This window comes from Trichoplusia ni, chromosome 8, assembly GCF_003590095.1.
Source record: "Trichoplusia ni isolate ovarian cell line Hi5 chromosome 8, tn1, whole genome shotgun sequence".
In the NCBI taxonomy this organism is placed as follows: domain Eukaryota; kingdom Metazoa; phylum Arthropoda; class Insecta; order Lepidoptera; family Noctuidae; genus Trichoplusia; species Trichoplusia ni.
In genome coordinates this window covers 7,400,539-7,472,627 of record NC_039485.1, presented here as the reverse complement: position 1 = coordinate 7,472,627, position 72,089 = coordinate 7,400,539, and the positions used below count along the sequence as shown (strand labels likewise).

The 72,089-nt window shown below is 33.8% G+C and overlaps 4 protein-coding genes across 6 annotated transcripts; all 4 read left to right on the top strand.

Moving 5' to 3' along the window:
- Positions 1-36,081: 36,081 nt before the first annotated feature.
- On the top strand, positions 36,082-38,818 carry LOC113496476. Its single transcript, XM_026875716.1, has 4 exons — positions 36,082-36,226; positions 36,648-36,767; positions 37,179-37,406; positions 38,120-38,818. Exons 1-4 carry the CDS (start codon positions 36,134-36,136, stop codon positions 38,294-38,296), a joined length of 618 nt encoding a protein of 205 aa, XP_026731517.1. The 5' UTR covers positions 36,082-36,133; the 3' UTR covers positions 38,297-38,818.
- A 1,004-nt stretch (positions 38,819-39,822) lies between these two features.
- Positions 39,823-41,722, top strand: LOC113496479. Its single transcript, XM_026875719.1, has 4 exons — positions 39,823-39,951; positions 40,243-40,413; positions 40,771-40,951; positions 41,203-41,722. The coding sequence occupies exons 1-4, from the start codon at positions 39,856-39,858 to the stop codon at positions 41,250-41,252; spliced, it is 498 nt and encodes a 165-aa protein (XP_026731520.1). The 5' UTR covers positions 39,823-39,855; the 3' UTR covers positions 41,253-41,722.
- Positions 41,723-46,956: 5,234 nt separating this feature from the next.
- LOC113496480 lies at positions 46,957-50,023 on the top strand. 2 transcript variants are annotated; one of them, XR_003400820.1, is made up of 4 exons: positions 46,957-47,283; positions 47,362-48,698; positions 48,970-49,144; positions 49,843-50,023. XR_003400820.1 is itself a non-coding variant. In XM_026875720.1 (4 exons), exons 1-4 carry the CDS (start codon positions 47,182-47,184, stop codon positions 49,026-49,028), a joined length of 459 nt encoding a protein of 152 aa, XP_026731521.1. In that variant the 5' UTR covers positions 46,957-47,181; the 3' UTR covers positions 49,029-49,548. The 2 variants fall into 2 exon arrangements, 1 of the variants encoding a protein (XP_026731521.1); XM_026875720.1 differs by lacking the exon at positions 49,843-50,023 and having other exon boundaries at positions 47,362-47,505; positions 48,545-48,698; positions 48,970-49,548.
- A 1,004-nt stretch (positions 50,024-51,027) lies between these two features.
- LOC113496477 lies at positions 51,028-53,214 on the top strand. 2 transcript variants are annotated; one of them, XR_003400819.1, is made up of 4 exons: positions 51,028-51,773; positions 51,891-52,044; positions 52,539-52,646; positions 53,002-53,214. XR_003400819.1 is itself a non-coding variant. In XM_026875717.1 (4 exons), the coding sequence occupies exons 1-4, from the start codon at positions 51,081-51,083 to the stop codon at positions 52,595-52,597; spliced, it is 546 nt and encodes a 181-aa protein (XP_026731518.1). In that variant the 5' UTR covers positions 51,028-51,080; the 3' UTR covers positions 52,598-52,977. The 2 variants fall into 2 exon arrangements, 1 of the variants encoding a protein (XP_026731518.1); XM_026875717.1 differs by lacking the exon at positions 53,002-53,214 and having other exon boundaries at positions 51,028-51,263; positions 51,624-51,773; positions 52,539-52,977.
- Positions 53,215-72,089: the final 18,875 nt, after the last annotated feature.

Below are 72,089 nucleotides of genomic sequence, written 5' to 3'. Positions count from 1 at the left end.
TCACCCAAAACAAAGAGTTGTAAATTGAATGCGGGAGTCAAGTAGCAAAAGATATTACAGAACACGAGACAAAAGCAATGCTGCCTCAGTAAACCTCTCTCAGACGAGTTAACTAGTTACCGCAGAGCTAAAACTATTCAAATAACTTCTAGGTTGGATACCAGCCATAGGTACCTACTGTATATTTGAGTATATATACATGTGTAGTACGTACTCATACATATTTTTGGACCATAATTAGGTTTATTCAACAGGTCTTCCAATTTTTATTTTATACATCCAAATAAAACTTTTGGGCTTTCATATACTCGTGACAAACCTCGGATTAAGATGATCGTTCCTTTCAACAATCCATTTTGGAGCATAAGATTAAAAAAAGAACATGTTTTATGAAGCCCAATTTCGCTTACAATTTAAAACTGAAAAAATCTTCTTAATTTATTAAAATTACGAGACAGAAGATTGTCAGTTATAGTCGCTGAGACCGAATGTGCTGAATCGACGAGCGTCGAAGTCGGTCGTAAATCTCTTGAATTCTCTTTGGATGAAAATAAGCGGCAGAGTCGCGCCACAGACCAACTGCGTCGAAAACAGAACGTTAGGTACAGTTTCAAAATCTATTTCTTTAATACCAAAGATATTGCTGTTCTTCGACGGCTAATGTTTGGTACTTAATTTATTTTCTGCTAAGTTTGCCAAAGGACACAATAATAAATACTTCGTTTCAACTGCCAACATATTTTTAGATAGAATTCTTGTATAATGCGTCGAAAATCTTAAATAATTTAAAAGATTATACGTTTTTTGCCAACACAGTAAAGAATTGTTTTAATTTTAGATAAGTTTTATTTTAACATTTCAAAATAAATATCTATGAATCAAATGAGAATAACTAAACACGAATAAAACAATAAAGAAAATATAAAAGTGGAAAAACAGAACAAGTTTATACAAAGTTCCATAAGTAAATCATGTGAAACAAGTCGGCCATCTTGCCTTGCCGACCAATGACAGAGCGTTCTATGTTTGAATCCAAGATGGCGGACAGGTACCTGCCTATCGCGTATCGCCATTCTTTATTGTGGAACTACATTCAATAGTTGATAAATTGACCATCACCAGACTCTTTCTGAAAGGTTTTGTTCATTTAATATTGTGTTATGATTTAAAATTGTAATTTGTCGTAACAAAAAATATATTGCTATTGATGTGAATTTTTATAATATCTCGCGTTTGTCTTAAATCACTCTTCATGATTTATTATTTAAAGCCACGCGATTAGATAATAAATTACTAGCTAAAATTGTATACTAGTATTAGCGTGTTTTACGACTTTGCTGTGATAGCCTTTGAAACTGACCTAGGTACAGGCGTACAATAAAACTTTATAGATATTTGAATAAATATATCTACTATAGCCACAGTAATTTACTATCAAAATATTACACAATTTGAAGATAACGACCTCAGGAAATATTTACGGTCAAGTACGTGTGTTGATAAAGTCTGTCTGAAATATGAGAACAGATGTTTGGGGTGAATGAACGTGGAACGATGCGCTCGCGCCTCGCGACCCGCTTTGACGATTTATTTATTAAATATGTGTCCACATTAACCTGACGATTTATATAGGCTTAATTACTTTATCACTATTTGACAATGTATTAATGATCGTACTATTTTTGTACGTCATCATCATTGAATTTCATATCAAAGTTAGAAGATAATAACAATCTTTATTGTCACTAAGTTTAGAGTTATATTATTATTTATTGAGTAATTTTTTATCTTTTTAAATAAGTACAGTCGAACTTGTTACAAGCAGATGCATGTCATAGGCTCTACAAAAATAATTTCTGTAGCGCATCTGCGCGAATATTTTGCAGCTGTAAGCGACTGACACCTAAAACAAAAACTGTAAATATTCTATTTAAGTAGGTAACTAAGTGTTGTATTTAATATCTGTTGTCTACCTACTCCTCTTAATTAATTTATAAAAAGGTCTCATATATTTACCTACTTTTAAAAAGTTATCTCAGCTTCCTAATAAAAAAATAGGCAGGGTCATATCTATATTTGTTTCAAAACAAATATAAAGTATAGATTATGAACCTATACATACTCCATCAACTCTACTTTTATTTAAAATTGTTTTCTTTTATTATCCACAGATTTATTTAAATTTTTAGGTAGCTATAATAATAGCAAAGTATAAACTTCTTTTATTTGAATATAATTTTGCAAGAACAGATACGTATAGCAGATAAAGGGAGGGCAGAAGAGATGATTTAAGAAAATTACATTATAAAAGAGAAAAACGGAGGGGCCGCACGGAGCGGCGTTCCGAAGACATTATTATATAAATGTTCCAATTTAAATTCGAATAGAAAGGCCGACCGCCGGTGCTACTTTTAGAGTCAATTTACTAACTGAATGGTATAAAATAGTTCTATAATAAAATATAAAATAAATAAATAATACGATGTATTAAATAGACCGTATTGTAACGCAGAAATGAGACGAAAGAATTATTACAAACATTCAATCGACAGAATACAATCACAACTATTGTATTCATGGAGTACCTAATTTTTACTGTAAAATGATTGCGAATATCAAGTATGGCTGAACTAAGGCAAGTAATTGGAATAAATGTGTTGCTTTTAATTTTTACTGCGATTGTGCAATTATTAATAATTTATTTTTTATGCAATTCAGAAATATTTTATTCTTACATTTTATTAGATATTTACACAAATTTAAATCAGGTTGGTTCAAATTGCTACTCATTCTAAACATAGTAAAAAATCACACACATAATCAGTATTTGAAACAAAATCTAATGTTCTATTTGAACAAAACTAATTTATCTAAATACCTTCGTGCTAGCTTTTACTGCTACTTTTCTTAAATTGGAAAAGCTGAGACGGATCAAATCCTGTCGAAACGGCAACTTTGCCAATAAAAACTTTCTTTGTTACCGAGATAGTATCGACTAAACTCTTTCATTCGTTCTAACACTCTTCTATTTCAAGGGGTAAGGCTGCATAGCACATAGGTAGGTACTGTTTGAATTACTTTTAGCCGGGTAACGTTGTGTCTTGAAGGGCCGGTGGGATTGTTCGCAGGAGTTATTAAAACTTTTCAAATCTTCCAGATAAGAGTTTAAAGCTTTTATGTTTTAAAAATGAAGAGCTATTAAACAGATAAGAAAGTAAACTGTACCCGAATGCAGTTTAAAATGTTATAGCAGAATATTTTTTTGTTAAACGAAGGCAATTTCTTAAATGGTAATTGTATTCAAGTTATAAATACCTGCAAACACAAGTCTCTACATAAAAACAACTCAATCTATTTTGCCGGAATAAGTATAACATTAAATTACATTCTTAACATAAACCTCACTTTCAAACATAATTTATTCTAATAACAAAACAAAGATAAACAAAGACGTGTGATCTAAATTTCAAATTCAAACTGGAATATCAAACGAATTCCTCAGCTCTTAGCTGGCTGCAATTACAAAATATTCTCGAGAGATTCCAATTAAAACGTTTCATCCGCAAAATTCCTCAGGGTCGGAAACTTCCAAGACCTCCCCCCTTCCCTCCCACTTTCGGCGGGTAATTGCTTCTCACATTCTCCGGATATCTAAGGCGAGTTCTTGTTCCTACTTCGGACGGAATGTGACTGCCTTACCGACGCTCAACGAACAATTATTACTTAACGCTATTGTCCACTGATGTGTAACGTGTGAAGTGACATTTATGTAAATAAATGATCGTCCAAATCTGTAATTATTGTTGAATTCCATTTTATGTTTGAACACTATTCGCCTAAATGAATACGTTATGAGCATTGTTCATACTATGGCTCAGTAATTCGTAGGCCTAAAGCGATAAGAAAATGTAATTTTCTCTTAATAACTATAAAACCTTTATCCGTTCATTAATTGTATAAATATATGACCGCTATTAAGTAACTGATAATTTTTATTTCTTTAACACTGATAAAATTTAATTTAATTTAATGCTAATTTTGTATTTTACACATTGTTGTAATCTGACTGTAGTCGGCAACACTAACTTTTATGTTACCTCATCCAAAAGTTAGGAAATTAACATTAATTATTACTAAAAATTCTCCGTAAGTAAATTACCAGATTATGGACAATTTAGATAAGTAGAGGTCCATTAGTGTGAGAGGGAGTTGGCTTTTTGGAAGATTCCCACTGAGTTCGTTGGCACACGCACCGCCAATATTTATAAATAATAACATAAAACAATATAGCGGTAGCTCTTAAGAGTTCGCTACATAAAGCTCGCCCCGAGAATAAATGGATTACTTGTGTCCGTGGGCCGCCATCTAGCGGGGGGCGCGCGAAACTGTATGAGTTATTGTTATTGCGTGGATATCTCCGCTTCCGAACATGTTTTCACTTACACCCCTCTTGTAGGAGCTATAAAAATCTGCCCGAAATATTTTATTAAATTGATTGTGTTTTCAAAACATGTCGCCGCAAAATATTCTTGGACGTAATGGAATTTATTCAGACTGCTTCGTAGAACGCGTCGAGACTTTTAAATTGCTACTTAGGGTCTTTAAAAGTTTTGTATTCACAACCGAGTATACCTAAAAATCTCTACAGTAAATACTGTAATATAATTTAAAAAATCCAGTGCTATACTTAAAATCACACTGTATTTCTAACTGATGGCACTTTATCACATAGTAATAAAATTTATTTCCAAAGTCAAAACTCAACTCAACAAATTTTGAACAAAATGTTCACCGCGAATCGGTTTATTATGATATAAGGTTCAGTACATACGAGTAAAGTTGGAGTAGTGAACGATAGCCGAGACTTATTAGCTGTAACGAGGCAATAAAGACGGCGTTCGTTAGCTCGCGGACAAACGGACACATAACTTACCAACCGTAGTGGAACACCCGCGTTGTGAACTACCGTACAAAACTTATTCTTTTTAAATTGCCGACCGACACTCAAAAACAAAAGTTTACATTTTATTTTGTCGCTTCATATTTAAGGCCAATAATAATTTCCCAAAAAGCTTATTATTTCCTCTGTTTGAGAACTAATTTGTTGATTGAGAATACATGCTCCATCATTTTAATACATCATGTAACATGTATCTGTTTTATCACTTAAGCACACCGATGCCCCTCGGTAGTCTGTCACAACTGCGCAAGACAAGAGCATAGCAACAAAAGTGTAGCAGAAAACATCAAATAAAATAAGTTTCAGATTACAGTTAATATAAAAAGGTATGGACCTATTTCTATGCTTATTTGGACACAATAGAAAATACTGATGCCATGCCAACGACAGCGCTGATGTGTAAAGATATAATATCAATTCTATTATCAGAAAATAATGAAGATAACGATCCAAGATTGAAGTCAAAATAGCCTTATCGTTATTGGTGGAATAAAGGGCTTGCCGCTCTTTCGTCAGGGAGGTTGATAAATTAGGGTTGGCCAAGGGCAAAATGGGGTAGGAGACTTTAATTTGGCTAAAATCGGGCCTAGTTAGTCTTATCTTTAGATAAGTAAATCTAACTCGACGGTGGATCTTTCATGATTGTTTAGCTAACAAACAATGCACCAAACCATAATTGTTTAACCTGTCATGGATGAGAAAAAAATAACTGAACAATACAATAGACCCCAATTATAGGTATTATTAAAGTGTGGTACCATGTACTCAGCTCATTTCACCTTTTTTTGTTTTTAGCTACAGCAAAAATTAATTAATAGTACTACGCTGTAGATAGGGTATCTTAAAAAAACTGCAAAGGCGAATTCGCATGCATTCATTTCAGATAATTAACCGCAGTAAATTAAGTTGCAACCTAAGATCATTAAACTGTTGACTGGGCGGTTCTTTTGAGACAAAATATAAAATGAAGAGACCACACACCACGAGGAATTCAAAATCGGTATCTTGGATTAAAAATTCATTCGTTATACCTACGTACCTGCTTATACAAGTTATCATGTACCTATATACATAGAAACTAGAAAATGTCCTAAAGATTATTTTTGGGAATCTGAAAAGTAGGTTACAAATCAGCTTTTTTTGATCAAACAAATTTATTGATTCAAAGGAACTAATTTAGATAATTTAATATTTTCTTTTTCAATTTCCGTCACGTCTAATCTAAACCAAAGGAATTTTTAATTAGTTACAAGAATTCTTAACGATTAACGTACCTAGAGACGGTCTTCGTCGCCTTCTGTTTTTGACGCCTGTGATACGTTTGGCGTAGAGCCAAATACCGCGCATTCGTTTACACCCTGTGTTTACATCAAGATTATTTTTCAGAACTATCACAAAACAGAACTCCTTCATTTTCGTACACAGAACACTACTTTAACGTATAAAATCTAAAAGCATACTGACTGCTATTACTCAGCTTTCTCTTTGCTAGCAAAAAAAAACTAATTTGAATTTTTATTTAAAATTGGGTCACCATGCCTTTCTAGGAAGCGTTTGCGCAACACACCATTGTTTCATCTGTCTAAATGTTCAAACATAAACTTTTTTTCCGAATATTAATTAGATCCTCACAGAGAAATGTGAACCTTTGTACTTTCTACTCATATTGTTCAGATGGAAACGACTAAATTATGCTAATGTACGCATACAAATATGACATTGTTGAAATCGTTAGGCACTATACTGCTTCAAGGGTTATATTACCGTATATAGCTAATAATTTAGGCGCACAAAATTATGTTTCTTAATATTCGGTCGCTAAATAATACTTACTTACAAGCTGCCTTGAATTAAATTAAGTAAACCTGTCTATACGTCAATTAGGACCTACTTTGCTAAAGACAAACTCAGCAAAATTTATTTTATTTATGTAATAACTTTAGATCTAACCATAAGCTTAAGTTAATTCACTTGAATTGGTAGAGTTTTTTAACATATTTCAGTACTAGTGCCGCTTAAAATAACGCCATCTGTCCAAAAAGTGTGGAACTTTTAGAAGCTTTAAGCTACTGCGCTCGAAAGATTCACGACTCTACGAAAAAGTTAAAACTCGTGGATTTCACAGTTAACAATTTTAATTATTATTTATAATTTGATTCGATAACTAAAATTCACGAATATTGAGATACGGGGATACCTTAGTAGTGTTAATTTATTTTTTCTTTAATAACTAAAACTGAACCAAAACTACCTTAAAATACCGACTATTTTTTTCCATCCTTACTGATCCACTAGACAATGTTTTTTTATTCAATATATTTGTCTGAAAATCAAATTAAAGCTATGCTACACTTTATCCTTAATTTTTAGTAAAATGTAGAGCTCCCACCAGTAAAATCGTCTCACAAGACAGTAGGTACGAGAACTATTAGAACTTTTCATCGGGTACATTTTTTTACCTCCTATACTAGTAATAATATCAATCCTACATATAAAAATGTTATTTACACTAGTAATAAGCATGTTACCACAAAATCATTCATTAAAAAGACATAGAGCTCAGATGCTCTACATTTCTTAGTAGTTTGCCATCTCTTAAGAAAAGCGCCATCTCTACGAACTTTATTGAACTAACATCCAACATGAGAGATCGTAAACATTTTGTGAATTCCTCAATTGAAATTATTTGTATAACAAATTGAGTTTAATATTTTTATATGGTTTTTATTTTTGTTTTTTATTCTTTTAAAATGGTTTAATTAGTTTAAAAACATGTAACAGATACTATTCTTGGCACTTATCTCTTTAAGAACTAATATTACTTAGCTAAGGATTTACATTTTTTTTGTCTTGTTGAAGAAAAATCAGAAAAGCTTATTCTTGATAAATTTAAAACATAAATTAAAAAAAAATCATATCTTTCATTTTAATTTAAAAACCTTTATGCATAATTACATAAAAATTAATATATCAGAAAAAAAATGGTGTTAAAAAAGGTTTAAGACACCTGATTGCTGGTCCTGGCCCTCCCAAACAGCAATACGATCAAAACTCACACACTAACATTCTTTGTGTGTGTGCTTAAGAATTTCAACTGCAGGGCCATTGCCATGCCGTGCTATCGACGCCATTTTACTTTGTTTGTTGTCTCTCTTCCTCACACAAGATACGACTATAGAGTAATGAAAAAAAAACTACTCGTGCCATCTCTTTCGCACATCGTCGGGAGCGCTGGGTGATCGCAGCGTGAGTTCTCTCGATTTGAGAAGGGGAATGAAAAATTAAAAAGAAAGAAGTATGGCGATACCGTTCGATGCGTGATAGGACGGTCTGTGCCCGGGCGGACATATTTGAGATACCTACTGCGATGATGGCGGATACAAAAAATGCGGCCCAATATAAAACATACGATAACATCGTTCTTTATCTAAAAATCGTTTCTGATACAGAAGCGTTTTGATATAAGAATATTTAAAAATGTTTTACGTTTTATTTCTTTATTATTTTAATTCATGCTGCAAATGCCTAGCTTTAGTTTGTAAAACTCTATAATAATATTTGAAACGTATATTCGAAGCCAAAAGTGCGCTTCGTAAATCGAGGCGTCGAATTATTACATTAAAATACGGATTTAAAGGAGCTTACCTTTTAGGCAACGTCTTGCAGATATTACAATTTGTTTTTTCAGGCTTCACACCATTGTGGAGAGATCTGTAAATAATAAAAAAAGCCATGTTACTTTTTTTTAATACGCAATCATCGCATTTTCTAATGCGTAGTAATGTAGAGTTAGATAAATAGAGCGTTTTATATGAAACTTTTTTCTATTTCTTAATCGGTATATCTAAATTCCAATACTTACATTAACAAATACAATTAAATCCTAACTTTTACTAAATAGTCATAATATATCTAAATAATTTATGTTCTTAATTATCACTAATTTACTCAAACGTCGTAAACAGTGGCAAGAAACGGAAAACGCCTAAGTTGCACGGCAGTTGCTTACTTAAATCGGTATACAAGAACCAGTCATAAATTAACTCAGTACGTACGTATAGTGCAGTAACATCGATTATTTACAGCCACATACCTCTGAGATAATCTTTACTAAGTGCACGTTTTACTGGCCAGCCCGAAGCGGTTCGCCACTTCACTTTATGGTAAGTTAAGCAAATATTAATGGCGGTGAATTTATGACACTCTAAACTAAAGGTGTTGTGATCTCGCTGCCACTTTTGCCGGCGAGTGTACTTTGTTTGGCGTCTAAACATAGCGCGTGTTCCTGTGGCCTTTGTTTATGATTAAATTAAAATAGATGCAGTGGTATATTACGAACTTAATGTACATTTATTAATAAAAGAGACTGGTCGGAAATAATATTGTAAGAGAAAAGTTCTGAATTATGTATTTTTCATAGGCGTATGTATGTCCACTTTTCTAGTTTTCATTCATATAAATACTTGTTCACGACCTAGTAAGTTTAATGATCTACAAAGATACCTTTTTAGCATAGTGATTTGCAGAAAAAGTTGCCAGTTACAAGTGAAAATTATTACCCCAATAAAAAGAAATATTTACTACGGACGGCTGCAAAAGCCAGTGGAAGCAAAACTCAGTAGAGTCGCGTCCACCGCGACGACTATCGCGTGATTGATACGCAATAAAGTGAATTTATTACGAGACCGCTATAAACGCACGCCCGAATGGCTAATCATCTATTAATCGCAATTTAACGCATCAACACTGTCAAATAATACTTGAAAGAACAAGCGATAAAAGTTTATTGCACACTCGTGACGAAACGTTGTGCGCTATATTCTGCCGCGCGTCGCTCGACGGCCGTGCGCCACTAGCGACGAATAGGCGCCGCCTTAATTTGCTCCAATCGCGGCCGTGTAAGGCGACACTATAAAAAATGCATAAAACCACACGGAAGGACTCACAATGCTCCATAACCTACCGCAAAAGTTTGACATTACTACAACGCGATTGTTTCTTTGTTTATCGTATAAAATTTATAGGTGCCGCTTACCGTTTACGAGAGCACGGCTATGGCCGTTGAACTTTGAATCGCTTGATTACGGTTTTTTAATGGTTGAGTGCGAATATTCGTTAATATTTCATTGTTGGCTGACGCATTGTATTCGAGAGCCTCGAGCGTGCCTGCCTGCCTAATGTAATCTACACCCGCTCGCGGCCCTTCGACCTCCGTAGCACGGACCTGTTTCAACGAAGCCAGTACCCACGTTGGCTTCGCTTGAAAATGCATGAGAAATTCTTTCACTAATGTAGGTACTATAAAGTGAGTACAGGTTTCATTAGGATTCATTTCAAACCTTTATTTTTAATGTTCAAATGAGACGTTTATGCTGCGTAAGAAAAATCTTAAGCATAATGTCGATTTTCTTACGTGACCGAATTTATTTTCCTATAGCCGCTTACAGTCATAAAACTAATGGCTGGAATAACGCACCGGCGTACGTTTATTCTGCAAGTCAGCACATGGTCTAAGAGATATTTAGTACTATACGTTGTTTGATTTATTTATCTTCAGAAGAGAAATTTTCCGCATTTTCCAGCTGATTGCAGGTTGTATACCTTATGGCTATTAATCAACATTTTCATTTTGCTTTGGGTTGTTCAAGGTAGGGTCAAACTACAGTTTAATTCATGCCGCTATCTAAGCTGTAAACACTATCAAATTAACCTTTCCTAGGTAAATGACAAGCCTTTTAAAACACGGAAACGTAAGTTCACGAAGAATCTTTTTGAAAATCGCGATGACAAAAACTGAACAAAAGCGCGCAAGATTTTTTTACTAAATAGTGTCTTAGTACTAGTGACTAATACCTCCTTAACATGCATGTGGCAATAAGAAAAACCCTTTTTTTAATTCGCCTAAACATATTGGCAGTCATATACGTCTCCATACTAAAATAATGCGACCAATATCAACTGAGATAATTAGATATGCGAGTGTAAGTGCAAGTTATTTATTGTAATTGAAGAAATGAAATTGAAATTCACTCCAAGTAAACGCGTTATATTAAGGTGAGGTGAACCTTTAGTTCTTAAGTCAACATATATTATAACCATTGGCATGTTAGGTCCTATAAAATGGCAATTCTGTTACCTAACTCACCTTTTGCATTAAAACTACAACTTGGCTTGTTAGTCATCAATTTCTCTGGTTCTTACAGTGTTTAGAAATTTACAGCAATTGAAAACAAGACTGCTAAGTAATAAAACTCTTTTAATGATAGTTTAGTTACAGCAGTGCAGTTTTATTGAGTATAAAAATTTTGTCTGTGATTTCAAATCAATTTTGCTTGAAAGAATGTGGGGAAACCAGTCAAGTACCTGTTTATCCCGAGTTTTGATTGTAAATCAGCAAGGAATCTGACAAAAGGTATTCAGATCCTATAGGCGATGTATTTTCTCCCAGCTATAAATACTCACAACTGCGTATATTACGGCTATTAGATACGTAATACTGTTCCATTCAAAGGCGCGAGGCGAACGTATCGCGATCGCCCAAACACCGGTTGTTTAGTGATGTTGTAAATCAAATCATCAATTATCGACAAGCGTTTACACTCGTGACGCCGCCGTGTAAACAATCTGGACATTAAAACAGCTGCTACCTACGTTTTACGACTATTCAATTTGGGGGAAAATCGATTTTATTCGCTTGCTTTTCAATCGATTCATGGGTAAAGTCGCTCGGAGATTACGGCGTTAGTGTTTGGATTCCGATTTTTTTTACCCCAGCGAGGAAGTGGTTGGCGGATACTGTTGAACGCGGAAGAGATGCATGCGCGCGGTAAACAACGCCGTTGTAAACCGACGTTTATTTACATAAGCGTAAACTATACGTCAATCTCAAGACGTAATTAGAGTGAAACTGGAAGGGTTGTAGCACAATTAAAAAATACGATGCTGATATTCGATCACTTACCCCGTTCACACCAAACAATAAACAGTAATTCTGATCGCTATCTAAACCTAATGTTTCACAATCAACAGAGACAGTTTGAATTACACTTTTCACTTATCAAACTATATTTAAATTGGAGCACCAGTTATAAAATCACTCTTAATTCCGAGTGCATCCATCGGAGTCATCCAAACGACTGACAGTATGTACGTTAACAATTGTATCACATATTTATGTGACTAACAAAACACTAACAAATTGATATGTTTATCTACAAAGGACTATAAATTCATTGAGGCCGGCCCACCCTTTAGTGAGGGGACCCACCCTTAATGTTTAAAAAAATTGCAAAATATTACATAAATAATAAAAAGACGGGCGTTCCCCCTTGATGTCACCGCTATCTCTGAGATAGATATAATTTTGGCTAACTCGTAGTTCCGGGGAAATGGTCCGTGATGCGTTCGCCTTTTGAGATTTAAATTTGTTTCATACATTATTCATCCCACATAAACTAAACATCCCGCATTATATTATGCGGTAGGTACTATAAAATATCGCTTATACTTGATACAGTTGACATCATAAACGTATAGTTGTTATATTGGATGTTTAGCCAACTTTAAACTTTAGGTGAAAGATATAGTATGAAGTTTGGATTGATTTTGTTTTTGGCTTTAGGCAATGACATCTGCAACTTACTTTTCAAAAGGATGAAAGCATAATGTGCGTTCATCCTTTTGAAAATCCTTTTCATTCATCCTTTAGTATATAAAGTAACGATATATTTAAATATTCACGAATTTTCCTACTTAGTTTGTATGAACGAACGTACATCGAAACATACTTCTTTTTCATGTAATCCGTTCGTATAATATTTTCCCTCCGTGATTACAGTAATAACCCGCACTGTGCCACAACGCCACCCTTTCCCATACAATTTTGACTTAACCCTAAAATGGACGCTGCCGCCATTAAAAAATCAAACTGTGACGGAGCTATAGGGGTGTTCTATGTTTTAATTTAGTTTTATATTTGATGGGAAAGTTGAAATAATCCCTACGTGGGTATATAATAATTTTACAGTTAATTGGTCACTTGAGGGTTGTGTACGACATTGATGTGAAGCTTATATAGGTTCAATCACAATTCGTAATCATAATAAATAATTTATCTTAATCATATATCTTGGTGGTAGAGCTCTTAAACTATTTCATATTTTTTTTCTGAGGCATGTTTGGATATCAAATTAAAAGATAAACTCAAAATTTGTGTATAAAACGAAAATATTTTTGAACTTAGGTTTCAGATGTTTAATTCACAGAAATACGGCAAAAAAGCTTCAGGCTGACTTTTTCAGAATCTTTTCCACATGTTTCAGCAAATGAGTTTAATACAATTCAAAATTCAAGTAGTGCATATAGGTTTTGTTTTGTGAGTAGATTAGAGATACCGAACTAGCCGTGGGCAAGAAACAAGAGAGGGTACGGATATAACATCGACTCTATATTTAAATCTGGTTTTTGTTTCCCCAGTCCGGGCGGGGCTGGAGGCACTAATTCGGTTCGTTTACGAGCTCCGCCAGATCAACCGCTCCAGATGCCGGCTCCCACGCCGCTACATGTCCCTTTGCACGACCGTGGGCGATTAGGTGCGACGAACTACAGAGAGGCGGACAAACTATAGAGGCAAGCTTGAAACTAACTAGTAACGCTCAATAATAGGAAACAAAAGTGCATTTATGAAAACATGCATATTTATATAAAATAAAAATCGATGAAAAAGCTAGTATACCTAATCAAAAGTTTCCTGTGATATTAATTGACGTTTAGAAAACGATTAAACCAATCTATTTTGTTGCGTCTTTTCAAAATGGATGCAGAACTGGAACCAGCTTTACAGGTTTTTTTTATTAAATTGGAGCACCTATTTCAGCAAAAAATATTGGAATCAAATATGAATCCTATTATTTTATTGTTACTATGCATCGTTGCCTGAGTCATACAAAAGGTCCGTGCCCTTATCAAGTCCTCCCACCTCACGATGTTTGGAACATTATGGAGGCGAACAATTTATCGATATTATACTGCCCACTATCCAAATGTTTGGGAACATTCTGATTGGGTTTCAAAACACGTCCTGCCCACCTTGAACGCTTAAGTGGTTTAATATGTAAGCAGATACATATAATAAATGTTCAAAGGGGTTTTGTTGATGGTGAGACGTGGTAGTTAGATAAGATTTTAAAATATTTTCATTGTTTGAGAAAGGAATTAAAGAGGAGCTACTTCCATTTTTTGGGGACTCATTATTTTACATTAACTCTTTTGAATGTAAAGGGGAATAAAAAATAATTTTCACTATTTTACTCTTAGTAGGTAAATTAAGAGATTGTAATTATAATCGTATGCTTTATGCTAATAAATTTTAAAATAAAATAGATCAAAGTCCAAAAAAGAAGTGAAACAAACTATAAGATCTAGGAAACAGACAAAAATACCATCCATCATAAGCATAACACAGCAATAATAACACAGATTATTAGATTTCACTGCCGCTGCAATCGTAACCATTTGCAGTGAAAGCCAATGAAATTTTAACGTTGAATTAAATAACGTTGTTAAGCGAGCACGCGTCAAGCAAATCATAATGCATACTACCTATACGTTATAAATCTCAACTTTTTATGTACCATTAAAGCGTTTTATTAGTTATTAACACGTGTTAAACGGTTAAAAGACTAAAACATTTGTAGAAAAGTCCGGTCATTAACATATGTATGATATACTTGTAAGATGCCTACCGTTGCTTCTTGCCCACTAATTATGATTGGTGTATGACGGAACAGTAAAAATAATCTCCAGCAATAAATACTGGACTTAAAATGTGTTAGACGCTCGTTCTGTCATCTGAAACTAAACTTATTGTAGAGAGGTGCAATAAAATGGAATATGAAATGTAATTTTGGTTTCGAAATGACATTTGTGGCCTCTTTTTAGATATGACGTTTTTATTAACTTGTTCTGATATTTAAAACAAAAATCTTATTTACATTTTTAATACGGAGAGCACATAAAAATCTTCAGACGACGCAACTGTAAAAACGTACGCGTATCTTATTTGCAGCTATAATGCAAAACGATTGTTAAAGAACAAAAGGCGTTAATCAAATCCCATTGTAATGTATGATGTAAAAAACTACTAACTAAAAATTTACAAGCGTTACTTAACACGATAATATCAAATTAACATTAATAACCGGCGTAAATCAATTATTCGTCTCAAACAGTCATCGACTTTTAAATCGTAATAAAATGTACAAACGGCAGTCAATTTATTTATTGCCTTAAAGTTGTAAAACGATATTACACGCCATAATGACGTGTGTTATTGGCATTTATTTCAACCATTTTACCATCAATGACCACTTATTCAAAGTTTATGTTTATTGTTTAATTAAAAACAAATTAGTTACACATAAACAAACGTTGAAAATACAAGTACTTAGTCTAGCTTTAGTTCACAGTAAACGAGCTCTATCGCTGGAATGTCTGAGGTTAATCTTACAGGACTGAACGTTCTCACGACAGAACGGCACGTTAACGCATAACAGTGCCTTTATCACCGTATATACTGGCCGTCACATAAACGAGCCAAGTTCCCAAGGACTCGCATCCGACATAAGGCAACATTGTTGTCCTGCACATATACTGGACCTTATAAATTTGCGCCTGATTTATTTATTACTCGCACAAAATGTCAACAATGAAACGTTAAAAGTGAAACTAAAAAGTATTGTGCAAGAAGGGTGTCCAAGCATTGTGCTCGCACCCTGTTATGCAAATCAGTACGCTGAAACCGAAAGTGTAACTATAGTCTAACAAAGGGCAGGGACTTGCGTAACCTTTACATAAATTATCGATACGCATTAGGCAAATTACTTGCGCCTTTATTTGAAGTCTTGAAAAACCAGACAAAACGACCCCGAAATCAACAAAAACGTTCGAATTATCGTTTCTTTTATCTTTCGTCCAATTCGTTAAACACCATAGGGTGAAATTTGCATAATGTTGGAATAACTCTTTCTGGAGAAATATTTTGGCTTTTGTGGTTATTTTTACTTTCGTTTTGGGCCTTAAACTGATTTAATTTGGAATAGTTAGAGTTTGGCATTCCAGCGAAACAGTGCCGTGCGTGATTTCAATAATTTAGATAGTGGTTTACTGGTACTGCGTGGTTATAGCGAGCGTGAAAAGGTTTCATAAAGAGCGATCGTGTCGTACATATTTCGATAAGTCCGTTACCGGTGGTTGTGATTTATATTCAGGTGTGTTCGTGTTACCGGATAGTTAAGTTTTTACTGTCACGATAGAGGGCCCTCTGAGTGAACTCGACGATTTGTTTATCGACATCGGCAAGGCGACGACAGCCGGCGTCGCGGTATCAGACATGTATGTACCTCCGATCTCTTTATGTGTAAGTGTTAAGTTTAGAGCCCCATTTATAGCTTTTTGGTTGTGTAAAGCCAGTGCAGGTATCGAAGTGGGTTGTGTTTAGAAACTCGTAAGCGACTGTCCGTGAGAAAATATCGTATTTATTTTTATTGGGCGAGTAAGTGAGGGAAAGTTGTGTTAACGATATAAAATATCTATCGGTTGAGGAAAATGTATTTGTTGTTGTATAAAATACAGTCATTGCTTAAGGAAGACGTAAATGGCATTTTCGTTTCGCAAAATACTTTTAGTCTTCATGGTACAAAAAAGGAAATGTTTATGCTTGTAATAGAAGGAAACGTAGTAACTGGCACTATTCATTTATAATTATTTTTAATGAATGGAGTACCTACCTACATACACAGTTCTATGGTTTCCAAAAAATGTTTAGTCCCTAGCATTTTTACAGGCCGATAATAATAAAAGCTGTAACACATAGTGCCAGCCTTGACCAGAGCATTTTAATGGCTTTAATGAGGTGGGAACAAAACAACATCAAACATGAGTTAATTTAGGGAACTACATCAACACTCATATACCTACATACGTTAGTTATGTACTGAACATGTACCTTAATTCCAGCTTTAGTTGCTGAGGTACTATTTACACAATTTTATATAAAACAAAAAATAAATCGTAACCAATTTAATTTACCCAATTCTTCGATATTTCATTTGCGAAGTATTAGTGAAACGTTCTAATAAATATACTAAGAATTCATTTATAACTAAGCAAATCATTTTTACCACATTTTTTACAATTTCATGCCTTCACAACATTCTCAACTCTCTCATACCTAGAATTGTCGCTACGCAACCACAACGCGAGCAACTCAATCTAAAATGGCGTCAAAAACCGCACGGAGTCATTCATCAGGGGAATTGTCATAAAATAGAATTACTGGATGGATCGCAGGCTTGGCCACGATGACTATGAATCACCATAAATCAATCCCTCAGTGGCCCGCACCAACTAATTGTACTAGATCTTATAATAAATCAAACATTTCGGGCACAATTTTTTATAGGTTGGTTAGACGGCTACTCAGTTTTGGATGTCGTAAACCACGGCTGAAACTTTCTGATGGATTAACGACGCGGTTCTTAAAGGATTTTTTCGTACTGTAATGTGATAGCTGCCTATTTTTGTGAACTGTTAATAATAAATTTTGACCTCGGAGGTTTTGAAATGCGGTAGAAGATCAAGTATCTTCCACAGAGGTATTTAAAATAGGTTGTCTTCACGTTCAAAGACAATATCTGTTCTTATTTTTCATAAAAGATTCCCAGATCCATTAATTTAAAAAGTTTTCGAAAGTGTTACACTTATAATTTGACTACAAATGCTAGTCTTTTACTCTCACAATTGTCCAAACATGCAAATTTCTCTGCTGAGTTCAAAATATTCCTACCACGGCTCTTTTCATTCGAAAAACAACTCGCATAAATGTATTGAACAAAACACGTTATAAACGCAAAAACAATACATGTTCAGCTGAACCTCCCAACAAAAGCTTGATAAACCAAAAGATTTTAATTTAACGCTTGATTACATTTCATTACGGGACACATTGTGTTATAACACGTAGGTACGCGTTCGCTATCAATCCAATTTCGTTGTTTAATTACTGTAACCATACTACTAAACAAACACTTGTACAAGTGGGGTTAGGGATGTACTTACGTGAGTGGTTATTTCACACCTACAAACTCATCGTGGAGTTAATCCAACGTAATTGACTCTCGCTGAGAAAGCAATAAATGGTTATTGACTGTGCCAATAAAGTCTCACAATTAATACCTCGACGGGCACTCGTATAAATCTCTAAGTATAGTAAAGACCTACCTTTGCTGTAGTGTAATAGACACCGTTTCCGACAGAACCGAGTTTCGTAAAACAGCGTCTGTACCTCTTTTGGAGGTATCGATTACGTGCCTAATAGTTTTATAACGGTAATATCGAGTTTATGACTGTCATTAGAACTTTGATAGTATCAGTGGTTACTTCAAAATAAGCACTTATTACAACACCGATGTTTTTTCTTGAGTGATTTCTTATCCAACGCTTGACTTACACACTATGTTAATTTTACGTGTTCCAATCACTGTTTCCAGTTCAATGTCAACGAGTTAACCACTTCATTACAAAATAGAGGTTTGTAATCAGTCAGAGTACATTTAATCGAATGTTTCGGATATAATTTTAATTCTATCTGTGGAGGCCTACAGAGGTTTAGCTACATGTAACGGAATTTGAGTGGTAAAGGTTTCATGAGAAATAGTTTGAATACTTTTAACAGTTTTAGTTGTTTTAAGAATTATTGTATTCGGCTTTCCCAAGTCCAAGCACCAAGAATGTTAACAAATATGTACCTAAACACATCAATATTCTGTTAGTTTCGATGTAAAGTTAGGTTTTGAGTATTAGAGATATATTTCGTCAGGTGTTTCTGTCAAGTAAGGTTGAAAAAAAACCGTATAGAATAAACTTAATTCCAAGTACGATTTCTGTAGCTACGCAAGTATATTTCACCTTGCGGTCTAAAAGATTCAAAGACATAATTCAGGGGTGGCCATTATCTCTCCAAGTTACGGATACGGGCGCACTGAACGACAACGCTCTTAGACCGTAAATAAGTCTGGCGTTTTGAGAACCTCGCCTAGCATTTTACGTGCATTGGCAAATACTTACGTACAATGCGACAATAAACCTTATGGAATCCCAAATGCGCTAAATAAAGGTCGCTGGCGATACTAAATTACACTTTATTGCTCGCTCGAAACGGTCCAATTTTGTGTGTCAGCTTTCAATACGGGCTTGCAACGCTACGCCAGCAATGGCGACTCACGATTCGAAAACAGATTTATGATCGGCACGATAACGGGCTTGCGATAAAAATTTTACCATACCAAGGAGCACGTAGGTTCCACCGCACTCACGACGAATTTAGACCGATGTTAAAAGCACGTAGGATGTTCGAACGTAGGGTGAAGTCATTCCTACCTTTGTATTGCAATTTCTTGGCAAAAGGAAAATTGGTTACAAACGATTTATTTCCTTAATTTAATGAAGATGTGATTGAAAACGAAAATAGTATGACAAGGTAAAAAAAATCTGAGGCAGTAGGTGCATGGGTTACTAAATAATATGACATTCAATGATTTTGCAAATACTGACATTGAACGGATACATGCCACCTCGCTACTCAAACGTGCAACACGACACTATTCCTCACGAGTTTAAGTCGTGGAAAATTAAACATTAAGTTTTCTGTTCCTGATAGCAATGATCACGAAGCAAGTATTTTTTTTTTTCTTACAGATAGAATTAACTTAAAAGAACCAAGAAGTTTTAACACAAGTCCACGATAACCAACTAAAACAAAATTCAAGAGAGTTCGAATTTTCTTTGCTCGCTAAGTGCCTCAACATTTCAGTGCCCGTTTTCCACAGATAGTTCGAACAAAATCGATACTCTTTTGTTATTCAAAATTGCATACACCCACATAAGAGGTAAACGAAAACTAGGAAGACGGTCTCAAGATCGACTTACCCGACAAGAAACTATAAATACCCTTTGAGATGAAAGCCCGCCGCTTCGCATGAGGCTTGCGCGGGCGCGGATAAAGCAATGTTGTGTTCAGCTTAGTCACGACGCGAAGTGGCATACTTAAGTACGATATATGCTAAGTAGATGCCTATATCCTGCACATACCTATGCACCCATATTAAAGTCGATATGTTTATAGTTAAGATTGTCTATCATTTCAAGTGAAAAAAATGGTTCTATTTTCACAAAAATCTCATAGTTATTTCAGTATATGAATTTTATCTAGTTCTGATTTTGTTACTTTCATTTTAATCTTATGTACAAAAAGATTATGTATCAATCAATATTAGACTGGAATACTGGAAAATAGATATTAAACTGCTGTAATGAAGTAAACTATTCTGACTGCAGCGACGTGAGGTAATGATAAACAGTTGGATAATGGAGTCAACCTACTGGCTGTATTTCAATTCCAAACTTGTTAAAAAATATATTTTAATGGCAAATTATTATCGAACAAAAACGTATATTTCACATACCTAGCAAATCTTCTATCAGTTACAAAATGAAATTACAAAAAGGTTTTAGCTTTTCTGAACAAAACTTCAAGTAAAAGAGACGTCGGCCTATAATAAGCCAGTCCACTGGGAATCGTAAAAGGCGACCACTATATTATGGCGAGAAAATGGACTGCAGTATTACTTGCCCGTACTATATTGTCTGGAAGAAAATAGGATATGGGTTTGGTTGATATTTTTGCAGATGTATAAACGCATGCAAGAATATTGTTGAATGCACCGAGTAAATACCAGGAGATTTGTCTATCAGAAAAATAAAAAGAAGAAACGAAAAATTTACATATTATTTCTCCCCTTTTTTGCCGATTACATGGTAATCTTGAGAAAATATAATCTTAGTTTGATCTTACAAACTTAATAACAACAAAACAAAAAAAATAGGTATAGTCATGTAACCAGATTAGTGTCCATCTGATTTGCATATTTTAATATTTTAAATTTCGATTTGTAAGCTTAAGTGGGGAAATATGTAAATATTTTAATGTTATCTGTCTAAAGATATTGCATAATTATTTAAATTTTCTTCTTCTTGGTTTCAAATATGTAGGTACCTACTTATTTTTTTTATTCAGATATTCGTCAGTAAATAATATATTATAGACAAAAATTGACAGAATCCTTGAGTAAAATAATAAATCTATGAGTGTAAATAAATTATAATGTTCAATGTTAGTGAATATCTTACATTAAAAACTTCAGAGTGAAAAGACTCCTGCGCACTTATAAAAAGTGTAACATCATAATCATAAAAATTACTCACTAGCAATCCATAAATCTCCTAATTCTTCTGGCACATAATGACTCTGAGTCATAACTGTGTAATGAAGTTATAAACATGCAACTATACTCATGTAGCACTCTGTGAAAATCAATGTCCGAGCAAAACGAGCGATAAGAGGCAGACGGCGCACTATACCAAACAACGATGATTTCCCATGGAAAATGGCTTGTTCGCTTATCGATATATCGTAACACCGTATTCGAAATTTATAAATTAAACTTTTTAGAACGAGTCAGCCGCCATCTTGGTCCGGCGTGCGTAAACGCCTGCGCGCCGCGACCACCGCGAAATTACAGCCGGCGCGCGCTCCACCGCTCGCGCGTTTAAAAATAAAATAAAGTTAAAACAACGTCATTTTGTGCACGTGTGTGTGAGAGGGCCGGTATTTATTTATAGGCTAGTAGCTATGTAAATAACGAACGAGTCCGGTCCAGTATTTCTTGTGGTTTGCAAAACGTCTTAATTCGATCGTGGTAGTAGTATTCCGGCAACCTACTTTGTGCCAGGACCCGATGACGTGACTACTTTATTATTCGAACAATTTACATGTATTGTGTAGACTGTGGACTCAGGCAAATGGGCAAGGCGAATGAGTCGGTAACCTTCACTAATATTCCTACGAGTTGTCAGCAAGGGTTATTGGGTATTTGACATACCTAACTTCGGTAGATAAAAAATAAACAGAAAAGACTTTTAACAGTGAAGAACGATATTCGACCTCAAAACTTATAATCTCGAAAATTCCAGTCACTTAGTTCTTAGTTATCTAATAGCTTTTAAGAACTACGTCTATTACCTACACTATGTTTTACAGCTGACACAACAACGGCAAACCAACAATGGACTTTGTTCTCTTTCTACATATTTGTTGAGTTGACTTCTTTTTACGAAAAGATTTACAACATTTATAATGTGACATACATACGTTTATGTTTAATTTCATTTGAAAAAAACTATAAGAGACAAACCGCGATTGCTAAATAGAGCAAAAATTATGAACAACATTTCCACAAAATATGTTTCGTGCAGAAATGTGCCACTATTTTTTAAGGACAAAGTCAAAATTCCTCAGTTAAATATTTCCACGTACTTCACTACCAAAGTGTAGAAATTATTTTATCTTGACGCCAAACCCACATAGTTCACAGACACATAATTATACAATTAACACATATTAAAACAAGTGATATCTAAATGTGAATTGCGTGAATATTTTAGTGAATTCAGAACTGGGTAGATTAATGTGTTTTTTTAATGATGATAAAATATTCAGCGTTATTTTATTACAGAGTAGGTAACACCAAACTAAATATTATACTAATAGCTTAGTACCTAGCTAGCTTTTAGGCCGTCTTTCTAATCAAGAAGTACTGCAGATAGAATCTTTAAAGATAAATTTGAGTTAACTGTGCCTACCAAGTAAGAGGTCTCTACTATCTTGATTAAGATTTCAGCTTAAATATACAACTGTCATATTGTATAATATTTAAAAATAATACATACTACATGGTTGGCCGTTTCATTATTTAAATATTTTCAAACTTAATATTCTTTTAATTATTTCTATTTTTCCTAGAGGTTGCTTTATGAAAACAAGACTCATAGTTTTACACTATTATCATGTTTTACGTAAAACCTGTTATTTTAATTATTCGTTAATGACTTAATCGTCTCTGTCCTCATTAGTTTTATGAGTGTTTTAAAAAGGTATTCTAGCTAATTAATACTTTTAAAAGGAATTAAAAAATAAAGCACCAAAATTATTCTGGTATGTCATATACGCGAATGCATCTTGTTTAAATTAGTATCTATAAAATTATATTTAAATACGAACACATAATAATTTACATTAGCGAGAGAAAAATTGTGTATTTTAATATAGGATTTTCAACAAACGCTCGGATGCCGTTTAATTACAAATACACGGCATCTATTCACTTTCATTATGCTATAACTTTGATATTATAGCTTTTATAAATGTGCTAGCTTATTATAAATTTTTATAAAGGTTAGGTCAGACTTGCGGCGCGGCGCTTGGATTAAGCAGAGCGAGATATTGCAAGGCGATATTTCAGAGCAGCGCGGGCGGCCGGTCAATGAACCCGACGCCCCACGCCATTGCTCAACCAGGGCTGCCAGATGCATTACTATTCTTTAGTGAGACTTATATTTTATTACTATAATATAAGTTAAAAGAAACTAGGAAAACAAAAGAAAAACTGAAGTTACGTCGGAAGAAAATCTTGTCGTAAAATACTGTGCATCGCAATCACTGAGATATTTTTTGTCCAGTTACGAACGCGTACTTATATTTCCTGTTATATTTGGGATAATTGTTATAAATAATAATTAAAAATTAAAAACACAAGTACATAGTAATGGACCTATCTAAACCAAATTAAACTGCTACGATTTTCGTAGCAAATTCGTAGACCCGTCGATCAACAATTAAACCTTCAAATGAATACTAAAATATTTCAAATCGAATTGAAATGCAAATTTATTTATAATCGTTATGTTTAAAAACTATATCAACATGTACTGACGCCCCTACAGAGCTCCTTCGCGTCCGCTTTTTAATTTTACTTTGCAGCTGACACACGCCTGTATAAACACGCCTTTAAACATACAGGCATGTTCACGGACACCTTTAAAATAACGTTTTAAATATGTTAGTGTGAGCTACACTAATTGATGGGAATAATAAAGACAGTTGTAGAACAACCTCACCTCTGTATTAAATAAAATAAATAAATATTGAGATGATATTGGAACTTCTTATAAAAATTATTAAAAACGTACTTGAGAAATGTGTCATTATGAATGTCTTTTATGCTTTTGTTTACAAAACAATAGAATATTTATTTTAATAATTGTTGGACTTGAGATCTAATACTTATTTACTCGTTAAACTGGAAGATGTAATGGATATTGCTAATTGATTTATTCATTGACTGAATTTACCTGATATTAAATTATGGACTTAAAGTATTATTGTCATCAGAGTGTTTTATCAAGCAGACATATAGATTATATCTTCATATACCTGTATACCTAATCCTTAAGAACATGGTAACAAAAATAGTCCCAAACAAAATGACTCCTCTCAAAAATGCAACAATAAAAATAATGCAAATCCTGATTGTTATCTACACTCGTAAAATTTCTATTAAATAATTAAAGGAATACTCAGAAATGTCTACAAAAATCAAACATCTCAATATAGCAGGTAAAAACTCAACTGATTAATTGCCACCGTTTTTCCTGAATCTGAGAAAATAATTACCTACCAAACTATTCACTCTGCACCTTGGTATTTTTAGGACAAGATATTTATCTTGTATCGGGGATCAAAATATTTTATCTTGCTGTCGTGTTTTGTTGCATCCCCTGCTATGAAGCAAGGTACGGCCTGGTTCCCCTATGGGGAAGCCTCCGCCCCTCCGAAAACAATAAATATGTCAGTGTAGAATATTACGCGACGTTAAGACGGGCCCTGTCTTAAGTAAATTATTACACTGCAACTTTTCCCGATGAGTTCCTCGCTCCAACTAATAACTTTTTACTTTTTATTGCTCTGAGGATTAAGCAGAGATGTCTCATTTTGTTTTTGTTAGGTGGTTATATTTTGTTTCGAACGCTGGGTTATGTGCCGTCGCTTCGATGGAGAATTTATTAATTTTATAGCTAAGATTTGGAATTTTTAAACAAAATAGGTTTATGAAGCTATCTTAAATTCTTTGAAATATATTCTAATTTACTTATTCTCCTCTTTTTGAAAAATAAAACTTATTTTCATTGTTTTTATCCTCGACGGGATAATTTAGAAGAATCACTGGTTCTATTAAAAACTTTGATTATATTTTTATCAGAACAGATAATGGTATGCAGATTGTTGCACGTGACAAGTGTCACCTCATCGCTGTAAAAGACCGCTCAAGGGTAACATTAACATAACATTGCTATTCGTCACCTACAACGTCCAAAGATGTTTATAGAGCTGTAATTGTTCTGCACTAATAAGGCACAACGCTTATTACTGTACAGTGTTTCCACTATTTAGTAGATGCTTACATTAACTGTAAATTAGTTTTCTTACCTAATGTATTATGTAATTTTGCTCTTGTTTCTCAGTATTTTATACTGATTAATGAAATTTGACCATGGATATGAAATAAATTCGTCTCATAAAGAAACAATTACAACTGACTTCCTAAAAGTAGAGCACGTTATAGTTGAAGTTTAAAAAATATATTAAGTAGTTGAAACACATTTTGTAAAAAAGAAAGTGTCGTATTTTTGCCCTAATAGGTGCAGCTATCGCAATAAGGAAAACATGAACGGTACCTATGCTTAAACGAAACACGAGAAAATACTTTAATATACATTGTAGCTCCCTACAAAGCAAACAAAACAATTTCCCGCAAAAAAAAATCAGGAAAAAGCGCGCCAGAGAAAAACAACGTCGGCCATAAAAGAAAGAGCAGAGTCGGCGGGCGAATTGCGTTGCTCGCTCAGCGGAGCGCCATTGGTCGGAAGGTCGCCCCCCTCCCCACGCCCGCGGCCCCCTCGACCCGCGTCCGACCGTAACTCACTCTTCACTTGTTTTTACGGCCGCCATTTTGTGACGTTCGCTCGCGCGGCAGCCCGCGCTAATCCATACTCGCTCAGACTGGCCGAGCTGCGCTTGTGTGCGTGCGTCGCTGTAGGAGGGATGTTGTAGCGTCATGTTGGCACAACTGTACTGATCATGATTATAGAGTCTCTGTTTTTTCTTTCACTTCTGTCTTGAAGATATTTTTCAATTGATAAGATTTTATTTATGAGATTAGAGTCTTATTTCTTTACCTAGGTACTAAAAGAAAAGTCTATAAAATAAATGATGAATTATAAGAATATGAGAAAACTTACAAAATGAGTCACAAATTGAATGATAACCACGCGCTTTACTAACAACATGTGCTCCTTTTTTAAATACCTTTATGCATCTACATTTATTAACAACAAAAACGATAATTAGTACCTACTACCACTAGTAGTCGACCTCCTAAATCAAACTTATGAGACAGAAAACATGCCTCATATAATTGTCGCTTAAAAAGCATTTCAAGAGGCGTTTGTATGCAGATGTCGGTATCTATGTATCTGGCTTCCATTAGGGAGCATCATTAACCGGGTCGAAGGCGTATCTCCCTAATGAGAGCCGACATCCATAGATGCATGAGTTTGGGGTCCCGTAATGACGTATCTCTCCCTATCTTTACGTCTTAATCCGTGTCATTAGGGCCTCACTGCTCTTGTTAACTATCGCCGACGGTACACTTTAATTGTATTTTGAGACGTTTCATTATTCCGATGTTTTGGATATAACGGACTGAAAGCAAGAGACCCTTAAATGAGCTTTACGAGATAGGTATCGAAAAAATTTACTTTACGAGATAGCCAGGCATGTATTTTTTAACAACTCTAGACAAAACTATTATCGGAAACAATATTCAATTAGTGATTTTCTCTAAGAGACTGCAACACCGATCAACAACAATTGCAGATTCAATGAATTTAAATTCAGTTTATATGTAGGACTATATTTAAATGTGCTTCATCAGCATCAGAAGATACCTAGTGTAGAGTCGATGGTGCGTTTGTGCTCCTCACTTTATAGTGTACGTTATAGCGTTAAAAGTGAAACGATGCAGTAAACCGAACGATTGTGGCACTAGAGTGTACTTTACGTACCAACTCTTAGGTCAACGGCTAAAGGTGGTAAGCGATAAAATTAAAACTAAGGTTCTGCTAAGATAAGCAAGGTTTCCATCGTAAATTTATTTGATCGATTAATTTTGGTATTACTATAATTTATGTAGTTTTTATCGTCGTGTCTTTGGTTAGTAGGTATATTTTGATATCTTTTTCTCGTAATGTGTCGAGGTGTTTTACGGTTTCTCAGGATTTTTACCTTGACCATGTATATTCTAAATGATAAAAAAAGATAAAAATTTAATGACATTTCAAATGATTCAGTCTTAATTTCCAGAAATCTGAAATTCAGATTATGTTTGAATGACAAGACCGCAATTGTTTGAATTGCTGCATGTATTCAAAATAAGGACATGAAAAGAAGAGCAATTTTGCATAATTTTGAAATAGTCTTAGAAACCACTTATTTCCTCATTCAAAATAAAGATACTTAGGTAAACAAAACACCTTCAAAAGTCCCACAGAAAGACACGCATAAAATCAATTACAACAATAACAACAACAAAAGATATTTGCATAATTTATACAAACACATGAACCAAAATAATTGGTTTTGTTGACAAAATTTGTCGGTGCTCAATCATTACTCCTTTGTTAATTTGGGGCAATAAATAAATGGTAATTAAGCATTGTTCGAGTTTTATTACATGTTGTTATAATGATAGTTTATGCCGAAAAGGGTTTAGGCCTGTGAATATCAACGTAGTAAATTATATCCGTTTTTGCTTGTTGATATTGTAAGGGAAAAGGTTGGACTGTTGGAGCGCATAAATTAAAATGCTTCTTGAATGTAAGGGTTATGTTTTACTAACATGCTGTTTCGCAAAAATCCGCTGTAGGCAATTTTCTTTGCAAAATTTATTTGTATACCTGAAAATTTATTCTATTACAAAATCTGTTGAGTACCTTATGTTGGAAGGCAAGTAGATTAATGCTTCCTTGTTCTATAAATAGATATACTCTAAGACTGATCATTCACCATTACATTCAAACATTTAAACCACCTGAAAGATTGATGGCTTGCGCCTTAAAATAACAGTTCAAGAGGAGAAGGAGAGGTGTGCGGGGAGATAGGTACCATATGTTTCTGCTGGATTAACCGGGTGTTTGCTTCGAAGATGGGCTGTGCCGAGCGAATTTGAGCTTTATTGCTTACTAAAAATGAGGTTTTAAAGTTTAGTCGTCAGCTCCGTACGTTGGTCCACCGTCTAGGTGACACCCGAACTGTCGATACATTTCACAATTGTCGTAAACTCCTCGTGACGGAAGGGGAGCGCAGTAAAATTATCATTTTATGCCGTTCGACGACTGAAATGACACGGGAATGCTGTAAAACTGATTTATTGGACACATCCCGAGAGTCACATGCTGAATTTTTGATGAGATCTTTGTTTTTAGATAACGGGAGATGGTATCGAACGGGTTCCCGGACGGTAACTTTTCATAACCCAGAATTCTTAATCCATTCGTATATGAAACTTTTGACTGTTATTTAAACGTTTTGAATAGATATTATGCCTCCACAATACGCAATCAAATACTTTCTCCATTTTAATATTATTATGTTTACAATTTATAGAGCCAATGCATCTTCGTTAACAAACGTCATCTCTATTACCTACAATAAATTTGGTTAAGCGGGTATTGTGTAGTAATTATGTTGATGTCTGCGGCTCAAGTAGCCAACTCCCATCGGTCATTTCGACAATTTGATTAAGTCGGCTCGCCACTACCCAGTTTTATTGCCCTATATTTCCTTATTAGGACCGCTGCTGGGTCGACCTGCGGCCCGCGTTCTACTAATGACAGCGGAGTTCTGTCCCTTGATGGTAGATAATTATGTACCTACAGCAAATTATTTATTCTCTTTCCCAATTCTGCTCAAGATCTAATGAACTTATTATTTGATTTTGATTAAAACTGATTCGGTAAATATTCAAGATCGTCTAATACACTTATCGTTCCATGTATAAGACAATGCTAGAACGACAGGTTTATAAACCAGCATCTAAGCAATTCAATGTAATAAAAATCAATAACAACCAGACATCAGACAGTCGCATCAAACATAAATAATAATGAGCTTTAAATGCTTACCAATTCAACGGTTCATGAACCTATTGATAGCTGTATTTATCAACATAAGTATTTAGTACGGCATGATTATTTTGTTACGAGCTCAAGGGTACTCAATACTCAAGGTTCATGCCCACCCAACTTATCAAATACAATCCACAATACATGCACTAGATTCCAACTATACGGCCCATTAAACGTACATAAGATAGATCATTAAAGCAAATATATAGCGCATACAGTATTTAAATAGTCTACCGAGTACGCGATAAATGAATGAAAAAGCAGTTGTCGTGTCCTCACAAATCGCGAAAACCGTATTAAAACAAACAGTGCAGTAAAAATAAATCTAACTGCCTATAAAAAGTGCCATAACTATCACTTAGAGGCCATTGTGCTGGGTATTCTTTTATTTCAGCGTTAACGAAATGCATCAGATACAATGTGAGTGCACCTTTACAAAGTGTGACGCAAAAATTATTCAAAGCAGAAACGTGTTTCTTCAAGACGATATTAAAGTCGTTAAATGTTATTTATATACCAGTTGACACTGGACAGGCCTGAACCTAGGCATGGAGGCAAGACTCGGCATAAATTTTCATGAATTATTAATTTGACTTATCTAACATTGACAATTATGTAGTAACTACTTCTTAAGAACTTAATTAAGTAGATTAGCAAGTTTAATTTTTAATTTAAATGTAGGAAATCCATTAGCTGAATAAATTTTAATTCGTATTTTAAGAAAAATGGTTTAATAGATTAGCTTAATCACGACCAAATTATTTTATCTGAATTTAAGTGGAGGTTTCAAGTCAACTTTTTTCGAAATCATAAAAAAAGTTCTTCGTGAAGTTTCGATAAGATATGGATATGGACTTATGTGAAAACAGACATATTCAAGCAAGCATTTACTGAGAGGTGAACGTGAGTCGTATAGATACGTAATGTTTATCGAGGGCCGTGGCGACCTAACACAATAATAATAAAGGCAGTTTATTAGCCCTCTCACCACGACGCGTTATCGAGTTCAATTAAATATCATTTTTATTAGGAATCCCTGGTAACGCCCCGCGGTCACTAAACACTTTATTTTGTTTTTTATCATAACTTGATATGCGGCATTCGGTTTAATGTGTCCCAAAGAATATTAAGGACATTATGTAAGCATTATCATAAAGTTAATCGATAACATAAATACATACATACCAATTTTTTATTCATCCATTCGCGCTCTGGCTGCCAATCGATTCATCTGTAAAGAATACAAATTGTTTAGCACACAGGTCCATTTAATAAACTCAATTATAACTCTAAGTCAACGATCAAATTAACATAATTGCCAATACAGTTGAAGGCATGAAAGGTTTTCTCAAATAAATCAAGAAGCAAAAAAAGTGTTGATACCATTATTTATTTAAATGCTAAGAAAGCATCACGATCCATAAAACGAAATGTGAGCGGCGGCCTTCGCAACAATGAATACGAAAAAATACACGGAGATCGCTTTTCTTCAATGGTTACTTTATATGCAAATTCCTTGCAATAAAAGTGGGAACCCTTCTCTCTAGCTTTATATAAAGAGCGCAAGACTCGAATCCGACGTTTTATGTATTCGCGAATCGACGCTGTTTTATTGGTATCGACTATCGATTCGACTCGTCCGCGCTCGAGAATTCGGAAGTAATGCCCGCTATTTCGAGTATTTCGACTGCTAGTCGTGCCTATCCGATCGCTATCAAAATTTGATTGCCTCGGATAAAGGTTCCATTTATATGCAGTTGTTGTTGCTAAAATTTATTCAAATCGTCACAAAACGAGTAAAGTCAAGTAGGTAAATATATTCCATAAATTATGTGGGGAGCATCCATATTTCAAAGACTTCATTGGATTTACACACGTAAATATCAACATGTACATGTATCATTATTGGCATTTGACATGACAACTCGAATTCAATATTTGGAGTATAATTATCATATTCGATTCATAAATTCCTAATTTCATATTCTACTATTTAAAATTGCCGCTTCACGCTTTAGTTGTTATTATTGTGCAGATACTACTAAATAAATTAATATTGATTAAATTGTCACGGCGATATCTCTACAAATTAATTATTTAGCCTTTTCATTCTATTTAATTAAAACCCTGCTCGGGTTCTAAATCAGCAAAGTATAAAATAAATATCGTGCATACATTAAGAAATAAGTACATACGAAAACGTACCTAAACGTAGTTTCAGGTAGTGAATACAAATACATTCTGTTATAATCTCAAAGGTACATACTCTTGATCCTCTGCCTACTCAAAGCGAGAGATAAAATATACATATATATAAAGATAGAGTCAGGTACAAGAGATTACATTCTAAGGCGAGGGCAGGGCGGCGTGTTAGCGTCGCCGACAAGGATCTTATATTTCCATAAAACGTACAGTTTACGAGCACACCTCCGCACCCCACACTTCCTACAATGACCGAAATTTAACTTCACTAAAATATACAAGTTTAAAATACAGTAAATCATTTAGTTTTGAACGAGAATATGTTTAAGTTTACAAACGCCAAAAGATATTTTAAACTTACCTATGCTATATAAATTATGACTAGGTACTTGAAAATGAGTAATGCTTGCTTGTATTCAAAACAAAAAGCATAGAAAATATAACCGAAGAATTGGTATAAAACTGATTTAAATTTATCATAATATTACCGAAATATTTTGGACTATAGCTGTTTTGGTCTCTACTTGTGATGTCCATATAAATAAAAGTACTCAGTAAAACGCAGCTGAATTCCACACATATTTCGATATTCAATATATAAAACTCTATCGTAGGTATGTCATTATATAAGTGATATGCTAGCAGAAAAATCACATCGTAAAATCCGTTTAGCGATATTTTCTCGCGCTACATTTAACTCGCACAAATTTAATATAGATTTAACACTCATAAAAAATTTAACCACGCATTGTGTTATGTGCATTGCCAACATAAATAACATTTATTTACAAAGCGTTTATAAGATTATTATCTATTACTTTATCCTTGAAACTTCACATAAAATGTGGTGAAAGATAAGTTGTGACAATAGCCCAATGTTTAACAGTCTTGATGGGCGATAAATCTTGTCGATAACTTGATACAATTTCTTCTTTTGAATAAATGTATAAGGAAGGAGAGGTATATCAAATCTAAAATGCTTAGCTTAATTTAAACCTTATGCTATTTTTTTGTAATATATTATATTTATTTTACAATATCAACCAAAAGTAAATCATTATATATTCCTATAATTGTAATATCACACGCATATACTTTTTAATCTCAATAAATTCGGCAATGTAACAACTTGTATCTATATTTGAGATGTGTTACACGTAAAATTTACCTACGCACGGTAAATAGCCGCGCTGTTAAAAGCGCATTAAGCCTTTCACCACATCACAAATTAATATAATGTCACAGAGAACGTTAACTGCCAAAGCGGTTCCCGTATGATCCGGTTTACGACTGTAGTTTTAATAAAAATCTCTAATAACATTCCGACATCATGTCCCACATTACCCGTGGCGTTTATCAAAACACTACCTTCACATACGTATCATAAAACATAATATATGTAAGGTTACATGCGAGTTTTCTTTCATAATTTATTTTTTTTTTCTTAACTCGCTCTGAGGCCCAATCTCCTAAATTATTACACATAATGTTCGAAATCGCCGCCTTTTTTTCATCTCCCAATAAGCATGTAACTAGAACCGTGTTGGCTCCACTATAAACTTCATAACAAACTGCCACACGAGGCCATATCTTGTGTATATTATGAGCTTTTTCGTTTAAGTCAAAGCTTCACAATACGATTTCATAATGTTATATGTAACACTAGACGGAAATCAATTTAGAACGTGCCCTATAAACAATAAAGTCGATTTTCTATTATTTCTTCCAAATTGTATTCAGTATCAAAATTAAAGAGGAGGAACGCCCTTTGGATGTTTTACTTAACTGTTAATAACACGGAGGTGTAGATATAAAATGTGGACTTATTTGACTTTAAATATTTTATTTTAAGAAATCCGTTTTTGGGGGTATAAATGTCACTATGAACCTACTTACAAAAAGCACTGAAATTTGTTTTTGGAAGATAAGATGATGCCATTTTATTAGGTTGCATTTTAGATTTTAAAAGCCAATGTTTCATTTATATATTTATTTTAAAAACAAATAAAACATTCCGTAAGTAGGTACGTAAACACGTATAACATTATCCATGAAAATGTGTATGAAAACTTAGTTATTGCGCAACAACCCCGGTGCACTGCATCAATCAACGTGCCAAATAACGCCAACAGTATCCCGGTCTCATTACGACAATGTTGCCAACGTCTAAATTACCTATTGAACACGACCTGTCCAACTGAGTTATAGTAACATAAATTAACTCAGATACGCCCTACGCAGTTATTAGTCTACGGAACCCTTGCCTGTTTGGTCAGAACTTCAATTAACTCTTATAAAAGCCATTACCCTCGAAAATATTCGATTATGGTATCTCTCGGGTCGTTTCATTACCGGTTTTGGGCAGCGATTGCGCCGTTGTGGCAGGTAATTTCGTTGTACATTTTATTGAAACACTCGTAAGTTCGATCTTAAGTTTACGTGCGTTACTGAGTAGGTTTTATTGAACGGCAATAATACCACTGCATATCGATGAAAAACGAATAAAATTTAATTTATGCAAGAATAACTTTAAAAAGGACATGCCCACGTAAGTTGTTAATTCGTTATTTTATCAGTTTTCTGAAGCGTCGGCACAACGTCAGGGGTGAGATCGAAAAATCTAAGCAAGGCATAAAATAAGCCAAATGTAAATAAGTCTGATAGTAAAACTACAGCACGTATGGCGCTCGGTTCAGAGGCCACATTTGGCTCCGGGGTCGCCCCGGCTGCGTCACGTTCCCGTCAACGTTCGCATTTCTTTTGTGAACGCTCCAAATTGCTCTCATAAAACTCCCAGACCTGTTTTGCTACGTGATGTCTTCAGCATTTTTACTGTTTATATTACCCGATATATTCTTATCAGCTCAGCGAGAGAACTAGGCCCGTCCCTTTCAATGCTGAAAAAGTAAAATCGTAAAAATATATTGTTACCGAACCTAAAGAAAGTAGAAAAGAAATATAAATGAGCTACGCCATTTCAAGGCGCGGAACTTTCCGAGTTTCGTAATTAATGTTGCAAGAAGATATCGCGGGGAAAAGTTTTTTCATCATGTTCCGCGGAGGCAGTGTTGTAATGAGCGGCCCCGCGGCGTTACATCGTAAAAACACCATACAACTTAATAAATAAAACTGGAATTCGTGAAGATTTATCACGAGGCCCATATTGCGATTCGTGACTTGGGCTCGAGGCGTGTTTTTGCAGGATATCTACGAAGATAAGGCTGCGGTTGTAAAAAATTGAGATATAAGTCATAGAGCGGCCCGCCTCTTATATTTACCAAAGACTTTGTATGAAATATTTTGACATTTCTTGGTAGAGGCGAACATGGGGAGGACAAGGAGCTCACACAGCACGCGGGTGTTCCTTCGTGGAAACAATCTTGTTATTTATCGCATATGATCTACACATGCTAGGTAGATACGAACACAATCGACTCAGTGGGCACATGAACCATATTTTTGGGATTATAGTTACGAGCACGCACAACGAAGTCTTAAAAAGTATTTCGAATATCATTATACTGGAATCATGAAATTTTATGGGAAGTTCTCATGAAGCGAATACATATTTCCTGTTGAATTACCTTGATAAATTGACCTAAATAACGCGATGTTTGACTGTATGTATGCAGGTAGAGCGCAGAAATAATGAAAAGTTAATAGGTCGGTGACATGAAACAATTTTGGGTAGAGTTTCATGATAAATTTCGCATCAAAAATAAATACATAAACGTCGCTACCTAGTACTTGGAACATAGGAATGGTATATGTGTAGAATAAATTTAAAATTCGTTCAGAAAGCTTTGTATATTCAGTACACGTATTGGGGCGCAGGTGATGTTAGAAGATACTCGGTCCAAGTTTTATTGTTATTCCCACTCTGCGAATTGAATTTGAAACAAGCAAGTGCGGCGATCAATACTAGACCGAAGCTGAGCCATATATAATACATACGCGTTATGTACTATACATTAACTTAAAACAGAAATAAATATCATAACTTCTTGTCCTTGGTTTTTGGTCTTTCTTTAGACCTTCAATTTTAAATGCTTGGTATAATACTGATAATCCATGTTATCTATTATTTTTGATCACGTTATTTAAAAATACATTTTATCTATTGTTTTTCAATGCCTGAAAATTAAATAATAAGATTACACTTCTTTTTTTATATTGCAAGCATTAATTTAACTTTATTCGAAGTCCTAATTTCAAAATTAGCTTTTCGTTCAATTTTAATTTTGTTTTAGAGCCAGGCTTGGGCCCAGCTTACGGGGGCGTTATTATCAGGGCCATTTTATCTCCAATGTAATCTTGTTAAGAGGCCCTCCGCTCCTCACCCCCGGCTCTGCGAAGGGAAGCAATAATGCTGAAATCCCCCGGTTTTCGGCGCTTAAACTAAGCCAAGCATTACGGTGGATCCATACCAAAATTAGTGTTTGTTTACACTTACCTATTTGTTCTTCTAGAAGAATACAAAGGATGAAAACGATTTGTCAAGTATCACGTAACTTAAAACCTCAATAAAAATATTAAAAGATTGTCTGTCTTGTCTTAGTTTTGCATGAGCAATCACAGAAGAGTATTATATTCCCTGAAATTACAACATAATCTGAATAAAACTTTTATCAAACCATAAACACTGAGTCCCAACTATAGTTTATGCTATTCTTTGCGTGACATCCGTCTTCTTGATGTTTTGTCATAATTTTAGACAGTTTTATTGTAGAGTTATAGTAATCTGTACATTATTATAAATATTTAAAGGCGACGATGGCATGGTATAGCTTGCCGCGGGTAAATAAGTGCTGTGGCTGCGTCACTGATTTAAGAACAGCGACCGCTATTATTGCTGTCCTTGGTATAGTAAGTTTCTGCTTTTAAAGCTATAAACTTATAGTACGCTTTCAATATCTGGCTCTTACAGTTTGGTAGAGCAGCTGTTGTTACATGTTTTATTTATATTTCTTTGACCTGTATGCATTTGGCTGACTTCAGGACACCTCCAAGCTGGTATTGTTATTTTATAGATATCAAGTGACAATTTTTTGTGAATGGTATTTACTTTTAAGCTATTCTGTGAACAAAATTTGCACTAGCATCTTCTAGCAACTTTTCTCATTTGTTTTTTGATCAGACATGGTACAAAATGTTCTTTTACTTTTTTAAGTAAGGGCTTGATTCTATAGATGTGATTTAACATCCATTTCACCATATTATATCGAATCGCACTTGTCAGCTCATGTGCGAGTTCCAAAATGATACTAAAATCATTTTGTGCTTTCAGGTAACAAGTCCGGCAGTGTCCTGGGCAGTCGTACGACACGCGTACGTGATTCGAGTGTCATGTTTTGTGACCACTAGTGCTGCACGACCTGATGTCGTTGATGTTAATCTCAACCATATTGTGAGTATAAAACAAGTGTTAAATCACTTAACAGAACTTATGTGTTGAGATTTGGAAACTTGGTGACAGTATTTTTGTATTTTTCCATTAGTAGATACGAAAAAAGCGTGCACGGCTCTTGAGATTTAGTCAATAAGAGTCTGATATTACCAGCTTCTTCCACCTTATTGGTGGGTATCCTCAAAAAAAAACCTAGAAGAAAAGCGAAATAACCATTTTTTCCAGATGGTTAAACCTAAAAATTGGTCCTTACGCTTTGTGGGTTGAGCGAAAGGAAATGTCAGACTTTTAGTGAATAAAGTCCTATCGGACCCTTTCGATATCTCGCTTCAATGCAATTCTCTGCAGTTATGGTAAATTACTATAAGTTATATTACACGTTTACTAATATGTTACATGTCTCTACTTCAGTTAAGTTTTGGCTTTGGTGCAAATGCTGGTCTTGGGCCATCTTGTCTGGCTCCTAAAAATAGAAATGCAACAACTGAAAGACCCATAACATTAATCCTACGGAATAATGAATTAGGGACGGAAGGCTCTAGTTTTGTAACAAGCGTTCGATGGATCGGCTGGCTCGTGCTCATTGTGGATATCATCTTTCTAGGTTTTAGCATTTATTTGCTCTACAAAATTTTTAGGGTAAGATTGCACATTTTCTAAATATAATTTTGCGCTGTTGTTTTGTAATGAAATTTTTACCTACATAATAATGTTATGAGAGCCTACAAATAATATTTTCTAATCTTTCAAATCTAAGATAGGTGGCTTTAAAGGTGTATGGTACATTCCTAACTTGGACAAGGATATTGATTCGTTTTACATATTTTCAATCCCAAATAAGCATAAACTTTCCACATAAAAATATTATGGTGACATTGTTACAATAATATTATTTGTCTAACATATTATTTGCTTTGTCGTACAAATTGTAGAAAATAATTTAATTTTTTATATCGTGTTTGCGATATACCTCGCCATTGATAAAGAAAATTGTACCTATGTTTTTTTTTTCTTTGGAATTCCACGTCGCTATCTCAGTGTATTTCTCAGGTTTCGAAATTGTACATTGATTTTAGGAAAATGAAATTATTTTGTATCAATCAAAATTAATTTATTCAAATTATGATACTTTTTGAATTCATGTAAATAACTTTATTAGTTATTTTTGGAATATTACAAAGACTATCCAAATCACTAGAGAAGGCTATTATCCGTCGTCCAAAGGTCCAAAAAATCTTTATCAAGCTCTAGTTGAACGACAATGAACTGAATAAAATTGTGATTTGAAAAAACAGTCAAACATTGCTGATTTAATTGTTCTTTTGACACAACAAAATATTATATCGTTTCAGCCACCAGACAAAAGGGCAGCTATGAGGTTCATGATATCATGTATCATAGCAATTTTATTTTCATTTGTCTACGGCATGTTGTACGTAGCGGCGTGTTTGGCAGTTGGGGGAGCGTTCCCTATTTTCGAGTTCGTCTTTTGTCTAATCGATGTCATGAGTAAGTTTAATATAATGTAATTTGGGCTGTAGTGCAACTCATAAACAACAACATTTTTTGTTATTCATTTATTGGTGAAAGATGATTTCCATTCACAATTTGAAAACTGAACTGTAAGTCGATTATTGACGCTTCTGCTTTTATACCACTAATATTTAGAAATACATATTACTAGTTTATGTTCAAGTAGATTCAAAACAGTTGCAATACACCCTAAGTTACATAAGGTAAGGTGCATATATCAATACTTTCACGAGTGTAGTTTCTTAATTAAATAGTGTATAAGGAGAAAATGCTATCTACTTCATCCCTTTAGCTCCTAAAGGCGGTTTATAATAAGTCGAGTCATAAAATGAAAAGCCACTGGCAAACTGTGTGTAAACAGCAACTTACATGTAATGCTACCTGCGTGTAAAGCCATTAAGCTTCATAGTGAAGTACCTATGTTAATGAATTATGCATTCGGTATTTATCTAAGAACGTGACTCCATAGTAAATTAAATACCTAACGAATTATTTTCCATTTAGTATTAATTCAAAAGCAATTTGTTTTTTTTTTCTAATTGAAGTAATTTTCCTGTTTTTGTGAAATATCTAAGGTATTATTTGGTTGACATTTATGTAAGCATTTCCTTGCAGATGAGGAATTTTTAGTTTCTTTTTTTTCAGTTTGGTCAATGTGGATGTACTTTGCATTAGTTGTATTGTCTTACATAAAAGAGGTCGATCCAGAAAATCAATTAGCTGTGAAACGTGAAACGAAAACTTATTTTCAACTGTTATCTGAATTAATTCAGAAGTATTTGCAGATGGCCAACGATATTTTTTGGGGACCATTCTTCGCTTACTTTTCAAACTTTTTCGGGTACATATTTGCTTAGTAATCGTGTTCTTTTGGTTTTCAGTGTGGACCTACTTTTTAATAGTAGTTAATTCCTACAGAAAAGGTACAAAATGAAACTCAATAGAAGTGGAATATAAGGAAATGATTTGCGTCTGAAGCTAAGAAGCGTTACTCTGAATGACAGTATAATAAGCCCCAAACTATTGTGTAAATATGTTATTAAATGATTATTATTAAAGATTAAAAATCCTATTATTGCCACTGTTTTTAGTACCACTTTTAATGCAAATTGCATGGTGCATCATTAAAAAAATAGAAAAGCTACACAATAATTAATCAGACTTAGGTATCTTATTTTTTAATACTACCATTGTCGCGGGCAATTTTACAAACATTCAAGTCACATACACAAAGGCACCAAAACCCAGAACAAACATTTGTGGATCACTAAAATGCTATCCGCGCATTCATTCTATTAGATGATACATTAATATTAAAAACACAATTTACTCAACTCAGGCTTAACACGATTTCCTAAAAAACAATTAAAAATTAAGTACGGTAAAAGGCTTGTAACAGAATTAAAGATTTCACAATTCATTGTCATTTCTGATTTGATTGATACATGTCAATTTTACAAAATACAAACAAATCAAATGACACATAGCACGTGAATTGATGTATTTACATATTTATGAAATTTCGTATAATGAGGAAATCATTTAAATTATCAAAATGGGTGGAATACCATTCTTACCGAAGCTCAAGAGATGTTGTTTCTGCACGAGGAAATTGAAAGTAGCATGCCTCTTCATAGTTATTTGGAGTATGGTAAGTACTTATATCACAAAACATCACACTTCTCACAATTGTTAAGTATTTCAATCATATAATAAACACCCTGATTCGTATTCTTCAACTTTCTTTCCTTGTAACGTTGTTTCATTGTAACGTTCATTAGGTCTTATAAATTTCATAGAATTTAGGCAAATAGTTTTTATTTGAAGTCGCTACTTGTTATTAAAAATATTATTTCCACTTTTTTTCTTTTATCTTTTTGCACGGCGCCTTGAGATGAGTACAACTCATATATAACCAAGTTTTTTTCCGTTTTTTTTTTAGTTAGCTGCCATCCACAGTACTAGGATCCTATTCTGGCCAGCCTGCGACAATCTGTATGAGATAGACGGTGGTACCCACTATGAAGCTATCAGCTACTTCAAGTGGCTATTGTTTATTATCAATATGTGCACTTTAATCAGTTCATTCGCTTACTTTTTGGGACTATTTTGGGTATGTATAATCATTTTTTCCCATTATTGTATAACTGAAAATTCAAACTGGATCTTGACTGGTTTTCAAACAATGTCCAACGATGCAGGTATCCCTTCTATCACATCAATAACTGTAATTTCATTTTAATCCATCCCGTCCCTATATGGGATTTAACCCTTGTAAACCCAGCAGTGGACCCACAGTTGTGGCCTACCCTTTTCTCAACTATGTTGGGGTCGGCTTCCAGTCTAGTCGGATTCAGCTAAGTACCATTGTTTTACAAAGAGCGACTGCCTATCCAATTCCTAATAATACGTGCCATAAAATATATTTCCAAACTTGTCTTATTTACTTATATATTTTTCATACTTTCAGGGTAATAAACACACTGCTGATGTTTTCATGTTATTCGGTTTCCTATCGGCGCTAGCCATGGTTGTTCACGCTTCTTTGAACATACTTCAAATAATTTGTTCCTATGGCGACACTGATGAAAATGATGAACATTCGTGTACTGATCCGAGCGATATTATAGCCCACCTCATTTACTTCTTCTGTAAGCAATAATACCTTTATTTGTAACATTTTTTTTTCGTCTAAAAACATGTTTCAGTCCAGGTTTCTTGTACTCTGTTTGTTATATATACAGTATACGTATTTCATATCGTATATTCGTATACAGGGGTACAAGAAAGAGACAAAAAATAAATTAAAAGTATTTTTTGTAAATAAAGTTTCCTAACTTGCATGAGAATATTAATTATGATATTTTAACTTTATTCTTAAACTTGAATATTTTGATTTCAGTATGGTGCTACTTCATAATGATTGTCAACTCGCATAGGGATAACATGTAACTTTTTTTTATTTCAATAAATATTTTGAATCAAAAATTATTGTTATTTATTAAAAAAAATGCTAAGCAGTACTTTCTGTGTGAACCTATCCGGTGTGATAAGTTGTGTTAAATAAACATGTAGGTAAGTTTGGTTGGAACCTCTTTTTGTCTTCAATTTCACGATAGTTTTTACGTTGATTTTCTTACACTTAGGTACTTTGGCAAATTTTATATGATTTTAGATTAAAACATTCGTATAGAAAAGTTGCGATGTAGATACTGCAAATTAGCAGCTGTTATGTTAATACATACATATATATGATGTTAATACATGATATGAGAAATTAGGAGCGTGCCACTTTAAAGTTTGACTGACATTTGTAAAAGTGAAAAAGCGCTCTACACGATCACCTCTGTCTCATTATCAGAACTGCAATAATTTTACTTCCGATGAATAATATAATAAACACGAAAGATTGTATTTATCGATGTGTGGATGTCTGTTCCTCTTTCGCGCAAAAACCATTGAACGAATATAGAAGTAGCCTGGCACACAGATAGTCTATAACCAGGATTAATATCTAAGATAACTTTTAACCTGAGTTAATGTTCCTGTGGGATCATTCTCGATTTGTAGTGGGTGGGGACACAGCTGTAGTAGGTAAGGGATATAAGAAGCTCTAATGACAGCTTGATTTAATCTATAGTATTTTCTTTATGGCTATAATTGTCATATTGGTCTTGTCAGTCTTTATTTGTGCGTATTTGTAATGATCTCGCTATGCTTCATATTCGCAAATATTATTAGTGCCTCTATATTTTGAAGATGTCGATTTTCAATTTTCTCCCAACTGTAAACTCTTGTTGTTTTATAATAAATCTAATAGACGGTTGTTATTTTGCAGGAATTTATGGAATTTTTAGTATAGTAAGTACTATTATATATTATATATATTATATATTATGTATTATACTACCCATAATATATATGGGTAGTATAAGATATAATTTCAAGTGCATCCTGATTGGTTTTCAAAGAATATCCGAAAAGTTGTTGTTGAATTGTTTTAAATCTAGCACTGGAAAATGAAAAATGAACAGAAAGACAAATCTTATTTTCAAAAGACCCAGGGATAGAATGAGGTCGGTGCCAAGACTAATTTTCTTGGTTAATTCATCTCTTTATTCGTCAAGTAGGTGTGGTATTGTGTCTTTTAGGACTTGGCATTGACTTCAGTTGGATGAAGATGTTCTACGCATTTTACGAAACTTACCCAGGTTTGGTTTTTTTTGTTGATAAATGGGTTATATAAAAACGGTCTGATTCTATTTGAAATAACAATTGTATTGATTATTATACTGTGTCCAAATTGTAACTTGCTATATTTTGAAATGAAACTACTTTTACGGATTTTATCGCGGTTTAGTTTTAGATTTTAGTTCCCGACGTTTCGAAACCTTGCTATATTTTATCTAATTGAATGTTAGTCATGAACGCTGTTATAAACTTTTGTAATACATAAATTATACCTATAAACTTGTTTGCTTTCAGCTTGATTTCACCTTTGGACTTTTATCAAATCATTCTGATGACTGTTGGGGGAGCCACAGCACAATACCAATAATTATAGAGTATTATGGATACTTCATGATAATTGTCTGTTTGTTTGTGGGTGTAGTCAGTGTTATTTTCATTTGGGGCTTAAGAAAGGTATATTTGATTCCTGATTTAATGATATTTTTAATTATTGAAATTTATCGCAATTTTATTTTTCATTTCTTTCCATCTCAAAGAAGTAGAGAAAAATATATTTAAGGTTTCAAACTTGTAAGTAATTTATTTAAAAACAGGCTTCTTTATCCGTTTTGATTTTATTTTTTTAATTTCCAGACCAAAAGCTTTACTGCAGTGTGGTTCATGTACGCGATGTCATTTAAAACATGTTGCATTTTAATTTTTATAATTTTAGTAATTCATGGCAATGAGAATTATTTACATACTGAAATCGCAGACCCTGTTATGAATTGTACATTTCCTGTGTTCGTAATATGTATATCTTTTATTTTTCTTTTTGGTGAGTTTACAAGTTTTCAATAAAAACGTTACGTATCCACATTTGGTTGTACAAGAGAGTTTAACATAATATGCATATTTTCAGTGCATATGTACCTTATAATTATTGTGAGAAGTTATCACACGTCAATGGTTAAAGAGGAGGCAAAAACGCCCAATCCGGCATTTTCAACGCCAAAGGTCAATCAATCTGGCCGTTCGACACCCGATATAACGGCGACCCCCCAGAAAGAGAAACAAACCCGAATATCGCCACCCTTGAAACCAATTATGAGGCGACTCTCATAAATGTAAACAACAGCAACAAGCTATGTCCTATGTTCGGAAGTGTCTGTAATGTTTTACACGGAGGATGTATCATAAAAGTTAAGCACGAAAGAGTTCTAATGGGTTTCTCGCTATCACGGTTGACGACTACAGTGATGAGAATTAACTAAATACTATTTCGTTTCTGCTAATTTTTCTGATGAGTCTAGATACTGTGTCTAAGTTGGATATCGGTGTCAGCCCACCGGCAATTTTATAGTCTTTCGTTAATAGGGTATTTGACAAAAAGTGTTTAGTCCATCAGACTTATTTTCAAAAAATGTTGGAAACGAACGAAAATTGAACGGGTACAGTATTTTAGAATCTAACGTCCCTTGCCAGTACACTTTTTACTAGCAAATGATGCTACTAGCCTTCACTACTAATTGCAATCTACCTTACTCTTAATGATGAAATAAAATATTTTTTGGAAATCTGTCTGACGAATTAAATAGTATTTTTTGTCAAGTACCCTATTGTGTCTAGTAAACATCGCCTAAATCGAGAAAGAAAATAATCCCCAGAATCTAAGAGTAATTGTCTACATTATTCTTTTATCTTAATAAAACTATACGTTTTTACTTATTTGTAACGCCACTATAATATATCACAGGTAAAAAAATAGATTTAATAACTTTTGTCGATTTTTTATATTTAAATGCTGGTATTCATATTAATTTACTAAACAAGTATTAATAAATGTACGAAAGAAATCTGTATGTTCTCATTTTTTTAGTTTAAAAATAATTCTACAAATTTCTTTAAGCCGTCACTAAAATGAACTACTGTTGCAACAAAATGTCAGTCTCAGCAACATCACAACAAACTTTATTTTTTTATAACATTGGTATTTAGATCTCTCAGAAATAGGTTTTATATGTAGGTATTAGTTTATCTATGAGTTTTTTGCTTAGGTAAGTATTTTTATTTTTATATCAGAATCTCAACTATATACATATAACTATTACTAAAACATTTACAACCTAAATCGATATACACTTAAAAAAAACAATGATTAAAATTGAACAAAAAATGCATCGGCGTCACACAAGGCTGGCGGTATTGCCACGTTGAATGGCAATGCTAATCCTCTGTGCGAGGTAAAAGCCAGCCTTTGGGTCACAAGAAGAGTCTACAAGACGTTTTTCAAAATCTTATCTATGATTATCTCGAGACTTGTCAGTTTGTCTTGTAATAGATGGTTGATTAAGCTTGATTGTAAAACTAAAATGACTATCTTCGATAGTTTACCACATCTGCAAAGTTGCTGTTATTGTGTTGGTCTTAAAACCGGTTGTTTTATAATATCTCTTATTCAAATATTATACGTGGTAAGCGCATTCATAATACATAATAATAGAATTGCATATTATAAACATATAGAAAACATGTAAATATATTCTTTCAGGTTGAAGCTTTTGGTTATTTTTTCTATTCTCGCACTAATAATTGCTTCACAGGTGTTTCGATCACAATTCTAGCTTGGATAAATATAATTCTATCCGTATTATTGTTGCTCACAGCAATTCGTTTTCTTGTGGGAATCTTTAAGGTATGTATGTTTCAATTAAATTAAATTTCGAAGACTTTTATAGCATTAACCAGTATTTATCCAACTTGCCAACCACAGCAGACAGAGCCCGTGTTATTTAGTCCTCTAATTGTTTAACTGGTTTTTTTACTGATCCACTTGCTATATAAAATAATATACATATACCTGTAAAATTTTCTAAACTAAAGCTCCTCCAAAAGCTAGATTTATTGTTAAGTACTTTTAACGTGTTTTTTTTGCGATCGTTGCCCCATATTGGTCATAGTGATATTTTTTCTTTACAGCCATGGCCTGCAAGCGCCGTCCATTTTTTGTACTCATTGGCACTGATTTTGGTCTTTCAAGTCGTCGCTGGCATATGCCTCTGTTTGAAGGACACTAAAGAACATTGTCATCCACCCTGGGTTTACGGAGTATCAAACTTCTTAATTTGTATAGGTATATTAGTTCATTTATTTATTTAAAGTTGCGGTTTGAAAAAATAAAACAAACAAAATACTCACGAGGATACAAAAAAATCATACCCCTGGAAAGTTTTTCAAAAATTCCAAGATCACGATTGCTTTAATTTTGGGATTTATTCCAATTTAAATTTAGGTTTAACTTTATTCACACAAAAACCTACAAGTTTCTTTCTAAGAAAGTTCCTATAGTATATAATTTGGGGAGAACCTTACCATATTACAATTATTTATCCTTTATTTCAGTTGGAGTGTATATTTGTGATATTTTTTTAGGCTTTCTTACTAGTCGTAATATAATAAGAGTGTTGACTAAAGTGAGTAGTAGAGTCCTAAGACATAGCAAATGGCCTTTCCCAAACACCCTAATCCCACAACTGGGTATAGACACCGTGTTCTAATTTATTTAATTTTTATTTCAGTGCAATTTTACTTCTTAATAATTATTAAAAGTTATCACAGAGTAATGTCACATTTTTAAAATAAATCATCATAATATATTAATTATGATGTCTGCATCGCTATGCTTCTGCGACGATACGACAGATACCTTGAATTTTACAATTTGTTTATTTTAATGCAACAAAGACAAACTCTCGGGAGAAAAGGTTTGTTAGCACTATTTGCTGTTATATTTAATTGGATGTTCTAGAATTGGTACATACAACGTTTTTTTCTTAACCTAATGGGCATAGTCGGTCATCGAGCCTAGCCTTTTCCCAACTATGCTGGAGACAGCTTCCAGTCTAGTAGTCAGGGGTTAACAAGGATGAAGCAATACACCAGTGTTGAGTAACCCTTCTAGATGCTTATTCTTAAGTGACGTGATTCTTTATCTTCCAGACTAAAAGCTACACTGCATAGCACTTCATGTGGGTTGACTTTAAGAGAAGATTCTATAACCTTTTATTTTTCACTAATTACCGTAAATGTGAGATATTACTAGATTAGCGATACTGCTAGAGAAAATTTATTCAGTTGTATTACTAGACTTCAGATCAACTTCATCTTAGTTGGGCATCAAATCAAATGACTGGAAGTTTGCATGTAGATTGTTATTTGTGTTTAGTAATTGCCTTAGTTGTAAAACACGTTAGCTTATAAGCCCCAGAATCTAAGTTAATAGTTTACGTTACTAAAACAATTTTAACGTATTTTTATACTAATATTAGGTTCCTGTACCTGTTTTAAAATGTGGTACGACTGTTCTATCAACTTTATTTTGTATGACATATATTTTGCTTTTGTTTTTAATATGATTTATTAATAAATGTCGTAAGAGAAATCATGTTGTTTTCATTTATCTCCAGATTATTTCACTTAATTTAAAGCTTCTTTAAAAAAACATCGCATAATATAATATGCGTTTATTATAGACGTTTTAGTTGTGAAAGTTTGTTAAAAAAATCAATAGTCAGTGACAATTTTTTTACTGTGGTGTTTGTTAAAAATAACATATTATCTATGATTTTTCAATGTCAATTCTTCCTATACAGGGTTAAGTTCATAACAAAGTTCATAAATAGCCTCAGTTTAGCTTGATTCAAATGCTAAAATGAGCTTCTTAGACGGATTACCGCATGTGGAAACTTGTTGCTTTTGTTGTAGTCTTAAAATTGGCAGTATTATTATAGCTGGTCTTCGAGTTTTAAACTTGGTGAGCGTATTACCCCATGTATATTAAAATTTTACTTTTTACTATATTTCATAAATATAATACATTTATTTTTTTCAGGTTGAAGTCATTCTTTTTTTTTTCTCTTCCGATTCTTTCGAATGCGTCACGGGACTCATGGTTACAATTATAACTTGGATAAACGTCGTTTTTACCGTGGCTCTAGTGCTAACAGCAATTTATTTTCTCTTTGGAATAGTAAAGGTAAGATCTGTTCAATGAAATTGAGTCGTGAACTCTACGCCGCGTAGAGTGTAGTGAATCCTCCACAATTGTCAACACGGAAGATAAACTGTCGTACGATCCAAGGAAAAAGTAGATTTATACTTGCAAAATGTTGATTATCTACTGTAAAATTAGGAAATTGAATCTTAGTATATTTTACTCTCACAGCAATACTCATATTCCTTTAAACCTCTTTAGCAAGGGTCGTTGTAAATTAGGTCAAATTGAGCCCTTCAGTGTGCAACCCAATTTCCGATTCAGAAAGATGATTACGAATATAATATTTTAATGACAAGTGTTTATGAGTGTGTTTTGCACAACACTGAAAAGTAAGGAAAGAGACGGGGGAGACCTCTGCCCAGGCGAGAGAACTAAGAAAGGCTGGCTAAAAAAAAACAAAGTTTTTATTATTAAGCATTATGAAGCTTCCGTTTGGTAATATCAGACAACATGATTTTTCTAAACAGAAATATTTTGTTTCCTTTAACTATGTATATTTGGTGCTCGAATACAGATTCTCTGTACTCTGGTCATTTACACTTAAGGCTTTTAGTAAAGGGCCCAGGGGTGGGTTTATGTATGGCTGGTTATAATAGCACTGCAACTATCGTACGAATGGAACATTATAGGCAAAATCTCAGTGTCGAGGGAATTACCATTATAATAAAAGGTTAATTTAAATGCTCCCCGATATTTCGTATTTTGTCTCGTTCTATCCTCGTAAATCAGTCCACTCCAATATCCTTTTTAGATCCAATACATCGGTCTGACCGTGTAGCGGGCCGTCTTACTTTTACAACTGACACTGTCTCTATTATTTTTTGACTACACTGATAACCGACTGATTGAGGTCAAGACGCCAGACCCACTGAGCGAGACTTATCGCGTTGAGTCTGGGCATCTTTGTTCATATGATTTAAATGTTTGCAAAACTCCCCGCGATCCAAGGATTAACTTCCAGTCATACGCTATTGAATGATCTTCTAGAGTAGCCGTTGTAATGATTTGTTTTTCACAGGGTTGGCCTGATACCGCCGTCTGGTTTATGTACGTCTCAGCACTATTTTTGATCTTTGAAGTAGTCGGTGGTATAAGCTTATGTTTTGCGGAACCTAAAGAAGATTGTCCTCCACCCTGGATTTACGGAGTTTCGACTATTTTCAGTTGTTTATGTTAGTACTTTTTATATGATCAATATTTAACGACGAGTATTTATTAAGAAAGTTTGACTACTTTTAAACCCAACCGGAATCCTTGATCGTATGCTGACCAAATCCGCATCAAAGTTATTATAGGTAAAATAAATTTTGTTATCAACTGGGGAGTTTAGTTATTATGGTCTTAACAATTAAGCCTTATATTGATGCCCCTATCTACAAAGTCTCACTTCACTCACAAAAAAATCCTAGATACTATTTTTGATATTGTAATTTTTTGTTTCAGTGGAATTGTATTTTTTAATTGTTATAAAAAGTTATCACAGAGTTATGCTCCTACGCTGAAGGATGTCATGTGCATTGTAATAAATGCTAAGCGTCTAAGGCGCAGACAAGAAAAGTATCTGGGAATTACAAATTATAAATTTTAATGCAAGCAGGACGAAGGCGAGGCAGAAAAGGTTGGCTAAGTTAACCCATTTTGTTTAAAAAATTTAGATGTACTCGTAATAGTAGTGAGGTGTTCTAGATTCCTTATAAAAAATGTGGTAGCGTTACAGCTTATTAATATTAAGCAAGGCTCTCCTTCTCAAGACTACGTATAAAGCAATCTAGATAACATAATATTAATGTTTTTTTAGACCAAGAGAAAAAAAATCTCTCCCCATGAGTTTTATGTTTCTTGATACGCGTATCTGAGCAATCCAGATTTTTCTTTTCGAGTGGTCATATTTAAAAATTAAACCCAGTTAACTGCGAGTCAGGCTCGCCAGTGAGGACAGAGGGGGCAATTTTTTCTAATAGACAAAAAATTGGCTGTGTGACAAATAAATTTATAGCCGAAACAAATTGTTTGCCCTCGTTCTTTATTTTAGGTGTTTGTTGTTATAGTGGGTACACAGATACCTAATTTAACCTTATTAAATATAAACATTCTAGTTTTCACAGTTCATGAGCTGCAGCTTTTTGACTGAAGGACACAGTTTTACCCTTTGGGTACGGTACACTAAAACTAGTTAGGTATTCCGTGTTTTTTTTACCACTTATGTATTTACCTATCAACAAGGATGGTCAATCCACATGCAATCAATTTTAAGTTACAAGTTAAATGTAAACTGAAAATTTGTCAGAGAATGAAATACTTTTATTGTTGTTTCAGTGAATTCTTACTTCTTCAATATTCTTCAAAGTTATTGTCTAGTTATGGACGAAGGCAATTTTTTTATTACGCTTTTTTTCATATAAACTTATTTTGATATGATTTACTTTAACTATTTTTTTTTGTATTAAGTATCTTGTATGCGTATATTACTAAGAATTATAATAAAAAAAGGATTCGAGACTTTTTTTTATTTATTTCCTCGTTGTTTGTAGGTATCAAATAACGCAGAAAAGTTGAAACCCCTCTTGAGTCCAATTTGATTGGTTTTTTTTGTTTAAGTGTTAGCCTTCCTACCCAATCTAGCAGAACTTAGTTCATTTGGTGTAGCCAGAAAAGTAAAATATAGGCTCTGTAACGAAAGGCACAATTCTGTCGTGTTTCGGGTTGCTTTGCTAACAAGTGAAGAAAAATGTTTCCCTCACTGCTATATCTATTGGAGGTCGTGAGCAAGATCAATCGATCGGAGTCAGAGCGTTATTATATTGATAACATATTATAATATATATCGTAGTCAAAAGTGTATGTACAATTAAATACCTGTTTACCATATTTCATCTGAGATTGGTCAGGTTTGCAGGTCATGCAGGTTTTAACCTAACTATAACTGAACATGTAAAGAGGTTAATCATTCTGAGATCAAGCCTGAACACCATAAAGTAACCACCACAAAGTTTAAATTCAATAAAATTCACAAATAATCTACAAGTATTAGTGGGATCAAATCCGAGCTTTAAGTTCTGAAAGAAATACCAGTCAATTAAGTTGCTTAATAGCGACTGGTCGCTTTTGAGCGCAAAGTATTGTAAATCTTAAAAAGAAAATTCTCAAAACATAACAGATTAAAATCTTTTAGTCTTACATTTAAGTAAAGCAGACAGTTTATTCCCAATAGTTCCGTGGTCCAGTTCCGTGGCGGAACTACTGAGAAGTTTTTTCCCCACTAGTTTCGCGGAACTACTGACTGCATTGCAGTGGTTCAGCAGTCTACGTCATTCACAGACTAAACCGAAAATCTATAGATTGTGAAAAAAGTATCTTAGTATTTACTTCATCTGTGACAAAATTATCACAATGTCAAAGTCAAATCCTTGTTATGAAGTAGAAGTAGTTTTCAGTAAATAATGGTCGAATTGTTTACTAAAAATAATGAAAATAATGAATAGTTGATCTGTGTAAAGCACTGGTACTTAGTTGCATCTGGTTAGCAACCGACCCCAACATAGCTGGGTAAGGGGATGATGAATGAAAATAATGAACAACAAGATACTGAAACCACACAAAACCCTGTAACAACGAAACAAAAGATTCTTAAAACGATCTACATATTTCATTCGTTACCGCACTGGAAGAAAATCTGTCACTGCATCGATTTAAAAGTGGCTTGCTATGCTGTATGCGTACTTTATGTACTTTTCATAGTAAGTATAAGTTATTAAGTAATCACGCCACAGTTGCCAATAAACTCACCCAGCACTTAGGTAAGCTCTGTGTTTCAAAGGGAAACGATTGACTGCCCAAGATCAGAAGTATTTAAGACGTAGGACGAGTAGAACGTTACTGTTTTCGTAAAACGTGTTTGGATTAGACGTTAGATTAATAAAGCCTAAAATTAGTAATTTTAGGTGCGAAGTGCGTAACCCGAACTTAAGCATTTTAATTTTAATTAGATCTTGCCTACTTACTGGTTATGTATATTTGTATGACACCTGCAGGCCACAAGTCCGAAAACTTCCGATCTAAACCAAAATATTTTGTGGCTATTCATAATTATTTTACAGGGCGAAGCATTTTCCGGAAAAACAACTGTCAAGAGATTCAATCAATGCTATACATTAGGTCCTCTCATGCACGGACTTGGCTACGTATCCATCGGTTTAATTATATTAACATTTTTTGCATGTTTGTTTTTCTTATATGGAATTGCAATGGTTAGTTTTGAACCCCTTTATTTGTTATTGTGTCAAAAAAAGTTAGATAAAGTTTAGACTTTGAGAGCTTAACTATTAATACTTATTCATTCTGATAATTTCTAACTTTCGTTGCAGGAAAGTCCGATTCCAACTCTTTGTTTTATGTACTTAACAACATTGCTAATATTATTCAACACAGTTACGAATGCTTTATTATTATTTATTGAAACGAAATACAAGTGTTACGCTCCGTTTCTTTTTGGCGGTGCTACTTATTTTGGTGCAATATGTAAGTTGATTGATCTATCTTGGAAAACTTCCTGCTATGTTTGAGCAAGATGGGTAGAAGATATAGTAAAAGTCTCGGATCGCAGAAATGGCCTGCCTATGCCCAGCTGTGGGAGGACAAAGGATGATGATGATGATGTTTGATCCTGCCTGTTTACTAGGGCTTACCTCTTGTATTGTGAACGAAAGAGAGAGTGTTACATGTCGTGCGCACCTCATTTCTTCAATTACAACCATCTCATTTGATGAGGGGTTGTTAAGCCTTCTGTACTATATACAAATATTCTTGCCACTGTGTGAAAGAGAGTCCACTACGCGTAGTGCTACTCCCATGTCTTAAACTAAATATTATTCCAGAAGTGGAAGCGGGACAGCACACTACACGACATAGAGCGGGCTATCTTTTTAGCAACTACCGTTATATTAGTCCCAGACGTGGTACGCGGATTCTACTTTGGTTTGAAAAAAAATATATACTTAAAATTTCTTTTTCAGTGTTAATATTTTGTTTAGTGGTGGTCAACAGCTTTTATCGGCATATTATAGCTAAGTAAGACACTTTTGTGACTACAAGTATGATGGAATTTTACCGAGCTTCTTAAGGTAAGGTCTCCCTGAGATTTTTGCCTTTTTTATGGGAATGTAATACTAGTAGGATTATACTAAGATCTCAGGTTATAATCTGTGTTAACTACCATAGGTGTAATAGTATAGTACAGAACAGGTTAGTTTTCGATTTCACTGTTTATATTATTCATTGTAAACGAAAAAAGACGAATATCATTTTTTTTGGTCGTCAATTTTGACTAAAGTGTATGATTAAAAAAAACACAATATCATACACAGCTTTTATTTCGTAGCCGTTATTTAATTTAAATTGTTGTGTACCTACTTAGCTTTTACTGGCCGTATGATTTTTTTTTTAGATTAATACTGAAAACATAATTTATTGTTTCAGGAAAATCATGATTTGACAGAATCGTCTTTATGGACACCTGCACAATTATCTCATCGGATTAATAGTTATAAAAATTGACCAATTATCAATTAAGTAGTAGCAGACACTCGGATAGAGTTATTCAAAGAAGGTTATGCTAACTTGCACTTAAAAACAACGTGTTAAGATCTAATTTTGATGGTTATTTATTGTAATACTTATGCCTACCCTACATACATAGATAATATTATTCTAATAAAGTGGTAATTTAAATAAAAAATCTGTATTATTAGCAGATAATTTGTACATTTAGTATTTTTATTTTTACTAGTAAGTTAGAAAAGGAACTCAAATTTGAACCAATATATTCGATTCTGAGATTTTGTTTTAAGTGAGACACAAAAGCCGTCTTCTCATAAAATAGTTTTCAGATACGCCTTTGTTTTTTTTATTTATTTTTTAAATTTAAGGTCTAGCTTACCTGAACTTTACGCCACCTAAGCTATATGGAACGATCAATTCTTAATCGGGTATTGGGTAGTCTCTTGAAAATGTTAATTAAAGGGTCGGCATATCGTTCAAAGTGACCGCCCAGGATCATTAGGCTTGATACCTGGCATCAGCATAAATGTCACGCGATGTAGAAGTTTTAATTATGGACTGAGTTCGACCCACCGCCGCGCGCCCGAACTCAAGTAGGTTTCTAAAAGGATTGTGTTTACGTCAGACCCAAGTATACATACGGTTAATAAATTAACTAACAAAATGATAGGAAACACGAAATTATTTTTTGTTTACCTACGAACATATGATTTTGGATCTGCTTTCGAATTGGCAGGGTTATAAGAAGTGAAAGCTACTTCTAGCATACCTAAAAAAACATGCTGCCTACTACTGTATGTATTTTTAATGATAGCCAATGCAAAAAGGTTTAACAGCCTAGAGATAAGACCGCATATCCGCCAAGTCAAAGGTTTCAAGTTCGATCCCAAGGCCCGCAAGACATTTGAAATGTTGTGTGCATTTTAGTAATGAATATCGCACTTTCCAGAAGTCGAATAAAGAAGTGAGTCTTGCGCTTAATCTAAATCCCTTACCGTAGCGTGGAACCTATGAGGATAAGGAACAGAGAGTGCAGCTGACTGGTGACACGCGACACTAGCCGCCGTGAACATAAAATTATTATTTTGATTTAAAGAAAACCCTGTAGTATATAACACGTATAAAGAAAGAAACTTCAGCAATAATAAATTATTTTAACGTCGCAAAATATGTACCGAGTATTATAGTCTCTACATCAATTCGGAATTTTCAAAGAAAATATATCCCTCACGTCTTGTCCCCGACGGAGGCGTAAAAAGAAAAGTATATAAATGTAAAAGGAAAGTATAAAAGAAAGTCACTTCCCTGAGATAGCGTTTCTCTGGTGGCTCGACTGGCTTTTATTACGTCAAGCACGTGACGCGAACAGCGATCCCGCCTTTGAATTCTCTTAGGTATTAAGCTGCGAGTACCAACGTGCAGAATGTCGCAGTGTTATTTTATTTCTTTAGGTATTATCTGAAGAATAAGGTTTCCCGTTTTATTGCAAATGCACAAAATGTATTTCCTGTATAATAGGTTTCATTGAAATATGATTTAACTGAACGCATAGCGTTATTCCGACGGCAAAAGTTCTTCGTTTTTTTTAATCTTTCTTCTTACCTACTTTATTAACTGCAATCATATAGACAGTTTTTAAATATATTTTCATTTAGTCACGAATAAAAAGGCATAACCAACCTTTTTTGTACATACATAAAGGTTCTGTAACATAAATAGACAATGTTGGTAACGTCCGCAGTATCTGAGTCGGGAACAGCGCCTGCACTGACCGAGGGATATTTTTACAACAGGGGCGACGAACTTCACGTCATCTTATTTCCATTTTGTTTGTTGATGACGCAGACTGCCGCATTACGACCCCTGTATAACTAAGTAATGTATGCCGAAACGATATTGATACATGAAGAATATTCGAGAGACTACATAATAAACTTAGAGAATATTTTGAAAATGATAACTAAACTATAGCTAACATTAACTGTAAATTTTATCAGCCATCTTGTTGTTTAACATGTAGAGTCAATATCAGCGCCAAAACGATCCTTCATGTAAGTATTACAAGTTTCTGTACACTGATATGCACTTAAAAAAATATTTACCTAACAATAAAAATTGACAAAACTCTACATAAATAGCGATATAAAACTTGAAATATCTGGGAACACATTGTGTAGAATTTAGTGTGTGGCCCAAGGAGGTAATATTATGCATAACAAAGCTGAAGGAGGCCGGAGGACAGCGTCCCTCTCGTTATTCATAACAGACATAAAACCGACCCTTTTGATATAAGAAAACATTTTAGTTGGGAAGGAATGTGACCGTCGTAGGACCTTCGTAAATAGGCTCCGGGTCCCTTCTCACGAATAGATATTAGTTTTATTATGAATATAACCTTTTTGCTCTAATTATTTTGTTTGAAAGTTATTTGTAGCAATCATAGCATATTTTTTACTGTAGGTAGTTGTTTGTTAAATTAGAGATAAAAATAGCCATAGTTGACAACCAAATCTTAAAATGGCTTAAAACTTAGTGTTTTAGTTATCGGATGTTATAAGAAAAGCATTTAAACGTAGTAGATGTCAGTAGAATATAATTTAATAACAGTAGAATATAATTTAATAAAATTTAGAGTCATGAATTCGGTGCAGCGGAGGATGGTAAAAGTAACAAAATAGAGTAGATTTGAATATAATATAATATATAAGCTATCTATACAAAAGCGTAATATAATTTACGGACTATGTACACTCCCTCAATCTTGAAAAACACTAAGGTCATCTACAAATATATAGTTCTAGTTTTCAATAATATTGTCAGCAATATCAGGATTATTTTTTAAAAGCAACTATACGTTTTCTGTTATTTATTTTTTCGCATTTATAAAGCTAAAAGCCGATATCAGTGTCCGACGGCACTTTGCCGTCGGCGCTCGAGAGCTCCTTGTTCACGGAGTTTCGTAAAGAAATGCGAAAGGCTTTCAAATATCGAATTAAGTTTTTTTTTTAATTTGTTTATGTTTACGATATAAAATTAAATAAAAAATACATGTTATCTAAAACTAAACAAATTGCAACCAACAATCGTTGTATTGATAGGTATTAATTTGAAGGTATCCTACTAACTAAAAAAAGAAGTGAAGCAACCAAATATGGATATAGTAACTATTACCACAGATAAGTACCTACCTACCTGTGGTAATAGTTACTTTATCTAAAAATCGTGAGTACCTACATAGATAAATCTTAAGAGGAGAGAAGAGAACGTTCAACATCTTTTCCTTCACTAAAACGATGAATGTGCGATATTCTAACGTTTTATATATACCTAGAAGGGAATTTCAGCGTATAGCAAACTTATTTTCCTGTTACTCATGTTGAAAAAAAGATCACGCAACAATTCTTCGCAACAATCCGCACCAATCGTTCCTGTTCAAACTATTCTCAATACCTTGAACTAGTAATTTTAATACTAATACATACATAACGAGATACCTAAAATACATTATTTAAACAACGCCATCTGTGTCCCCATCACGATAAAAGCTAGACCTGAAATCCGCATGCGCGAACAAATATGGCGCTCGATCAATAAACGGTAGCCACCCCAACTCACCCCATTCCACTTGGCTCTACAATTTGCGTGCGAAAGTACTCCTTATTCTGAAGGGATAAGGTCGTTGTGCATTAATGACGAATCTTGGTTGTATCTTTTGTTTGTTTTAGTAGATAGGTAGAGCTCCAAAAGGCAAAAAGGTATCTGCTTGCGGGGTTTCTATAATATAGATGCATACCTACCGGTATGTTCATATAATTTATATTTATGTTACTACAAGCTAAAACTTGGTAGATAGATACGATTTTGTTTAATAACATTTAGGTGTTCATGTTGGCGTGTCTAGAATTCGAGGACATCTTCATACCTCACAAAAACAATATTCTAGTGAATAAGTCCAATAAAATTCATCAAATATCGGTACATATCGCTTATTCATGTAAACAAGTATGTCGCTTATTATGGTAAATTACGTTCTAACTAAATATAATAGTTTTATACTTCAGTATTAAGCAGCATTGAAATGTCACTTATAGAATACAATATAAGGTAGAGTATTGTAATATTTAAAAATCAAAGAGCTATCAAAGGTAAAATATCTTAAGCGACCTCCCTTTGACAAAAATTGTTTTGTTATTTTTTTATAACTCCAGCTTAGAAACTTAAACTCAAAATAAGTTGTCTATCAAACTTTTAAAGGTTTTTGTTACTGGAAGTTAGAAATCTGAGAAAGGTCCTTTAATTCGCGTTGTTTATTTTCCGCCGGTCCTTGGTTATATTTTACCATGAAATTTTGCGGATCTTATTTCAGGTAGACTAGTATTTAGTTTTGAAAACATATGTACGTAATAGAAATCAGTAGCCAACAAATAAATAAACTAATTATTTGCAGACGACATTTGCGGCCATGTTTAACGCCCACATAATGTAGCCCACATTGATATTATAAATACTTAATTGAATATAAATCTTACAAATTGTTGTCTTTATGTGTAACAAATCACAAAATGACGTAATAATTGCCAACGGGAAAGTTCTAAACGTTAATATATCCTTCTAAGTACTTATTATCAAACATGCTTTTATACAGATACCTCCTACAAATGGATAATGAGTTTCCAAAAATCAAATGCTATATAGATGTTTTGAGACAGACAAGTGCATAAACATCTAAAAAAAATATGATCGACCAACCTCTATCCAATACATCGGTACTTCTATTTTTAGTCATAGTTGTTTTAAGTTTCATGCAAATAGAAATAATAAAATACAAAAATATCAAATTCAGATGACTGGCTTGACTCTACAATTTAAGTTTGGTAAAGCGCCATCTAGTGGTCACGCTCCACATTCGGTAGTCCCTTGGCGAGAAAGCTGCTGTCAGCGACATCTCTTACTGACACATTGAACTACGTAACTTGATAAGTGCTCAGTTGTGTTGGATGGCCTATTACAAACATTGCTTACTGAACCAATTCTAGTAGGAGTTACAATTTAACATGTGAGCCATAGATGTCTCTTTAACAAATTTTAATATGTGATAAAGCGATATCTGTTGATTTCATGGCGGTGCTTTCAGTTATTTAGAACATTGTTTTTGTGCATAGGGAGAATATTATAATAAACCTAATAATATTCTCCCTAAATAGTACCTCCATATTAAAAATAAGTACATGTCTTTTTATACTACCTACTTAACTAAGAATTTATCTTACAAATGTCTGTAAATTACCTTTTACCTAAATTACCAAAATGTAACATATATCCTTTCAAAAAATTTTATATTTTACTGATAAATTTGTTTAATCGCAATTATTCAATGCAACTTTTAATTATAATTATTAGGTTGAATTTTAAATAAACCAATCCACTCTTGTTTATAGAATGCATTTACTGTAAAACAGGTAAAGAAAAAGTTGTCTGCACATTACAGCCGTTTTTACAAAAACCGGCTACCTGGAATCTGGTTGCCAGGCAACTGACTAAATTATTTAAAAAATGTAGAGCTCTCAATTACCAAACCGTATTGGTTGAATTCGGCGCCATTTGCAAAGGGCCGGGCGTTTGTATGCCCCGCCCACAAGGACCGGCCGAACCGCGCCCGCCTCTGAATCTGCCATCTTTGCTACTGTCACTTTTCTATTCGGGGTGGAGCTTAAAAAGTAACCCAACAAAATTTGGTATGCTTAAATTTTGGTAACTTTGGTGTTAAATAATGTGCTTCTGAAATTAGTGGAATTGTCGCTTGGTAGGGATTCCCGCCAGATTTGGCGTCTGCCATGTTTTGTGGGAGGTAATTTGGTCGACATTGGTCTGGTGTTTGACCGTTGATCAAGTATTTTGTCACTTTTATCGAGTATGCTAAGTCAATAAGTTCGGCCTACATTTTAAAATGAGAAACATGTGAATGGTCGGTATTTCTCCATTAGGCGATGCATGACAAAATGTCCAATAAGAATCTAACCTTTTGTAGGTATGGTTTTCCTTTTACCTATAAAGAATTTGTTACAAATAAATGACTCCACCGTTCGATAAAATATAAAGACGTGTTCTTTAGGTGCCTATATTTTGCCTGAATAGTCGGAATGTTACTTTCAAAATTTATTCTTCCGCGCCTTATATAACTATGATTATACCTACCTACTTATTTTAGGACTGTGAGCTAATGCAGATCGTAAATATTCATCTATTGTTGTAAATAGAACCATAGTGTAGCTGAAATCAAGTATTTTTGTAAATTGTAATGTAGTTATTTATTGACTTTATTTTTTTTTATTAACCTAGGCTCTAATTTTACTTTTCCCGACTCTTCAATTTCATTAATAATATTTTTTTAATTCAAAACGTTCAGAATTCATAGCGGTCCCTTTGTATTTAACAAAGCTCGCTTTATAAGAAAAACGAAAAAGTATTAAATAAGAAAGTATGAAGTAGATTTTAAACTATTAAGGTATTTAAGTGTTAGATTACTAAAATTCCTTCATAAGCACATCAAACCGTGAATAATTGCCTACATTTGCTATCTAAATACCCATGTCCGCATAAGTGCCAAGTAAAACCTATCGATAATCTTTAATGGATTCCGCCGAACATTGATGTCTACAAGTCGACAATATTGCCGACAAAACAACAAGTTAACATTAATGATAAACACACCATTAACCTATCCAGCCTATAATTTGTGTGTACACGTCACAAACACGGCAACTACAATTTTATTATCCATTTGTAAACGGTTACGAGAAACAACAAACCTTTAGAGTCGTTCACTCGATTTATTGACTCAAAAGTTCATAACTTTACGAATTATTGCCTTGTTTCAATACTTCGCTTCGACGGTTTTTACTAAAGTTTACTTTTTATTTAGCTTTATTTCCCTTTCATTTTATACAGACAAGGACCGCAAAAATCACTCTCTATTTCAAAAGCTTTTCATGATAAATATATAATATATATATAATAAATAAATATTAACATGTAGCTGTAGAAACTTATCATAAAGCAAAACATTAATAAATCGCTCCATCGCCAAAATATTAAATGTGATAAAAAATCAGTTACCTTTTGAGTAAACACTTAATACAATTAATAGGGAAACATGACTCTTAATATTACTTTCGTTCATGAAAAAATAAATGTTACTTATGCGTTATGTACGTTATTATACGTTATGTTGTAGCTACCCAAAACAACTTATGTTATTCTCTGACTACAAAAACTAAAGTAATCACGTCCTATATTTATTAACGATTAACATAAACGAAAATCGGATGTTCCTACCAACCATGTATATTGGCACATCCTTACAAAACATCCATCTTACATTACATAACGAATGACGCGGTGAGCTACATACTCTTAGGTACTCGTAGGTACTCGTAGCTACAGCTCTACGGCCAGACAGTTCCCCCACGGACGCAGTTAATTTCCCGGTTAGTTAACTTTACTACCAAACACTGATTGGATATTGATTAGAATCCACCGTTTCACTAGTTTAAATGGCGATTCTTTTCTTCAAATAACATCGTGCCACCACAAATTTACACTCACTACTCGATTGTAATTACCTGAGTGAAGTTTATTACCTCTCTTGATTAAATAAAACATACCATAAAATCGTTTTAAATCGAACGGTATCGCAATAGAATGCTGTATCGATATATTTTATTGTTCTTCTGTCTAACAACTGATATTATAGAGATTGGATTGACATGCCATTGTATATAAGATGCCTTAGTCCACATAAAACGCTAAATATTAACCCAATTCTAATCGTAGTTCAATATATCAAGTCTATCATTATATTATACTGTATTTTAATTTTATATTAATGAACACAAAAATAACATCATCATCATCATCATCAGCCTATCGCAGTCCACTGCTGGACATAGGCCTCTCCAAGTGCACGCCACTGAGATCGATTTTCGGCTTCTCGCATCCAGCTCCTGCCAGCCGTCTTGCGCAAGTCATCACTCCACCGTGCCTGAGGACGTCCTACACTACGTTTTTAAATATAACATACATTCTCCTAAAATATCACATCCAGATACAATTAATTTCGGTATACTCAAAAGTTTATTCGTATTCTGAATAAACTTTTGAGCATACTCATACAACATAGTTGTTAATTTCAATTCGGATACATCCAAAAAAGTTTTTCTATGGGGACATACGTTGGAGTCGATTACATTAATACTTTTTCTTTCAAAGTTAAGTTAATCGGGTAAGAAGTTACGCTTCCTTACGCAAATTTTCTTTTGAAAGACAATCGAACTGAAAAATAAATAATATCCATAAGTTCTATACTGGATGCTCTACAAAATATCTTCAGTTACATATTATCGCAACACAATAATCATAGTTACGTAATCCTCATATTTCCTATTCATAAATTAAAATGCCCACTGAATTCAAATGATAAGTCTTTAAAACGTGTGTCATTCAAATGTAAAACTGTTACAATAACAACAAATCGTAAAAGCTACTCAAGTGGACGGTTAAATATTGACCTCCGCCTTCAAAACTGCTTTACGGCTTCAATGTTGCGCAATAGCAGGGATTTCTTGTTCTTTAATCCACTACTTGGGTGTCTAGTTTTATGTCGAGCGGCATAAAGAGTAATAAACTACATGTCTCTCACTCCACTTACATTTTTTCGTGTGAGATATATTTTGTCAAGCGAAAATAGATCTTATTTTTAATCCGTTAAAGTTGGATATGTGCGTATGACACGTTAGTTCCGTCTGGGTTAGGCACGTGGGTGAATTGACGTAGACTGTTATGAGTTTACGGCGGGTGTCATTCATTTAGCGAATAGCGCGTGATGGATGGTTGAAACAATTTACTTCACTATCAAATACTACTACGGGACAAAACATAGCGTTCTATAGGTACCATTACTCTCACTTCTGTATTTTAATCTTATCTATGTTTTATACAAATAATAAATAGTTAGAATTCTGAAACCTATCTAGCTTTTAGTAAAGTTTATTGATTCTACGTGTTTACCGCCTGTATGCCGGAAATAAAATAAAATACAGGAACATATTTAACGGTTTGCCTTTTACTTCAATGAAAATCATTACAAACGAGTTGTTTTACAGTTTTGTAATTAATATTACCGTGTTGGTAACATTGATTCAGTAAAATGTTGTTAAAGTTATATTGTTGGTAAAATTTGTACGTTTAAAACTTTCCGAAAGGTCTTCATGAGTTGAAAGGTAAGTATTTGGATAGTTATTGTGTTATATAACATTTGAGGGAAAAACATAAAGTATGTGGCAATTGTAAAGTCGAACACAAATACGCTATTTTAAATATTTCCTCCAAAAAAACCGTGCCGTAAGTTTTTTTATTAAGCAACTCTAGAAGCTGGTACTTAAAATACGTAAGTTCAAGAGATTAGTGCACTCAAGATAAGCCGCAAGCCTTGACTGAGTAGAGTAAAAGAAAAATTAATAATTAATCACACTAAACTAATTTATTTACTAAATATTTACCACTTCAAGGTGTACCTACAATTCATTTATTTAATACTAGCTGTTTCCCGCGGTTTCAACCGAGTAGTATTTTTTTTCTTTGTCGCAATTTTTCCATATTTTCTCAAAGTTTAAATCTTCCCTGGACTGGTACGAATATTTCAAGACTAAAATTAGCAAAATCGATTTAGCCATTCTCGAATTTTAACGAGACTAACGAACAGCAATTCATTTATATATATGAAAAAGAAGATTAAACTTTACTTTAAATAGAGAACATAATTACATAACATTAAGTTAATGCTACTATGGTCAGTTAGATCCGTGCCACAACCAAACTTTTAGACGTTACTCATAAAGCTGCTACGTTGAAGTGGAATTGGGCTGGTCACGTCTGTCGTATGCCAAACAACCAATGGGCAAAAATTACCACCGAATGGTCCGTGATACAAAACCGACGTCAGCGAGGCAGACCCAGACGGAGATGGCGGGATGACCTGGATTCGTTCTTACCGTACTGGTCACTCGCGGCTCATGACAGAGACAAGTGGACACCCTAACGATAGTAGTTAGATAAACATCTAAAAACTTTCTCCACTATAAAGTGAAGGTTGTAGTAAATAGGCTCTTACACTATATCTACGAGTCGTCTGGCCATCAACTAACTTCCTACATTTCAAGATTTTCCAGTTTGTCAATTATTTCTTAGAAAATTATGTTTTTTGCTTAGAATCGACTATCGGTTGTTTATTACTGCAAGGTGTCATTTTGATTATACTTCGTTTTGTCTAGCTTCATCAACTTTGAAGATGCTTACTTGCACACGTATATTAGTAAATACTTTAGGTAATTCAAAACGTACAACGATTTTACCTTTCTTTAGATATTAGACGTTCTTATTCAAAAGAGGCCATCCGCAGTAATGTGGAATATATTCCAGTCTTTTGAAAAATAATTTTGTAAAAAATTTCCTTGAAAAATTTAACTGAAAATGTTTTTAGTAGTAATTGAATAAAAATATATTCAACACACAATAATTTGCCCTCCTACTAACGCTATCGAGAAAAAATTGCTAAAGCTTTGAAAACGCAGTTTAACGCGACCAATCACCGCATGCGCAGCTGCCTCGGATAAGAAGCAATTTCCGGTACATATAGACATATAAACACACACCAATCGTCTTCTCATCTCATTTAGCTTTCAATTTCTTTAGAAAAAGATAATAAGAAAGAACTTAGATATCTTACTAACATTAGAAACGCGAAAGTTTGTTTGTATGATGTTTGTTCCTGTTTCAAGCAAGAACCACTGAACGAGTTTCGACGAAACTTGGTACACCGATAATTTATAACTAGGATTAATACATAGGATAGTTTTCATCCCGACTTTTTGTTCCCATGGGATCATTATCGATTTGTAGCGGACAGCCCGTGGACAAAAGCTAGTATTAAAAAATAAATGAATGTGAGACTTTTGCCATTGTGGCTTTTCCTGAATCTTCTAGAATCGGAGCTTAGGCATTTAGTCTACGTATGTCGATAATTTACGCTTATAACGTTAAAATTAATAAGTCTCTTTTTAATGTTTTGTTACAAAAAAGGTAAGAGTGGCGTATTATTCGCGAATTTGTTTCAAATGGTTCATATTATTTCTACTATATGCTCCCGTTTTTTATATTACGGATATCACCTTATGCCACCATATTCTCTTATTTGCACAAAGACTTAGGTACCAAATTCATAAAATAATTTATATACCATATAAACATAATAACTAGGTATATGTAGTTGTACTGTGAGTTATAGAACTATAGCATTATCTTATTATAATACTAAGTTCCTATTTGATAAATGTAACTCCAAAATAACGATTCGCATTTAAAATTAAATAGACATTAATCTGTTACTAGATAAACGTTTCTCTAAACATTAACTGTCCGTTAAAAAGTTAAGCTTACAAACAACAATATAAATTGACTGAATGCTAGTATATAATACAAAACAGCTACAAGTTTCTAATTAGATCATAAATTATGTCCATCAGAGATTTTATGACAGCATCTAGGTACGCAAATTACAAGCTGCATAAACCTGATTTAGAGTTGCACCTTTACTTATGCCTATGTACAACTAAGTGATGTCTAAGTACTGACACTAAAATAAATAGATTTTTTAATTTTTAATTTTCACTCCATTCAAATTATCAAAATCGATCCAGCCGTTTTTATAGTTGTAATTTGCATTGTCATCGGTTTTGAAGCTACGCTGAAAATTTCAGCCTTATAGCTTATCGAAAAGTGCCTCAAAATTGAGTTACGAAAATCCAGCCAGACGACAAAGAAACAAACAAGAATGTGGGTGTTTAAAAAAACGTAGAAAAATACAACGATTTACGTACCAAGTAGGTACCTAGACTAATATTTTGTTGGACAGAACCTAATAGATACTTTTTGTTCGCAATGAAAATTAATTTTATGGTCGATGCGAGGGTTAAGTTAATTAATAAGCCTTAAATGAGTCCATCAGTGGACTATAAAATTTCAAATTTACAAATTACTTATTACCTATTGCGTATATAATTTTATAGTGTTGTAAAGATCATATTGATCGAAAACTAGACGGTATTATCAAAAGTAATTTAACTTAATATAAAAGCAGAATACCATGTTTGAAAATTTTAATTTATTTCTGTTATTAAATGGCCATAGATGGTTAAATATTTTACTAAAGTAAGCTAATAGATATATTATATCTATAAGTAATTAACGAAGTAGCTATTCAGTATTGAATTTATGATATTATATAGAAACGTTTAAACATTCCAAAATATTCGTAAATATATTATTATAGGTACTGACAGTCCCAGACATCTTTATTCATCGAGGAGACATATTACTGTATAGTGTATAGTATGCGACGCGACGGAAACAATTATTCTTGACGACTCTACAATTATCCGCTAAGCATCACGACTGTATTACATAGACTTATAAATATAAAGCCTATATACATATACATATGTATTACATGTTATTGTATTGACTTTGATGTTTGAACTCGTGACTCGAATCTAAAGTTTACTGTTTGATTAGGTTTGGGCATGTGTTAGACATACCTGCTGATATGTATTAAGAAAGAGGAATTGGAATTCTATTCGAATATTGTAAAAATATAAAGTTTTAACGGATTTAAAAACAGAGCGCCAAAGTCCCAAATAAAAGTTTATGAAAAGCAAACAATCATTTGTTTGTGATACAATTTCATGCACGAATTAAAGCAACTAACGATTCGTTTATTAATTTTAATTGCTGGTCATAAGTCGTAACACTTTAAAATAAACAAATTGACCCGTGAAGCTCGTCTTAATTCGACTAATAGAGACGGTAGCAAATCAATAATGCTAATTCAGTGTGAAGACTTCAAACTACGTAGCGTCTGTTAACTACACAACACATCCAGTTACAAGGCAGAGGCCACAAAAACAAAGAGTTTGCTTATAACCAGAAATTCTTAACGGTCCAAAGCATTCAACGAAAAGTGTCGAATTGTCACAGACCAACAACAACCCGACACCCAAAGGGTTCCCGACGGTTTGTTTTCCGAACGCGATTCACACGGGCGCGTGTTTGCTTCACAAATAGCGCGGCAACGACTAAGCAATTATCACTTACCTGTGACACGCGATCACAGCACTGCACAGATTTATAGTCGATAAACTTGTATCATCACTTTTACTGTGTTGTAAATTAATTATGTGCACTATTTATGGTGTTGAGCGCGTGAGGCCGATGGTGACGGCCGGTCGCGTCGGCGGCGTGCGACGTAGTGACGCGCTGGGCGGGCGGGGCCTGCACCGCTCAGCGAGCTGCGATGCCGAGCGGGAAGCGCGCGCCGATACATCCCTTGTCTTATCCTCTATACATTAGGTAATCGGAGCCCGGGAAAATTATCGACCCCTCAATCCCCTTTCTTGATATATAATATTTTTGGGTTTGCTGATGATTCATCATTAATTTTTAATTTTTTGTTTTTTTTTTGTAAGTTTTATAGTTGTTTTTCTTAGAAATTTTTTAGAGATGGATTTCGATAAGGACAATAAGAACTATAGATACGGCTAAGAAAAATAAATCATATAAACCTGGCTGCCAAAGTTAAGACTATGTACTGATACAGAGACATGCTTTATATCGATTCTCTTAACAACATGCCAGACAAAAATTTTAGATCTTACGAAAGAAAACTGGTCTATCCCAAACAGAAACATAACGTAATTAAATCAACGAGTCTAACAAGAAAAACAAACAGGAGAAAGAATAACGAAATCGAATTACCTTGGACGAGTTTGTAACATTTAAACGTGTTTAAGTCAAATACAATTTACTCGGAATTAAAGCAATAAAATCAGTTCCGCTTCTACCAACATTAACAGTGCATTGACGATAGGTACCGTTATATAAATAAGTGCTCACACTTAACGCACTCGTAATTATTCAAATTAATTTTATATGTAATAAAATTAAAGGGAGCTATAGTTTGCCACAAGCCTCGCGTAACTTAGCTAAGCGATAAATTACTTGGCGAGTTTATGAAACATTTCGGGGTTTACTATTTAATGTGGTAGTTACAAAAAAATGGTCGTTACTTGTAAAAAGGTTCCGTACGAAGGTTTAAGAAAAAACCAATCAGCAACCGTAGATTGACCTCAAGACTGATACAGAAATACAAAATTTTGTTAAAATGCCAACTATCTAGATTTTAAATTTTCAGCAGCTCATGAGATACCACCAGTCGACAAAAGGACGAATAGATAGCGGAGAATCAGTAATACTAAGTATTCCATTTTGACCCTTTTACTTAATCCTAGAAACATACCCAAAAACAGGCTTTATTGGGAAAGTTTATTTGTTGAACATTGTTCATTGCTACCACTATAAATTATTTATTTAGTTTTAAACGATTATTTTCAATTTTAACCGTATTAAACCTACTTATAATGACTGATAAATTTTAAAATTGATAATTTTAAACTACTGTCCTTGCCTTTTTGAACGAAATAAATAAGCAAAATAAACAATACGTTTTCATTAAGCTTCGACCTACATAAAATGCACATATCGTCACAACGTAGTTACATGCAGGTAAGCACTAACCATCAAAGTTTATTATAGGTAGTAACGCATAACATTGACAGTCGCAACGTCAGCACTACTGGTAATGGATATGGCTGGTTTCAGCTTTATTCAACAGTAAATAATCATAATACGTGTATAACCTTGCAAGCCGTTACTTGGTATAAATATTGGTTAAGCGCGAGTCGAAGGCGCGAAACTTAGGATTTCGTACAAATAGCTCTAAGGAAAACATATTTGTGCATAAAGGAGGCATTGCAAACAGCACCTATAGTCCAGTGGATGAGGCTAAATCGCCAAATTCAAGGTTCGCGACTTACCGCGAGTTCGATTCCCGCGTAATACCTACAAGCGTTTGTGTGATCAAAAATGCTTGTTCTGGTTCTGAGCATTTTGTGCGTATGTCATGAATTTTTGCGAATACACTAGATGGCACTGGAATGTTTTGCTATCGCAAATTAAATCCTTTTTAATGTAAAGAGAATGAAAAGAGCGTTGTAAAATAAAAAGCTGGGCTAACTTCATACAGAAATGAGCCCATATGCTATAGGCACATAGGCACATAGGGTTATACAAATTAAAGTCTTTATGACTCTATTATCGAGTTGTTAGTTCATATTAATTTATGTAAACAATCAAGATACCTACGAGCACCTAAGTCACGATGGTAAATTATCTATCATAAAATAATTGAAATAAATTATATTATAGGTACAGCATATTGAATTATAAACATTGGCATCTTACAAATACAAACAATGTATTTAATATTAATTCAATAAATCTCAGATTTGTTGCATATTTATAATGCTGTAGGTCAATTGAACCTGTGAAAAATCTGCCATCTCATTTTAAAGTAAGACCATTGCAGTTGTACAAGCGAGACAGAATACTGAACGGTGTAGTGCCTCGTCTGCACAGCTTTAAGTGGGATATTATTTAAAAAGAAAACATCTTTCCTTCAAAATTTGACGAATCCTTTTAAGCCCCGCCTGATTCACTAGAAGTCTAGAAACTAAGTGTTAAGAAACATAATATGTTAAATTATGCCACAGCATGTTCCTAGTTCACGGCTCTGATTGCGTCCTAGCTTTTCCTTCGAATTACAACAAAGTACAAATTGTACTGACAACTGACGTCGAGTCTTTAACTACAGAGGTACGAAGAAATCATGAGATTTTTCTTCATACTGTGCGATTTCAGTCATTTGAAGTGAAATCGCCCGGAGGTGCATAAATTTTATTTTCCGACATAATTGCGTAGTCATCCAGCGAATTAGTGACAAAGTAGATTATATTGTGAAGTAAATTCAATTGTTTCCACAATTAACAAAAACGGAACAAAAACTGAGATTTTTTGAGAACATCGTACGCAATTTTATTACGTGTAATTGAGGTTCAAATTAAAATAAGATGGTTATCGTAGGCGGCGAAGCTTCTTAGATGGTGTTTATTCACTTTTAATTGTGAACTTTTGTTATAATGGCTTAATGATGGAGCCACCGTTCGGTTAATTATTTTATAGATGTGTTGCAAGGTAACAAAATTGCTTTAGTGGTCCATAATACGGTGCCACTACGGTCTTTGTAGTAAGCGGGCAATACTGTTTGTTTTATAAAGTGCCGCTAATAAAGCGGCGACCACACGAAGCTTCTATTCGAACTTTTAATAATAGTTCTTGCGTTTTATGATCAGAATTATTCGGTTGGGCGTTGACTAATTATGCTAGTATTTCAGATAAAATTCCTCTATTTACTTTATGTTGCTTTTTATGCGAACTTATAAACCTTTTTACGGTGAGCAGTATTTTTTAAGGATTGCCGAATACGATAAATTACCCGGAAAGCCTCTACAAACCTCAACTGACTTGTAGACTTATAGTTTCTTAAGTTATTTTACTTAAGAAGATCCGTATTTTTTGGTATTTTATAGACTGCTCTTTTATTTCTACTCTTAGTGATATATTTTGTCCATGTCAGCAAAGACCTTCATACTTAAATCAAACAAATAAAAACACTATTATTTAAATTTTAAAATAGTATCTATTGTCATTGATATCAAGGAAGTAATTACTATCAAAATATAAAATTCAAACAGAATACAAATTCTATTCACAGAATAACGGAGGGTTTTACCCAATTAAATCGTAGTTGCTACGATTCCGTAGCCACAGTCCCTTTGAATTATAACCATGACACGGTCATCATAATTAACTAAAAAATTCGTAACAATTTACAATGAAACCTCATTATGGCCATTAGTTCGTGTTTTTTCTTAATTATTTTTATACGAGTTATTATTTCGGACAGTAACCGTTTGGAATAATTTAGGTGCTGCAGTGATTTTTTGGAGCAGCTACGTCATTGAAAATTATCATTTAAATATGTTTATTGGAGAATTATCAGGAAGATTAAAAAAACACAACAAATTAGCCTAAAAGCTCTACTACATTTTAACATCAAGCTCTAGCATTGGTCGGCCACCAATTATTATAGCCGCCTGAAGGCTGAATTATGTTGGTGTACAATTTTGATTGACTAGGCATAATGACAATTGTTCTCTGTGACAGTTAACATTAAAATAGTTTTAGTATTACTATAAGACATTCCGCGAAGCGATACACTACGTACAAATATCAGTTAGAAATAAATACACGTAAATATATATTACCTATTTCTACATTTCGCTACAATTACACCAGCAGACACTATTACTACGACTAACTTTTGGTCGATTTAAGTAATATTTATTGATTACGCATCTACGAGTATTTTATAATCTTAAGTTTTGGATCTAATAGGAGCCTTTCTTGTTCGAATCTTGATCAAATCGAAAGTTTGAAAAGCATCTAAATGAGCAAAGTCTAAACACAAACAAAACGCAGAATTGAACCAAAGATATTTTAGTTAAGTACTCCTTTGTTATTACAAATGGTTTTATTACAGCATTGTAACGTATCCTCCGAGGCAGCCTTGCAATATTTAAACACAGAATGTATTTGTAGGCATGCGTCGCTGAGGAACGCGTGCCACATTCCACCGCGTATTGACTCGGGCCCGACACAAAGTAACTTCGACCAAGACATACAGACAGAAAGTGTACGCCTCATTACATCATTTTCGAAAATAAAGTTCTAAAGTTCTCGGCTTGACCTAATTATAGTAATAATGTATGAGGATTTATTGATACAATAAAACAATATAAAAGCAATGTGGAGTGAAGATAGGATGGTATTTGTTTTGGAGGTCATTTTGACGAATAAAGGTGACAAAATTGACGACTATTGTTTTGTCAATGTAAGGAAACGAGAACAGTCTTGGAATAAATATTTGGAATTACTGTCGCAACTTATTTAAACACTCCTAAATTCATAATTAACGACACTTTTAGTTTTTTTTTTATATGAGGCTCTTTTACCTATCTAGCTGTTCAGTTGCGCTTGCAATCATTAAGTCTTACATCAAGTTTGGTCTTTAAAGTTGCTTAATTTTGTACTAAATAAACGGTCAGGAGTAAATAAATCTTATTTCTCGTACAAAGGTAAAATTTAATGATAACTTTTTTGTTGTCCGTACTATAAGATCTCAGTGAGGTTTGTGCGGCTGTTTGCAAAGTGCGCCGCTAATTGCCAACCAGACGTCGCACCTTGCAGCTGATTTTATATTGTACCTGTAGATAGGTTGGTAATAAACGGGAAGATAACCGTTCGAAGTATGAGATACGCTAAGCCCTGTTGCCCGCAAAACAATTAGAAGGCTGCGGTTTTAAGCAATTTTCGCATCGAAATAAATTTAAATCAAAATACTTTTTTTTGTTGGCTTTGTGTCATTGATAAGTTATAAAGCATCAAATTAAGAAAACCTTTTTTTCCTGTTGGCAAATCATCGGATAATTCCTCCCGCTTTGGGTTAAGCGAAACAGTGTACACACATTCACATACTTTACTGACTGAACCCACCAAAGTTTCATCTCTTGTTCTTGCTTTATGCTGAAAGGTGCTTTCGAACCTCAGATTCTAACCTTCATAACTATCAGTTATGTTCATAATCATTTTCCGAGTATAAAAACGTAGCGAAATTATTTTATGAAAATAACTTTAAGTTTTATCGAATACTCCTTTATTGTAACTGGTCAATACCTGTCGCTACTTTTTACCTACTTTTAAGTTACAAAAAACTAGAACGATACCATTAAAGAATATATAATTAAGGTATTGAACAGATTCTTACTAGTATCATACCACTGTCCTTATACTTACAGCACATGTTTCTCTAGATCTCTATTAAATATCTAGACGAATCAATTGACTACGCTTAGTCGTATTCTCCCTCCTAGTCAAATCAA

Bases quoted from the DNA above. Each gene is read 5' to 3' on its own strand.
- LOC113496476 (XM_026875716.1), top strand. From the start codon at position 36,134: ATGGCATGGTATAGCTTGCCGCGGGTAAATAAGTGCTGTGGCTGCGTC. The intron at 36,227-36,647 runs GTAAGTTTCTGC...TTGTGCTTTCAG, and splicing joins TTATTGCTGTCCTTGGTATA to GTAACAAGTCCGGCAGTGTC. The intron at 37,407-38,119 runs GTAAGATTGCAC...ATATCGTTTCAG, and splicing joins TGCTCTACAAAATTTTTAGG to CCACCAGACAAAAGGGCAGC.
- LOC113496480 (XM_026875720.1), top strand. From the start codon at position 47,182: ATGAGCTTCTTAGACGGATTACCGCATGTGGAAACTTGTTGCTTTTGT. The intron at 47,284-47,361 runs GTGAGCGTATTA...TATTTTTTTCAG, and splicing joins GTCTTCGAGTTTTAAACTTG to GTTGAAGTCATTCTTTTTTT. The intron at 47,506-48,544 runs GTAAGATCTGTT...TGTTTTTCACAG, and splicing joins TTCTCTTTGGAATAGTAAAG to GGTTGGCCTGATACCGCCGT.
- LOC113496479 (XM_026875719.1), top strand. From the start codon at position 39,856: ATGGGTGGAATACCATTCTTACCGAAGCTCAAGAGATGTTGTTTCTGC. The intron at 40,414-40,770 runs GTATGTATAATC...TCATACTTTCAG, and splicing joins ACTTTTTGGGACTATTTTGG to GGTAATAAACACACTGCTGA. The intron at 40,952-41,202 runs GTAAGCAATAAT...TTTTGATTTCAG, and splicing joins CCACCTCATTTACTTCTTCT to TATGGTGCTACTTCATAATG.
- LOC113496477 (XM_026875717.1), top strand. From the start codon at position 51,081: ATGATGAATGAAAATAATGAACAACAAGATACTGAAACCACACAAAAC. The intron at 51,264-51,623 runs GTAAGTATAAGT...ATTATTTTACAG, and splicing joins TACTTTATGTACTTTTCATA to GGCGAAGCATTTTCCGGAAA. The intron at 52,045-52,538 runs GTAAGTTGATTG...TTTCTTTTTCAG, and splicing joins TACTTATTTTGGTGCAATAT to TGTTAATATTTTGTTTAGTG.